The sequence below is a fragment of the Salvelinus alpinus genome, chromosome 2, assembly GCF_045679555.1.
Source record: "Salvelinus alpinus chromosome 2, SLU_Salpinus.1, whole genome shotgun sequence".
NCBI classification, from domain to species: Eukaryota; Metazoa; Chordata; class Actinopteri; order Salmoniformes; family Salmonidae; genus Salvelinus; species Salvelinus alpinus.
In genome coordinates, this window is record NC_092087.1 from 27,968,955 (window position 1) to 28,026,859 (window position 57,905).

At 42.6% G+C, this 57,905-nt stretch overlaps 1 protein-coding gene across 1 annotated transcript; it reads left to right on the forward strand.

The window, feature by feature from the left end:
- Positions 1-20,773: 20,773 nt before the first annotated feature.
- On the forward strand, positions 20,774-49,799 carry LOC139557692 (coiled-coil domain-containing protein 3-like). The gene is made up of 3 exons (XM_071372792.1): positions 20,774-21,456; positions 30,725-30,899; positions 47,588-49,799. Exons 1-3 carry the CDS (start codon positions 21,101-21,103, stop codon positions 47,870-47,872), a joined length of 816 nt encoding a protein of 271 aa, XP_071228893.1. The 5' UTR covers positions 20,774-21,100; the 3' UTR covers positions 47,873-49,799.
- Positions 49,800-57,905: the final 8,106 nt, after the last annotated feature.

The following is a 57,905-nucleotide window of genomic DNA, read 5'->3' on the forward strand; positions in this document are numbered from 1 at the left end:
GGTCCACTGGCAATGGTGTTTGGCATGGTGGGCTGTGAAAGCTGAGTGCTTGTGGCGAGGGGTCTTGTCCTGTCTGCGGTGTACGGCCAGCTGGATAAGACTGCCGGAAGTGGTGTAGGGCTCGTAGACCTTAACCACCAATTGTGTTGACCTCTTGCAGAAGATTTGCTGGTACTGCATGTCTCCTGGAAAGACATGGCTGTGGTGTTACCATTTTACACTTTTTGTGGAAGGGATGTAGGGCAACACGCCTTTGTTGTAAAGGTGTCAACCGATTGGGACCAAAGTGTTTGGAGGCAGACTAGTGTATTGTTTAGGGACAATGACGGACATTGGGAGCTGCTTTTGAGAGGGAGGATTGGTACTTCCGGGTTGGAGCGAGTAGTCGCATTTCGCTTCGCTCCACAGGTAGTATTACATTTCATTTCATTCCAGTACAACGGTTTGATTTGTTTGATCATAGCAATTTGTTCTTAGCTAGCTACATAGCCGTCTTTGTATCAAAGATAATTGTGTAGTTTAGAGTAATTATCGAGGTTAGCTAGCCAGCTATTTTCGTCCTTCTAACGTAGTCAACACTGCTAGCTAGCCAGCTAGCCAAATGCTACCGAATAGCAGCACTGTAGAAACCATTACATTACAACGGAACGACTTGATTAGTGTAGTGTTAGCTAGCTACATAGTTGTCTTTGCTGTCTTTGTATCTAAGATAATTGTGTAGTTTAGAGTAATTATCGAGGTTAGCTAGCCAGCTATTTTCGTCCGCCGCGCTGCCGTTCTCCTACCTAGTCGACACTGCTAGCTAGCCAGCCAGCCAACTTCTACCGAATAGAAGCACTGTAGAAACTATTACATTACAACGGAACGACCTGATTAGTGTATTGTTAGCTAGCTACATAGTTGTCTTTGCTGTCTTTGTATCCAAGATAATTGTGTAGTTTAGAGTAATTATCGAGGTTACCTAGCCAGTTATCGAGGTTACCTAGCCAGCTACACTTTCAAACAAAGTCAACAACGCAGCCACTGCTAGCTAGCCTACTTCACCAGCCAGCAGTAGTGTATCATTTTAGTCAATAAGATTTTTTGCAACGTAAGCTTAACTTTCTGAACATTCGAGACGTGTAGTCCACCTGTCATTCCAATCTCCTTTGCATTAGCGTAGCCTCTTCTGTAGCCTGTCAACTATGTGTCTGTCTATCCCTCTTCTCTCCTCTCTGCACAGACCATACAAACGCTTCACACCGCGTGGCCGCTGCCACTCTAACCTGGGGGTCCCAGCGCGCACGACCCACGTGGAGTTCCAGGTCTCCGGCAGCCTCTGGAACTGCCGATCTGCGGCCAATAAGGCAGAGTTCATCTCAGCCTATGCTTTCCTCCAGTCCCTCGACTTCTTGGCACTGACGGAAACATGGATTACCACAGATAACACTGCTACTCCTACTGCTCTCTCCTCGTCTGCCCACGTGTTCTCGCACACCCCGAGAGCTTCTGGTCAGCGTGGTGGTGGCACTGGGATCCTCATCTCTCCCAAGTGGACATTCTCTCTTTCTCCCCTGACCCATCTGTCTATCGCCTCCTTTGAATTCCATGCTGTCACAGTTACCAGCCCTTTCAAGCTTAACATCCTTATCATTTATCGCCCTCCAGGTTCCCTTGGAGAGTTCATCAATGAGCTTGACGCCTTGATAAGTTCCTTTCCTGAGGATGGCTCACCTCTCACAGTTCTGGGTGACTTTAACCTCCCCACGTCTACCTTTGACTCATTCCTCTCTGCCTCCTTCTTTCCACTCCTCTCCTCTTTTGACCTCACCCTCTCACCTTCCACCCCCTACTCACAAGGCAGGCAATACGCTTGACCTCATCTTTACTAGATGCTGTTCTTCCACTAATCTCATTGCAACTCCCCTCCAAGTCTCCGACCACTACCTTGTATCCTTTTCCCTCTCGCTCTCATCCAACACTTCCCACACTGCCCCTACTCGGATGGTATCGCGCCGTCCCAACCTTCGCTCTCTCTCCCCCGCTACTCTCTCCTCTTCCATCCTATCATCTCTTCCCTCTGCTCAAACCTTCTCCAACCTATCTCCTGATTCTGCCTCCTCAACCCTCCTCTCCTCCCTTTCTGCATCCTTTGACTCTCTATGTCCCCTATCCTCCAGGCCGGCTCGGTCCTCCCCTCCTGCTCCGTGGCTCGACGACTCATTGCGAGCTCACAGAACAGGGCTCCGGGCAGCCGAGCGGAAATGGAGGAAAACTCGCCTCCCTGCGGACCTGGCATCCTTTCACTCCCTCCTCTCTACATTCTCCTCTTCTGTCTCTGCTGCAAAAGCCACTTTCTACCACTCTAAATTCCAAGCATCTGCCTCTAACCCTAGGAAGCTCTTTGCCACCTTCTCCTCCCTCCTGAATCCTCCTCCCCCTCACCCCCCTCCTCCCTCTCTGCGGATGACTTCGTCAACCATTTTGAAAAGAAGGTCGACGACATCCGATCCTCGTTTGCTAAGTCAAACGACACCGCTGGTTCTGCTCACACTGCCCTACCCTGTGCTTTGACCTCTTTCTCCCCTCTCTCTCCAGATGAAATCTCGCGTCTTGTGACGGCCGGCCGCCCAACAACCTGCCCGCTTGACCCTATCCCCTCCTCTCTTCTCCAGACCATTTCCGGAGACCTTCTCCCTTACCTCACCTCGCTCATCAACTCATCCTTGACCGCTGGCTACGTCCCTTCCGTCTTCAAGAGAGCGAGAGTTGCACCCCTTCTGACAAAAAACCTACACTCGATCCCTCCGATGTCAACAACTACAGACCAGTATCCCTTCTTTCTTTTCTCTCCAAAACTCTTGAACGTGCCGTCCTTGGCCAGCTCTCCTGCTATCTCTCTCAGAATGACCTTCTTGATCCAAATCAGTCAGGTTTCAAGACTAGTCATTCAACTGAGACTGCTCTTCTCTGTGTCACGGAGGTGCTCCGCACTGCTAAAGCTAACTCTCTCTCCTCTGCTCTCATCCTTCTAGACCTATCGGCTGCCTTTGATACTGTGAACCATCAGATCCTCCTCTCCACCCTCTCCGAGTTGGGCATCTCCGGCGCGGCCCACGCTTGGATTGCGTCCTACCTGACAGGTCGCTCCTACCAGGTGGCGTGGCGAGAATCTGTCTCCGCACCACGTGCTCTCACCACTGGTGTCCCCCAGGGCTCTGTTCTAGGCCCTCTCCTATTCTCGCTATACACCAAGTCACTTGGCTCTGTCATATCCTCACATGGTCTCTCCTACCATTGCTATGCAGACGACACACAATTAATCTTCTCCTTTCCCCCTTCTGATAACCAGGTGGCGAATCGCATCTCTGCATGTCTGGCAGACATATCAGTGTGGATGACGGATCACCACCTCAAGCTGAACCTCGGCAAGACGGAGCTGCTCTTCCTCCCGGGGAAGGACTGCCCGTTCCATGATCTCGCCATCACGGTTGACAACTCCATTGTGTCCTCCTCCCAGAGTGCTAAGAACCTTGGCGTGATCCTGGACAACACCCTGTCGTTCTCAACTAACATCAAGGCGGTGACCCGTTCCTGTAGGTTCATGCTCTACAACATTCGCAGAGTACGACCCTGCCTCACACAGGAAGCGGCGCAGGTCCTAATCCAGGCACTTGTCATCTCCCGTCTGGATTACTGCAACTCGCTGTTGGCTGGGCTCCCTGCCTGTGCCATTAAACCCCTACAACTCATCCAGAACGCCGCAGCCCGTCTGGTGTTCAACCTTCCCAAGTTCTCTCACGTCACCCCGCTCCTCCGCTCTCTCCACTGGCTTCCAGTTGAAGCTCGCATCCGCTACAAGACCATGGTGCTTGCCTACGGAGCTGTGAGGGGAACGGCACCTCTGTACCTTCAGGCTCTGATCAGGCCCTACACCCAAACAAGGGCACTGCGTTCATCCACCTCTGGCCTGCTCGCCTCCCTACCTCTGAGGAAGTACAGTTCCCGCTCAGCCCAGTCAAAACTGTTCGCTGCTCTGGCACCCCAATGGTGGAACAAACTCCCTCACGACGCCAGGTCAGCGGAGTCAATCACCACCTTCCGGAGACACCTGAAACCCCACCTCTTTAAGGAATACCTAGGATAGGATAAAGTAATCCTTCTAACCCCCCCCCACCACCCCCCTTAAAAGAGTTAGATGCACTATTGTAAAGTGGTTGTTCCACTGGATATCATAAGGTGAATGCACCAATTTGTAAGTCGCTCTGGATAAGAGCGTCTGCTAAATGACTTAAATGTAAATGTAAATGAAAGATCAGTCAACTAAGTGAATGGGCTGGGGGGCTGCAGAAGGTGTGAAAATACTTCTTACACAGTATGTATTGTTGTGTATGGGATATTGAGGAGAAATGGCACCTTTCATTTTTTCTCATACACAACAATACATTTACTGTCTCTACATTTACTGTTGGCCTACCCCGCCCAAACCCTCCCCTAACCCCGACGATGCTAGACCAATTGTGCGCCACCCTATGGGACTCCCGATCACGGCCGGTTGTGATACAGCCCAGGATCGAATGTGCAACTCGGAAGATTAATCTCAAAGACCTATATGTAAACCTCCCCCAGCACATTTACTTTGACAGATCATTCTTGTCAATAGTAGCCCTTGGCAGGGGATTTTTGTAGAAGTGTCTTTGTATTAGAGTACCTTGCTCATTTTTGTCACTCAATCTTGTTGTGCTTCATAACCGCAAGGTGTGTCCCCTCCCTCATGTTCGTGTACCCAAAATGCCGCCGCTTTGGGGTTTTTTCGGCAGGGCCTGTGGAAGAACTTCAAATAACTTGAGTTTTGCAAAGAGAAAAGGTAAAAAGAGAAAATGGGCAAACGGGACCACAGAAAATGCGCTCATTAGACTTGAAAACATGAAAATAACGTAATTAAATTGTTGCCAGCAGCACAGTTAGTCATCAAAGCTTTGGATAACACGGGAAAAGCCAAACCAGCTCTGCTAGGGTGAGTAAAATGGTCAGAGTGAGGAGGTGTTCTCTTATTTGTCTTTGGAAGTAGCTAGCAAGCTAGTCAACTTAAGCCAGTTATCTTGGGTGTTTGACTGCCATTGTAAGGTCAGAACGTTCTGATCAACCCTGCTTCTCGTCCGGAGCGGGCAGTGTTCGCTCTGAACAGTCTGAATTTCTAAAACAACTGAAGTTGTAAAATGTCTAACTTCTAACAAGCTAGCAAGAGGCTGCATAGCAACAGCATCAACTTCCGGTAGACATGCAAAGTTCAACTGACAGGTTACCTGCAGTCTTTTAAGTAGCAGAAATCTAATCTGAGGAGGTTGCATTGTTAAAAGAATCTGAGAATAGGATTAAACAGTCACACTGGTCTCAGAAATGACAGATGTAATGCCTTCCTTTATGCAGTTGCTGCTTTCTAATTTCTCACATTATCTGAAAAATGAATCTCCCTTGAGAATTAGACTAGGATGCAATGCATTAATAGTATAAAGTATATACTCAATAATGATATAGTATACCGTATATTAGTATGGGTATTCGAACACAGCTTGAGTAGGTGAGTATATTGATTAAATGCGTACATATGTTTTGATGGCAGGTTTTGTTAGGGATTTTATGAATAATGACTAAACAATATCTATTTTTAAATAGAACTATAACTAATTGAACTCTACCCTGTATTATTATTTCTGATTAATAATGTTAATTCATAAGGAAGGGATTATGTAGCATGAACAAGGAGTAAGTAAAACATAATAAACACCATTCCAACTTAGTTGGAGAGGTATGTGTTGTGGGTTATTAAGTAAGCAAAAAGGATCGTTAACCTATGGTTGAACCGACTCAACTTAGCCCTGGGATGTTTAGATAAGGCAGTGAGTGACTGCCTAGGTTTTTCATTATCTGGAGTTGTCTGCTAAAGTGGTAATAAATGATGGTCAAACTTCAGGAGTTAATCCAGTTATATTGTGTGTCATGTGTGTGCGCTGGTGAGTTGGAATTAACTTTTGAGCCTGTTTTGTCTTGGTCGAGAGGAGGAGATTCATTCTGTAACCAATGACGTCATATTTTGTATATACTGTAAACTGTTGTTTGTGATTCAATGGGAGCGCGCTCCGAGAATAAATACTATTATCTAATTTGAATAAGACTGGTCCCTGTCTATTTTATGCAAATAAGAATCTTACAAATTCTTAGAAACAGACAGAGTGATTTTAATTAATGAGCACATAAAGGAATTATGAAATTCCCATGACAGGTTTGAAACCTGTTATCAAAATGGATATTGGGGGGGTTAGGAGAAAAATACCAAAGCGTAGGGCGATAGATCCGTGTTTTAGGAGAGAAATTAGTAAGTGAGTAATTAAAGTGTACGAGTAATTAAAGTGGACTCCCGCTGAAGAGATGTCATGTTTTGTTTTGTCTGTAATTTAAACCTTTTGTTCACCTGGTAAAGTAAAGTTAGATGGAAAGCCAGAGGTAGAGTATACTGTAGTAGAGATTGAGAGGGCTTCTGAGTTAAAGGAAACAGAGATGTAGACTAGTGACGGTAACAAAGGTAATTGGAAAGTAAGAATTTCGAATTTGAATTGTTTGGACTGATTAAGATTTTGCAAAATGGAAATTAACAAAATGTTTATTTTCTCTCCCTTTGAAATGTTTCCCGAGGCTGTTGCATTGGGAGAGTAGTTAGTGAAATTCTGCAGTTTTATAAAAGTGTAAAGTTATCCGATCCGGACGTAGAGGGAGCTCCCAAATAAGTAAGACCTGGCTATTGGTTTGTTTGTTTTGCCATACGTTTTACCAGCACACGCGCACACAACTCACTGGTTATGAATATGTGTTACGTGGCGTTATTACCTTGTTTGATTTATTGTGTGGTTTTTTTTTTTGGGGGGGGGGGGCGGTTGTTTACTGGGTATGCAGAATGATGGAAATGTTTGAAATGGTTTTAAATGGGTTCGAAAGAAAAGGGAAAGAAAACACTTAATGGGGTTGAATGAACTTTGTTATGACTTCCTAGTGATGCCTGATCACCTTCACTAGAAAGACTGAAGAGATTGGGTGAGATTTAAATGGGCTATGTAAACAATAATAATTAGGAAGAAGTTTATAATTTAGCAGTAGTCATATGTGTGATTTGGAACACGAGAAGGAGAGAGAGAGAGTGTGTTGCTCCTGAATGAGGGACACCTGTCTCTAGTCCATTATACCATTACCTTATGGGATACAATTATTTCCTTATGAAGTTATCAAGAGTTGTAATTCTAATTTGATTTGTTATTCTAATTTGTTTATTTTTGATTTAACAGGCGGTGTTGTTGTTTTTAATTACCGTCCCCTGGGGCCTTTGGTAAATATGCAAATTTGTTTCTTCATATGTCTGCCTATGAAAGGAAGAAATGTTTTTCCCACCTCTAGTTTAATATGAATAAGTGTATTGCTCTTGCTGTGTTGTTTGTTGTTGTCTTGCTTCCATAACAAATTGGGTCTGCTGTATGGTCGGGATGACTCCCTAAGGATTGGCCCTCAAACTCCCTGACCCTGTGACTTTGCAGTGAGATCGCCAAGATGATAGAGGAGTATAAGCCAATTTGGGGGGAAATTGTTTAAACTGTGTATTCTTATTCTTTTTGACATTTGTTTTAGAAATCTGTATTAAGAATATTGCTAGTAGTAATAATTTCTCATGCAGAAATAATTGGATTTCTATCCTCTTTCGAGGTTATGGCAAATGTGACCACAGATTGTGTCTAGATGCTTGGAAGGGATAAATAGATAGTACCAAGAACAGTGTGAACCTCAACCCTCCCTAACTGGCTGAAGCAATGGCGACAATGGCATTCAGTATGGTCCTGCGCCACTCCTACTGTGAAACCGAGCCAGCAACCTTTACACAGCATCCAGTCAAAGCTATCATCTGCCTTTTCTCTCATGCTTTTTCTCTCAGGAGTGCAACATGAGTCCACATGGAGTGAGCATGGAGAGAGATCCTGTAAACTTCTTTCATGCTGCTGGTGTACTGGTAGCAAAATGTACATGACATAATGGACTGTAAAGAACAGTGGCGGCTTAGGTGCGAAGCAGTATCAAGTGCCATCCACTTTGAACATGTGCCATTGGAAGGATGAACTGAAACACTATCTGAAGAAGAACATGAATACACACCAGAAGGAGAAGTGCCGGGAGGAGGGTGGGGGTGGTCAACCGTGCCCGTAATTGTTTATTTGGGGTATCAGGTTGATTGTGGAGGTCTGCACACTGCAAAATGTATAGTAATTTAGACTAAGAATGCATTGAGCTACCAATCTGTCAGTAACATGCCACTAACGACAGTGTAAGACAGGGATAGACGGGGGCTGTAATGAGAAAAGTTAATAATGGTAATAAGTAGTACAAACTGTATGGTCCCCTGTTTGTAAATACACATTCTAACTGTGTTGGTGTTGAATTTGAGTGATAGACTCAACATGGAGCATTGAAGACTGTCATTGATATTAGGGGTTTTGTTTTACCATCAGAATTCCAATGTTAAATCGTATCAATAGATATGGCTTTCTGGATGATACAGTACAATTGACTTGAGCATGTTTTAGTATGTTAATAACTATGTAAGTGGACTAGCAGTAGTGACTAACGTGTTATGGGTTGGTAGAATGATTAATTGTGCAAAATGTATTTGTAGCCGGAGGCTAAGTACATACGGGGACAGAACGTTTGCATAAGAGTGTGCCAAATGACAGGTGACCATTGCTGTACATTCATACCCCAGGGTGAGGGTAACTTTACTATTGTAGTGGAACATCTGAAAAAGCTTAGTGGTGATCTCGCAAAAGAACACCGACCAGACAACGATTGGAATCCATTTGGATGGGTTCAGTAATTATTTTGTGTTATGGGAGCTGCAATATATAATTGGTTGATTTATGGCTTAGTTATTTTTTTTACAATAATGTTTATTATAACTTGTGTTAAGGAATTGTGCAGCCATGCCATTACTGACCCCTGAGGGAGACGCCTCAGAACCATATTTACCTGATTTATTTCCTATGTCTGATTACATGTCTGATGAAGACGATGATAATCCATAACACCAAGGTAAAAACATTGAGTTAATGGTGCAGCATGTCCATAGGAAATGCTCACGGCGAGGGTTATGTGTCTAGGAGTTAACCTGTCTAGGACTCGCCAACAGCCAATGAAATTGCAGGGCGCCAAATTCAATCAACAGAAATCTCATAATTACATTTTCTCAAACATACAAGTATTAGACACTATTTTAAAGATAAAATTCTCGTTAATCCAACCACAGAGTCCGATTTAAAAAAATATTTTCGGCGAAAGCAGAACATATCATTATGTTAGGTCAGCAACTAGTCACAGAAAGCATAAAGCGATTTTCCAACCAAAGAGAGAATTCACCAAAAGCAGAAATATTGATACAATTAATCACTAACCTTGGATATTCTTCATCAGATGACACTCCCGGGACAACATGTTACACAATACATGTATGTTTTGTTCGATCAAGTTCATATTTATATCCAAAAACCTCAGTTTACATTTGGCTTTGCCTCCAAAACATCCCGTGAATTTGCACAGAGCCACATCAAATCACAGAAATACTCATAATAAACATTGATAAAAGATACAAGTGTTGTTCACAGATTTAAAGATATACTTCTCCTTAATGCAACCGCTGTGTCAGATTTCAAAAAAACGTTACGGAAAAAGCAAACTATGCAATAATCTGAGTACGGCGCTCAGACGACAAATCAACCAAAAGAGATATCCGCCATGTTGGAGTCAACATAAGTCAGAAATAGCATTATAAATATTCACTTACCTTTGATGATCTTCATCAGAATGCGCTCCCAGGAATCCCAGTTCCACAATAAATGTTTGATTTGTTCCTAAAGTCCATCAATTATGTCCAAATTACTCCTTTTGGTTTGCGCGTTCAGTACGCAATCTAAACTCACGACGCGCGGGCAGGTCCAGGCACAAGTTCAGACGAAAAGTCATATTACAGTCCGTAGAAACATGTCAAACGAAGTATAGAATCAATCTTTAGGATGTTTTTAACATAAATCTTCAAAAATGTTCCAACCGGAGAATTCCTTTGTCTTCAGAAAAGCAATGGAACAGAGCTCGCTCTCACGTGAACGAGCGTCACGAGCTCCTGGCATTCTGCCAGAGCCCTGACTCATTCCCCTCTCATTTGCATCAAACATCAAACAAGTTTCTAAAGACTGTTGACATCTAGTGGAAGCCTTAGGAAGTGCAAAAGGACCCCATAGACATTGTGTATTCGATAGGCCAAGAGTTGAAAACCTACAAACCTCAGATTTCCCACTTCCTGGTCGGATTTTTCCCAGGTTTTCGCCTGCCATATGAGTTCTGTTATACTCACTGACATCATTCAGAGAGTTTTCTATCCAAATCTACTAATAATATGCATATATTAGCAACTGGGACTGAGTAGCAGGCAGTTTACTCTGGGCATGCTCTGGCATCTCTCGCGCGCAGGAACTAATCAAAGGACACCTGACGCGTTTTGAAAAATCTCGCTCATTTTTCAAAATAAAAGCTTGAAACTATGTCTAAAGCCTGGTCACAGCCTGAGGAAGCCATTGGAAAAGGAATCTGGTTAAAACCCCTTTAAATGGAGGAGGGGCAGGCAACGGAACAGGGATTTTTCCAAATAAAAGGCACTTCCAGGTTGGATTTCCTCAGGTTTTCGCCTGCAAAAAGTTCTGTTATACTCACAGACAATATTTTGACAGTTTTGGAAACTTTAGAGTGTTTTCTATCCTAATCTGTCAATTATATGCATATTCTAGCATCTGGACCTGAGAAATAGTCTGTTTACCTTGGGAACGTTATTTTTCCAAACATAAAAATTCTGCCCCCTAGCTGAAAGAAGTTAACCTTTTATGGCTGCATCCCGCTACCGGGATCGATATGACAACAGCCAGTCGAAGTGCAGGGCGCCAAATTCAAAAAACAGAAATCTCATAATTAAAATTCCTCAGACATTCATGTGTCTTATATCATTTTAAAGGTAATCTTGTTGTTAATCCCACCAAAGTGTCCGGTTTCAAATAGGCTTTTCAGCGAAAGCACTACAAACGATTATGTTAGGTCACCACAAAACCACAATAATCACAGCCATTTTTTCCAGCGAAAGATAGCTTTCACAAAAATCAGAAATAGAGATAAAATTAATCACTAACCTTTGATTATTTTCATCAGATGACACTCATAGAACTTCATGTTACACAATACATTCATATTTTGTTTGATTAAGTTCATATTTATATAAAAAAATCAGAGTTTACATTGACGCGTTAGATTCACTAGTTGCAAAAACATCAAGTGACTTTGCATAGCCACATCGTTTCAACAGAAATACTCATCATAAATATAGATGATAATACAAGTTATACACATGGATTTATAGATATACCTCTCCTTAATGCAACCGCTGTGTCAGATTTGAAAAAAACTTTACGGAAAAATAAACCATGCAATAATCTGAGACGGAGCTCAGATGAATAGCCAAATTAGCCGCCATGTTGGACTCAACAGAAACCAGAAAATACATGATAAATGTTTCCTTACCTTTGATGAATTCATCAGAATGCAGTCCTAGGAATGCCAGGTCCACAATAAATGCTTGATTTGTTCGTTAATGTCCGTTATTTATGTCAAATTAGCTACTTTCGAATTGTTTACCAAACGCCCTAACCAAAGTCTCAAAGCGCGACCACTATAACGTGACGAAATGTCCAAACGTTCCGTTACAGTCAGTAGAAACATGTCAAACGATGTACTGTATCAATCTTTAGAATGTTGTTAACATACATCTTGAATAACGTTCCAACCGGAGAATTACATCGACTTCAATTGAGAGATGGAACGGAGATGCCTATCACGTGAACGCGCAAGGTGAAAGCATGGTCGGCTAATGGCAGTGGTGAATCATTTCTGTCTCCTTCGGCCCCCCTTCACATTAGATTCATCAGACAACGTTTTATTGACTGTTGACATCTAGTGGAAGCCGTAGGAAATGAAAACATCAATGGCTCGCTGTGATTTCTTTGAGAGCTTGGTTGAAAATTGGCACCCCCAGAAAAAATACAAACAGGAAGTGGAACTTCTCAGGTTTTTGCCTGCCATGTGAGTTCTGTTATACTCACAGATATAATTCAAACAGTTTTAGAAACTTCAGAGTGTTTTCTATCCAATATGAATAATAATATGCATATATTAGCAACTGGGAATGAGGAGCAGGCCGTTTAATATGGGCACCTCTGTGCACCTTTCATCCAAGCTACTCAATACTGCCCCTGCAGCCATAAGAAGTTAAAGATATGACAGTTAGGAGTGGCCATAGAGTTAGCTATCATCCTCAGTAGCCTTCCATCTAAGTTGTCAATGCCAGGAGGTTTGTTATTATTGATCGATAACAATAATTTCCCCACCTGTTCCACACTAACTTTACAAAATTCAAACTTACGATGCTTTTCTTTCATTATTCGTTTTTTTATGCATGAATACGATGGATCACTGTTCGTTGTTGCCATTTACTGCATGTAGGTGGTAAAGTGAATTTGCATAGATAACAGTTTTTTAATTCCTCATCAATCCATGGAGCCTTAACAGTTCTAACAGTCAGTTTCTAAACAGGTGTTCTGTCCTGTCGATGCACGGAAAACCCAGCCAACTGTATATTATCCGTGTCGTCATTCAGTCACGACTCGGTGAAAAATAAGATATTACAGTTTTTAATGCTCCGTTGTTAGAATAGTCTCGAACAGAGATCATCCAGTTTATATTCCAGTGATTGCACGTTGGGCAATAGAACGGATGGTAGAGGCGGGTTACCCACTCGCCGACAAATTCTGTGAAAAATAAGATATTACAGTTTTTAATGTCCCGTTGGTAGGATAGTCTTAAACGGAGCTCCTCAGACTCCGTCCAGGTCTCATGTGGAGATTCTGCAATTCTGTCTACAATGATGTTGTTCCGCCTTGATTGTCCCTCGAGATAATCTGAGATCTCTGTCATTGTTATCATGGATTCACATACAGAACTAATGTCCTCTTTCAATGACTTACAGATTGTTGTCATCCTGCTGTTTTCCTGTTTAAACTCATTGTGCTGACCCTGGGAGAAATGCAAACTGTTCTTCAGGTCCTGGACTTCTCTTGTCAGTTCGTCCATTATTTTATTAGTTACTCCACAAGTATTTGGACACAACAGTTTAAGTTTTTTGTGGTTGTTGTAAGAACTGCTTGTAGAATGATTTTTGTTTGTTTCAAAGATTTTTGTTTGTTTCAAAGGCCAAAAAGATAACCAAGGACATCAACCACCCGAGCCACGGCCTGTTCACCCCGCTATCATCTAGAAGGCGAGGTCAGTACAGGTGCATCAAAGCTGGGACCGAAAGTAACTCATCATCAGACCCTTGATTGACAGGATCCCTGGACAGATAGCATAGGTCCCAGCAACTGATGGCAACCGCGTCGTGTGATCCAAAATCAAAATATAGCTAGCTAGTAACCAAACTTTTCTAATAGAACAATTTTTCAAACACTTTTAAAATTTTCTAAACCAACAAACCGAGCGCTGCCTCATTCCTCATTCAACAGGAAGTGATGTTGTGTAGGAGGGAAGGAGGGAGGGAGAATAATGTTGATGTTTATGACAAAAACTTGTTGTGTTTAATATAGTAATGGCTATATGCCGTGGCAGAGCCAGGGTGAAATTCCCCTTTAAGAAAATATTGTGATGGCGGAATTCTCCAGTGTAAGAAGGTGCATAGGAATTTTTCCCTAGGCCTACCGGTACTCTGGTTTCATCTCTCTATTGTTTTTGTCTTAAGTAAGCTACTGTCATACCAAACGTAACATATCATACTAATTTCAGTGTCCTGGATTTAAGTCGGCCAAATGTTACCAGAAAAGTAACATATCGTACTAAATGGAGTGGCACGGATTTTAGTAAAATATCATATGTTTTGTTTTGAGACGAGGCTGATCATTGTTGTCTGTTTTTGACTGCTGATTGAACTGATGGAGCCACGTGGCTGATCAAACGGCTCTCTTTTTGTGTCACCCGACATTAAAAGCGACAGGAATCCACATGCTTATTTTGGCTTGATTGTGGAGGATTAAAGAGGAAGAGTGGACTCACTGATGTCCACGCTCCTATATCAACACCAAAAAGCCTGAGGTATAAACCGGGTAATGCATGTTGAAAATACAAACCCTTTGTCAAATTACACAACAGTAGGACAGGCTCTAGTGTAATCTTAAAAACATGGCCTAGGCCTATTGGTGTAAAGGCCTGCCTCAGGCATTAGATCTGCCAAAAGTAAAAATGTAGAACCTTTGAGCCATCTTCGCCTAGGCCTACTATTTTTCTGCATGGTTGGCATGGGTTAATTAATCACTCACCTCTAACGAGGTAATCTTGTACCCGGAAAGGGGGATACCTAGTCAGCTGCACAACTGAATGCATTCAACCGAAATGTGTCTTCCCATTTAACCCGAACCCTCTGAATCAGAGAGGTGTGTGGGGCTGTCTTAATAAATGTCCACGTCGTCGGCGCCCAGGGAGCAGTTGTTGTTGGAGGTTAATTGCCTTGCTCAAGGGCAAAACGGTCGATTTTTCCACCTGGGATCCAGATCAGCAACCTTTACTGTCCCAACGCACTTAACCGCTAGGCTACCTACCACCTCTTGGAAGAGATTACTAAAGAGGAGACAACTGGGGAGCTGTTCTGCTGGGAAGGACATTCCCATGATCAGTGTTGTAAAGTAACTAAGCGCTTCTTTTACAATTTGTGTAAAACATACCGTTGGCTACACATATTACATATTATAAATGTAAACTTGAATAGGCTGCTTGCTACGTCTTAACCACTACCTCCAGAGGTAGCGCACGACACTCGCCTGACAGTTGCCCCCCTTGAAGCAGTGCAGCGTAAACAGAATTGACATGTTGAGCCAACACTAAAGTATAAATGGTACTAACAGTTTTTGAAACAGCTGAAATGTATGGACTTTTTCCTAATATTTGAGACTTGTTTTATTAAGTTTTTACCTGAAATTGCAGTAACAGCCTGTTGTCGCTGGCTGCACTGAGCCATGTAAAACTATGGAAGCCTATCCCCACCACCAAAAACTTCTAAAATGTAGATCATACAAATGGGATATGTTTTTTTAAATGTATAACATTGTGTGGTGATTACAGAGGTGGCACCACAGGTCCCAGAGTTGTGGGGGTTCATTTGTTTTAACAGGGCTGAGCTTGTTGTATGCATGGTTGCATTATGCAGGCCTTTGCATCTGTAATTAAAAAGATACCCGTACTGTATGTCATCACTATTGTGTTGATTGATTAATTCCAGTCAATAATTGTGGATTAAAAAGGCCTAGGTATCTTAGCCACCCGAAGTTTGAATATAAAACAAATTTGATAACATTCACATTTCTCAGAACACAAATATTTTAGGCTATGAATACATAGCTTTCGCTATAAAAACATTACGTTTCCCCTGGCCAGGCCCAGATGGGATCAGAGCACATAGGCTTCTCTAAGCTACCTGCAGCTGTGGTTGTTATCAGTAGGCTACAGTTGATCAGACTGAAGCACGGACTAATTGTGGTCGGCTATGGGTTTCCATATAACAGCTACTCGCAGTGAATTCACTTATACCCATGTTTTCAGTCAAATTTGATATTGATATTTAAAACACGAAGTGTGGTTTCTTGTTATGTTGTCAGGTCGGCCTACTGTACTTATCTTAGTATGAGAGGATTCATTGTAAATTTTTGATAGGCTCATGTTACTTGATGAAGACATGCTGTTAGTAACTCTGTGATTTTGTCTTGAAGCTAAAATGTAATGAGTGTAGCCTATAGCCAAGAAAATAAACCCTTTAATTTTCTCCACATGCTTGTGAATTGTTGCATTATTCAAGAGTGCAATATGTTTTGGTCGCATTATTCAATAGTGTAATATTTTAGAAGAAAGGTTTCTGTCATAGATACGTTAAAGAGGTCAATCGAACTCGACCAAAACAATAGAATTGCCATGGAAACGCGTAGGGGAAAGGGCCATGGGGCAAAGATCCCGAGTCTCCTCATTGCCCCCCAGCAAAATGTGCCTACATTTAGATTTATGTTTATGTGTATTTCACACTATGTTGAGGTAAAAATGTGAGTATAATGCTTGTATGAATGTCAATCCTAACACATGTTCTTGTCATTGTTACAAATCAACTGCATTATAGTTAAAAAACTACTTTGATTACCACCAATGACTTCTGTATGCTACTGTAGCTATGCTAACCCGCTTATACAAACAGGAGTCAGCATTTAGCAGTCAAATCTTATAAACCTGAAAAGGGACTTCTACATATTATGCAGCGAAAACAGACAAACAAACTCAGCAACAAAAGAAACGTCCTCTCATTGTCCACTGCGTTTATTTTCAGCAAACTTAACATGTGTAAATATTTGAATGAACATAACAAGATTCAACAACTGAGACATAAACTGAACAAGTTCCACAGACATGTGACTAACAGAAATTGAATAATGTGTCCCTGAACAAAGGGGGTTCAAAATCAAAAGTAACAGTCAGTATCTGGTGTGGCCACCAGCTGCATTAAGTACTGCAGTGCATCTCCTCCTCATGGACTGCACCAGATTTGCCGGTTCTTGCTGTGAGATGTTACCCCACTCTTCCACCAAGGCACCTGCAAGTTCCTTAACATTTCTGGGGGGAATGGCCCTAGCCCGCACCCTCCGATCCAACAGGTCCCAGACGTGCTCAATGGGATTGAGATCCAGGCTCTTCGCTGGCCATGGCAGAACACTGACATTCCTGTCTTGCAGGAAATCACGCACACAACGAGCAGTATGGCTGGTGGTATTGTCATGCTGGAGGTCAGGATGAACCTGCAGGAAGGGTATAACATGAGGGTGGAGGATGTCTTCCCTGTAACGCACAGCGTTGAGATTGCCTGCAATGACAACAAGCTCAGTCTGATGATGCACCGCCCCAGACCATGACGGCCCCAGACCACACCGCCCCAGACCATGACAGACCCTCCACCTCCAAATCAATCCCGCTCCAGAGTACAGGCCTCGGTGTAACACTCACTCCTTCGACGATAAACGCGAATCCGACCATCACCCCTGGTGAGACAAAACCGCAACTCGCCAGTGAAGAGCACTTTTTGCCAGTCCTGTCTGGTCCAGTGACGGTGGGTTTGTGCCCATAGGCGACATTGTTGCCGGTGATGTCTGGTGAGGACCTGCCTTACAGCAGGCCTACAAGCCATCAGTCCAGCCTCTCTCCGCCTATTGAGGACAGTCTGAGCACTGATGGAAGGATTGTGCATTCCTGGTGTAACTCGGGCAGTTGTTGTTGCCATCCTGTACCTGTCCCGCAGGTGTGATGTCCGGATGTACCAATCCTGTGCAGGTGTTGTTACATGTGGTCTGCCACTGCGAGGCCGATCAGCTGTCCGTCCTTTCTCCCTGTAGCACTGTCTTAGGCGTCTCACAGTACGGACGTTGCAATTTATTGCCCTGGCCACATCTGCAGTCTTCATGCCTCCTTGCAGCATTCATAAGGCACGTTCACGCAGATGAGCAGGGACTCTGGGCATCTTTCTTTTGGTGTTTTTCAGAGTCAATAGAAAGGCCTCTTTAGTGTCCTAAGTTTTCACAACTGTGACCTTAATTGCCTACCGTCTGTAAGCTGTTAGTGTCTTAACAACTGTTGCACAGGTGCATGTTCATTAATTGTTTATGGTTCATTGAACAAGCATGGGAAACAGTGTTTAAACCCTTTACAATGAAGATCTGTGATTTTTGATTTTGATTTTTACAAATGATCTTCGAATGACAGGGTCCTGAAAAAGGGACGTTTATATCCAAATCAGACTTAAGTAACCACATTGTCGGACTGTTACAATACATAAATCATGAGGGATTTGACGAGTATCCACTTTGTTAGATCAGATTTGAATGTACACCAATCTGAACAATGGGATGGTCTGCGTTCCATTGACCCCTGAACCGCATCTATTGTTGAATAGTTTGTGCTTACTGGCTGGTGGCTACTGTGATATTTACTGTAAATTTGAACTGCCGACCAAGAATGCCACGTTGCCAGACACGACGAAAGGTAAGGCAAAGATTTAATGGAAATTTAAAGTAGAATTCTCTTTTGCTCATCAGACTCTCCTTCAAATCAAATCAAATTGTATTTGTCACATGCGCCGAATACAACAGGTGTAGACCTTACAGTGAAATGCTTACTTACAAGCCCTTAACCAACAATGCAGTTTTAAGAAAAATAAGTGTTAGGTAAAAAATAGATAAGTAATAAATTCTAAATTAAAGTAACAAATAATTAAAGAGCAGCAGTAAAATAACAGTAGCGAGGCTATATACAGGGGGTACTGGTACAGAGTCAATGTGCGGGGGCACCGGTTAGTCGAGGTAATTGAGGTAATATGTAGATGTAGGTAGAGTTAACGTGATTATACATAGATAATGAACAGAGAGTGGCGGCAGTGTAAAAGGGAATACAGACTAAGTAAAAATACTTTGAAGTACTAGTTTTTTGGAGTATCTGTATTTTTGACAACTTCAACTCCACTACATTTGTAAAGACAATATGGACCTTTTACTCCCATACATATTCCCTGACACCCAAAAGTACATGTTACATTTCGAATGCTCAGGGAGGACAGCAAAATGGTCAAATTCCCACCGGGGGCATCATTTCAGCTAAACCTAAGGTATAGCAAAGTGGATTTTTATTTTATCAAATTGAAGCTCATTTACTGCATTTTTACAGAATTTTACAACTCCAAAATGCAATTTGAAGAACAGCAACAACAAAATAAATTCACTGCAGCCATTATCACTTTGTGTTGCTGTAGCTTCATTCACCTCAGTCAATATGGGACTTAACATTCTACAAACACATGTTAAACAAGAATTAGCTGGTATGTGTCATGTCATGTCAAACAGCAGTTACCTAGCCAACGCCATCTAATACAGCCATCTTTACCTCTGCACTGTTTTTGAGAAAAAGTTGCACTATTCCCTGCATCTGCATCATGAGCTCTCCATAAAGCCAGCCAGCCAGCCATACAAACAGCCTTCCCTCCTGCTCCCAGGTGTATGCATGGTCCTAAAGTCAGCCTTTTATTACTGCTGAACTGCATTTGCCTTTTAATCAGAATTTGAATAATTTCAGTACCCTATTTCAAATTGTTGGTGGATCCCCAATTGATTTTACGTGGCCCACCAAGGTAACTTTTATTTTTGGGGGGGACATAAAAGGCTATAAAAACGCCAGCAAATCAGCTCTACAGTAAGTGATTTTAATTTCAGAAATCTTTTCCGAAGTATTCCCACACATAATAAAGAGATATAGGTGATCGTATAGCAAGGTTTGAAATCATAATTTCTTCGTCACATATTTTATCTGTTTGGGCTTCTTGCGGTCAATTTGCAGTCTATAAATTATTTGTTATTATGTTCTGGCCCCTTGACCATCTGCTCAAGAAAGAATTTGGCCTGCGACTGAATCTAGTTGATGATCCCTGAGCTAAGGTAATGGCGCCTGCTCAAATACTGTGTTCGTAAATTATGTCTGAGTGTTGGAGTGTGCCCCTGGCTGTCTGTAAATAAATTAGATAAACAAGAAAATTGTGCCTTCTGATTTGATGTATGGCATTTACTTTTTACTTTTTCTCAAGTATGACAATTGAGTACTTTTCCCACCACTGTACTTAAAACCCGATACTTTTTGACTTTTCCTCAAGTAGTATTTTAATGGGTGACTCACTTTTACTTGAGTCATTTTCTATTAAGGTATCTTTACTTTTACTCAAGTATGACAATTGAGTATTATTTTTACATCACTGCCTATGACAGATGTGCAATGCTGGGATAAAGGCATGATGTTACATGTCATTGTAGCAGGCCTACTGTTCAGCCTAGGGTCTCTTGAGCCTGAGACATTTAGGAAATTTATTATTGAACTCTGAACTAATGTTAGCAGCAACTCATCTATCTTTCAGACACCAGAGTGATTAGAAAGTGGTCAAATATTGTATTTCTATCAGCTTCTGGTGGTGTAATTTGTGGGCCACTTCCCACATCCTTATGTCTCAGAAGTCATGTCCACAGGGGGACATTGTTTGTCTCTGTGAGAAGGATAAGGTAGCTGTTGCAGGATTTGCTGATAATTAAGTTGTAAATTGCAGGTGCTTATTACCAAAGAAATATAAGAGGAATATATAAATACACCCAATATTATGTAACATTGGAAATGTATGGAAATAGCCTATATTAGACAATGGTCTGCATGTCTATGGGCATACCATTTTTGTTATAGGGTCTCAGTTTTTAAACATGATGACACTGTAGATAACGCCTGATGACCCCCTGGATGTCTGATCGAGAGAGGTTAAGTAATATAAAGTGTTAGGTAATAGACAAAGTGGAGAATGTTCTCTATGGAGGCTGTCAGAATAGTGCACCCTTAGCGGAGTTGCCAACAAACGGATGCATCCGGTTTTCAGGCACACATCCACTTCGACCTAGCTTCCTCTTCAGCAGGAAACCAGATGTGGGCCCTCCGTTCAGACGTCTTTTTACGCCTGCTACGTTAGGTTAGAATAGAGTGTCAGATATAAAGCGCACTGAGCGCCTCTGAGCGCCTCATTCTATTCTACAGGATACAGGGGAGCTGCGCGTAATATTAGATCATCACTCACAGAGTGTAGCCTAGCGTGCAGTAGGGGATGAGGGAGGACAGAGGGGTTTGCATGAGAGAACTGAATCAATAAACTGCTGCGGAGCTATTATATTTGACTGCAACAACTGAGTGACTATATGTCACATTGGTGCTGCGCATTTGCACACAAGCCCATGGAATACAGTCCTGTCGGACAGTTTGATGAGAAGTCACTGGTCGTGTAGCGCTCACCCATCACTGCCACAAAATTACGTTTCATAGAGGCTGCAATCGAGACCCGCAGTTGCCTGCCATGGGTGCTATTTTGGCTTTGATTCTGGCGACCTGTTTCAGCGGAGTTTGGGGATGCCAGTTGCCCCATGACTGGAGACCACAGACGGAGGCGTGCCGCGCGGAGCTCGCGGAGATTATCGTTTTCGCCAAGGTGCTTGCGCTGCACAAGGACTCATACAGTGTGTACAACTACTTGCCTTGGCAGTATGACACGGACCTCTTCTTCTCTGCCGAGATCGAGCTGCAATGCGACCAGGCGTGGGGCAGCATGCTGGAGGTCCCTGCTGGTTCCCGGTTCAATGTCACCGGGCTGGGATACTTCCCCTGTTACTCCTACAGCGCAGTGGAGAACAACTCTTACTATTTCTTTTTGAGGTAAGATACATTGACATCCTGGTGTTGGAGGTGCCTTTATCACTGTCAAGCAAGTGTGGCGGTTTTGTAAGTCAGAAATGACACAATCATAATTCAACAGAAAATAGGCATACGTGATTTGGTTGTGTAATTGCCTGAACTTGTGTCTAGATACAATATAACCCTTACATTTCCAGCTGTTATTCTTTTTTACAGTCACAATGAGAAACTTGTGTTTGATGAATACTTGGTGAAATAGAGTTGAGAGTGATGGTCTGGCCCTTAGGATTGTCTTGGGATGCAAACACAGCAAGAATAATAACCCAAACCTGCTGTTTGTGTGTGTGTGTCTGTGTGTCTGTGTGTATGTGTATAATATGAAGCGTGTTATATGGAGTAGCTAGATTGTGAGATAAAAAGCAACACATTGAAAAGAGGATCAGGTACCAGTCATTCTGAAGTTACGCCTGTAATGATACTACAATGTCTACCATGGACAGATGCATGATGCACATTTGCTCAGATGTCACACCTGTCACAGGTCCTAATGTGGGGGGGGGGCCCAACACGTTTGACCCAAAGTTAACTTTGTCTCACATATTATAGGTAAAACATCTGTGCTACTTTGTGATAGTTAAAATGCCTTACACAATTTACAGCATATCAGTAGATTTGTTTCCACAAAGGCAGGTTTCATAATGTGAGATGATTGACACCTTAATACTTATCTCCCTTGGTTTTAGAGTGGAACAACGCATCAGTCTTTGACAAAGTGCCCATGGCATTCCAGCTTCTATAATTACAGAGTCTGACAGTTCCCAACTGCTTAGGGGAGACCCTTAAAGCTGGAAGTTTAGGCTGAGGGTATTATCTCCACACCAACCACAGGCTGTCTGGGAAGTCCTTTGTATCCCAAACACAGAACAACCCTGATGAATGACACCAAGCCTTCTGTTCTGAGAGATGAACTTGTGCAGACAGGTTTAACATGTCTCATGTCCTGTGTTTCTTTCATTCTCAGCACCTAGAACATATAAGTGCACATTCTATCAAAGAGTATTTCAAAGGCATTCCAGTGTGGAGTATTCAGCTATTTCGTATGGAGGTTCACGGCCAAGTACAGTAATGACTGTGTGTTTACATAGTCAGGGGGAGAGTGTGTGTACATGTGTGTGTTTTGTTGATGAGTTGGATGGCCAGCTATATTTTGTATTGTTTTTTTGAAGACCCCAGGTTCATAGGCACCCTGCTGCCAGTCAATACACACACACACACACACACACACACACACACACACACACACACACACACACACACACACACACACACACACACACACACACACACATACACACACGCGCACATACACACACACACACATACACAGACAGGAACTTGTGTGTTCTGTTTGAGAGGAAAGGTTGATGGTGTCACTATGTAGCCGTTCTCCATCACTGGGAAACCCATAAGGCCTTGAGGTTTTTGCTGATCTAAAAGTCTCCTCATCCTGAAACTACAAACTATAGGGATTAGCCCTGCAATCAGCCAGGGGACCATGGAAGGAAACAACCTAATAAGGATCACAATAAGACACAGACATACAGGTCCAAGGATTCAGTGTGCTACGAAAACTAGAATAAAAAATCCTACGTATACATGAAAAGTGCTGTGTTAAACTGTCACTCAAAGTTACATAAAAAGCCTATATTAGAATATGCCTCCTCTGATGCATCTCTGGACTACCTCCCTCCATTAGGATGCTGGGATGGAGGGGGGGGGGGGGGGGGTCTGCCTGAGCCCCTAGTGTTGCTCTGCAGCTTCTCAGCTAATCTCAGACATCCGTCGTAAACATTTAACAGAGGAGTCTCCAGTTCCAGAAAGCATTGTTCTCGTTGTTCTGCAACGCTGGCTCTCTCAGGCGCTGAATCAGCAAGCTAGTGCTGAAAAGTTTCCATCAGAGTCTCCAGTGAGCTCCCATTTCCTGTTAAAGCCCCCCAAACGACACAGTCTGAAACAGCCTCCCCAATCAATCACGACTATGACTGCTCAGGACAGGACAAAGGGGAGTTTAGTATATGAAGAAATGCAACAAGGAGTCTCCCACAGGACCGAAACTGTAGACTTGTTGATTGGTCTGCCTGTCTGTGCCAAATGTAGTCATCTCAATCCCATAACATTGTTGCTTGTCTGCTGTTAAACAAAGTGAAGGACAGATTATTATTCTTGGTAATTCTGTGAGTATAATTTGTGGGTTAAGGCTTTACAGTTCATGTCTCGGTTATGACTTAATAGTTCATCACTTGCTTTCATCTAGCCAAATGGAGTGAAGGGGTCATGACAGCCCTTAATTCTGAACTCTCAAGGATGTCTCCACAAGTTCAGTCAATAAATCTCAATGCAGTGGTGGTGCTCTGGCGAGCTTTAAGCCTCAAGACACTCAGCTGCCTGCCCCTAGAGAGGGCTACTGTAGTTTGGAAGAAGCCTCCTTCCCTATGTTTTAATTCCAAGAATCACCAATCTGAAAAGATAGAATAGGTGAAAGTACTGAGAACAATAAACAATAGCTATAATCTCTCCATTGTGTTCAGTTCACGTATGTACTGTAAGCAGGACAAGAAAGGATGCTTGCTTGAAGAACTGAGAGACACAGCATAGTGCTACTGGGGGAATTGACTCCAGGGTGTCTGCCTTAGTCTCCATTACCATGGAGAGGGCTTGGTATTTGGCTCAGGTATATTGCACATCCCAGCGGTTCCCCTTTTGTTTACTTCCTCCTTTGACTCTTTGGTGTGTGGCTGAACCATGAACCAACCAGCCAGCTGGTTCCATTTTGACAGGGCAAAACTCACCAGTCAAACTGTCAGAGAAAAGCAAAGAAATAGGAGAAAGGCTGCATGGAAACATTAATTAAACCAACATGCTCTTGACTAAACAATGTTAAGACTAGATGACAAGCTTCCCTAGGGAGGACCAGGTTTTTTTGTGTGGAAAAATGGGAGAGAGAGGGAAGTGAGCTCTGTTTAAAGTTGGGGAATTTGAGAGTGGATTTGAAAAAGGGTCTGAGAACCAGCAGACGCGTACGCTCTCTGGAAGCCATTAGGGTTTGAAACACAGGATAATCCCTATAACTGCTGTCCCATTGACTGTACTGTATGCAGTCGATACCTTATGCTGAGAGTGTAATGGAGACAATACGTTGGTTTGGCAGAACTTTGACAATATAGCTGGCTAATACAGACACAGCATCCAGGATGGCTAAACCAGCGTAGACATTTTTTTTCTTAAGATAGCGTTTTTTTCTACAACCATTGACTGCGGAACTGTTTGGGAATGTATACGTCAAGTGGTTAGGACATAATTATGTGTCTGCTAAGTGCCATGGAATTTGTAGAAGCTGAGAAGAAATTGAAACCAGTGGAAACATTGGCCATTAAACTGCATTTACTAGTGCTGGTTGACATTACTGCGCCATCTGGGAGTATTTGGTTGGTTTATACATCGAGTTGTAATCCTATAGGGACCAAATGTCTCAAAACTTACATGCTAGACTTGTGAAGTAGGGGAAACACTGGCCACAACCCTCAACATGCAACAGAGCAGAGAGAGACAGAGAGTGAGAGAGGAAGGGATGGAGTGAGGGTGAGAACGATTGAGTGAGGGATGGAGGAAGGTAGAGAAAAAGAAAAAGGGACAAAACATACAGTTTATGAAATATATAAAACAATCCACAAAGCCATGCTTGTCAGGATGGGGAAGGATTCATGTCTCGGGAGCATGGAATTAATTAAAACCAGCATCAGTTATTGTTTTGAGGAAGATATTGGTTCCAATGTCCCTCAAAATATGCAGTGAAATTAATTTCAAAGCCATTGAAATGAACACACACACAGCCATTATCAGTGGTCATGTCCATTGTGAGTATGTTCTTGTGTCTGTGCTAAATAGTCTGGTAATTAGAACCATGCGCATTTTTGGGGCCAACAGTACAACACAGAGTGTTATTCCCTCCGGATCCTCTCTCCCATCCACATAATTCTCAGGGTTGACCTTGTGTTGCCCCTGCTTACATTCCAGTGCCGCAGTAGTTCATCATTATCAACATTATGAGTGACCCCCACTGTAGGGACAAAACATCAGGCTGTCTGGGTCAAACAAAAACATACACTGTAAAAAATTACTCTTTGGATCAACCAAAAAACATTTCAAGTTGCAACCTATTTCTTTCAAAACTCAACTTACTTTTCCCCTTTGGTAAAACCTAATAAATAACCTAAATCCAAACTAATATTTAATGTAAATACAACCAATTTTTTCATATTGTTCCAAGTAGATTTTTCCATTTGATATTACCGATACAAATTGGCTTACAAGCAATTAAATAAATTTCCTGTATCAATAAATTCAGTTGGTACAATAACATGAAATCATTACTCATATCACATTCTTTACATAGACTTTCACATTTATTGACTTCAATAATGTAATCAAATGGTAACTAGCTTACCAATGAAAACTTTACCAAGCTCTTTAGTATCATTGCAAGCAAGTATCATTACAGATGCAGTGCTGGAAGTGCATATGTTCTACTTTGTGTCGTGTCATTACTATCATTACATGTGAAAACTGTTATTTTATCAAATCAATTTTCTATGTATAATTATTATTACGTGATTAAACGAATCAGGTAAACTTTAATCAACTAGGAAGTCGGGGCACCACGGGAAAATGTTTATAGTCTCTACTTCCCAAATGGACTCTTCATGTAATGAGTGCGCTGAGAGTCGGGAAGCAAGTTCAGGGAGTGAGTGTTTTAATAAATAAAATAAACAATGAACACAAAACATAAACAACGCACCGACATGAAAACAGAGTCAATAACACCTGAGGAAAGAACCAAGGGGAGGGACAGATATAGGGAAGATAATCAAGGAGATGATGGAGTCCAGGTGAGTGTCATGAGGTGCAGGTGCGCGAGACGATGGTGACAGGTGTGCGGGATAATCAGCCGCCTGACGACCTAGAGGCTGGAGAGGGAGTATACGTGACACTTCAGATATTTTCATTTCTCATCGAGTACAGTCTTCTATTAATGATTATTAATCTTTACCTTTCGTCAGTCTCATTCCAAACTTTGTAAAATTATTGGTTATCTGCACGAACCCTAGCATAAATTATGAATCTGCAACATATGTACAAATTGGCTTAATTATTTATTTACTAACTAACTAAATAATCACAGAAATACAAAACAAACAAACACTAGATATTGGTTAATAACAATGATGGAAAAGTCCCTAGTGGGCTAAGCTGATATGACAGCTTGGTAGACAAAAGGAAAGGGGTGGGACTGAGAAAGAGTGGGAAAGACAAAATGGATTCATTACACACAGTCTATAATTATATTCATTGAAATGCTAATCCTTTGCACATGAACGGCCGCTCATTCAAGAATAATTGCAATGTATACATATTTACGCCCGTATGTCGTTGTTGTCTTCTCTGTTGGAATCCTCGATCATCCTGTAGGGTTATTCAGAGTCTCTGCTTTTTATGGTTGTAGATGGTTAGAATGATACTTCAGAGTATCATTCAGAAATGTTGTCATAGAATAGATGCTTCGGCAGTTGTCAGTATTCTCATTCTAGATTTACGTAATTTCTAGCTGCAGACTAGTAATTATACGTCTAAGATTTGCTCTTATTCTGTGGGGATCGATAATCTCAGAGTTGAACCATTTCCAGCCGTGTAGCCAATGATCCACGTATAGTCTTGTCCTTTGGTAGAGTTGTAGTTTAAACCATTTCACACACCAGCGTCACCCAGCATGTTTTGGTCTTAGAAATTCAACCATTTGCAACCTTAGCTTACACCAGGGTTTTATACGTTTCAGTAGAAAAGGGTGGTTCCATGACGCCAACGTAATGTTTATGCTCACATGGGAGATTCACATAGAGAATACAACATAACAGATTCATTTAAATGACATTCACTCTCACGGGTGTCTGAAAAGAACAGCCTGATAGCCACGCCCCCAATAAGCCACACCCCCAACTATTCTGATAGGCTGCTGCTGCAACATTGCTGCCATCGCTATGCAATGTGTATCTGTATGAGGTGTTGAAAGCAATTTAGAAGCAATCATTCTATTTAAAAAATCACATCGATCTGTCAAATGTATTATTTTTACATTTTTATTTTTTTTATTTCACCTTTATTTAACCAGGTAGGCTAGTTGAGAACAAGTTCTCATTTACAACTGCGACCTGGCCAAGATAAAGCAAAGCAGTGCGACGAAAACAACAACACAAAGTTACGCATAAACAAACGTACAGTCAATAACACAATAGAAAAGAAAAAAAAGAATATATTTTTAGAATAGGTTGAATGAACCAAAACGTCATTTTAGATCATACCAATCAGTAAAAGCCATCCCACTTATTACAGTGTAGAGCTGACAACACACAAACACTCATGAGGTACCTTTTTATTTTGTATTTTTGTGCCATCCTCGACTTTCATTCATCACCCCCAAAACCCCAAGTATGCAAACACGTATGCAGCCACTGACCGACGTTTTGATGGACAGAGAAACAATAAGCAAGCTTTTGATGTCCCACAAGGGAGACTAGATGGAGTCCAGATGTATGGACTGCCTGCTGTCGAGTGTCAACCTCCAAGCTAACACTTCCGCCTCAGTCTGACACACTTCTAATAGCTGGAGAAAATGTGACCCGTGTGGATTGAAGGTCCATTCCAGTTTTACTCTAACAACATTAAAAATAACAGCTATAAGACTGCATAACCAGGCCACAGTATCTATGGACTCAAAGCTATTTTTTGGGTGGGGTCATGGAAACTGTTGACTGAAGAAGATACTGTTAGGTATACTGTTACGTGAGATACATCACTGGTTCAAGCGTCTGTCAGAGGTTAATTCTTTTTTAATAATTTGGATAACACAGCTGGATAACACAGCTGTTTAACTCCTGATAATCAGATCCTTTCAAATTCAAAATCATGTAATTCCAGCGGTGTTAACATTCTCCTGCCTTAAGAAACTATTAATGGAACACACTTCTCCTTCCTTCACCACTTATGGCCTTGATGATTGCTTTTCAACTCTGCAGGCCATTATGTGATCTATTCTCTGTAATTGAGTAGCACAAACATAAATGGGAAATAAAGGTCAACTTTTCCTCAGGCTTGGCCTTGGAAAGCAACCAAAGCTCACAGTAAAGAAAGGAGCAATGCCCTTAACGAGAGGCAGATCAAACCAAATTTCCTGTTAATTTATGCCATGTTGTTGTATTAATATTTCTCTTGCCACCCTGAGATGTGATAACGGACTTCCTTCATTTCCATCCTGATGTGGTGTGTGTGTGTGTTTCAAGTTTCAAGTTTCAAGGATATGAGATAAACAGAGTAGCAGCAGCTTGTATGTGAGTAGGTGTGCGTGTGTGTAGAGTCAGTATAAATGTATGTGCATATTATGTGTGAGTGAGAAACTGATGGAGTGAGTGTTTGTGTGTGTTGGAGTGACAGTGTGTGTGAGTGTGTATGGCCATGTGAGTGTGCATAGAGACAGTGAAAATATTGAAATTAAAGGTCAATAAAGATACAAGGTAAACTCGGTACGTGTAGCTATTTTGTTAGCTATGTATCAGTGTGTGTGTGTGTGTGTGTGTGTGTGTGTGTGTGTGTGTGTGTGTGTGTGTGTGTGTGTGTGTGTGTGTGTGTGTGTGTGTGTGTGTGTGTGTGTGTGTGTGTGTGTGTGTGTGTGTGTGTGTGTGCAAGTGCAAGTGCGTGTGAATGTGTGCGATGTGCGCGTGTGTGCGTGCGAATGCATGTGGTTTGTGTGTGTGTTTTTGTGTGTGAAGGCAGATGTCTGCTGTGAGAGGTTAGCAGTGACATGGTTCAACACCATAATGAATGAAAACAAGAGAGGGGTAGAAAGGAGAAATAAGGGAGGAAGTTAGAGACATAGAGGGAATTGAGGAGAGTATGCCACTTTGTTTGGATGAGTTCAGATGTGAACATTAAATGTTTCGCCTGAAGGTTAATGTAATTGTGTTGCCAAATGCCTTTGTTATGCATAAGTGCTTTAGTGTAGCTGCTGAAGAAGTGTCATAATGTTGTACTGCAGGTGCTCTAACTGTGTGTTATGCAATGGGTATTCCCCTACTTGTCACACGATTGGAGGTTTTATTAGACAGATGTGTCCCAAGGCAGAGGTTTTAATCCAACCTTTTTATGCAAGTAAAGTACAGAACATTTTTCAGTAAACTTTCCAAATGTTGACAAAACAAAATACGCTAGACAAGGTGGGATCTTTTTGTGTCGATAATATTAATTATTCGAAAAATATTGGTGGAAACACTTTTATGCGCAAATACTGATATAATAACCATCATATCAAAGTAAACTTGGAGTCACGCGATGACATGTTCTGTGGTCCTCGCACTACTACTCATCGGGAAAGCATGCAGTTTATTAGGTTACAGATTAAATCAATTATGAAGAACTTTACAGGGTGGTGAAAGTGCAAGGTGATGAGCTTGATGCTCTTTTCCAATAAATATCAAGGGTCTTATTCTGAAGACATGATGATTGATGCTTGGCTGCCTTTGACAAATAAAAATAATCTTGTCTCCTTTGTCCATAATAGTATCCCATCATGTAGGCCATATGTGCTCTAGCATGTGCCCATACCAGAGTGAGCACACTCGCTATATAAAACAAAATCTTTTGTGAAAAATTCATCAGTAGAGTTGAAAATGAGATAGAAACCCATTTAACTTGTACTTTTTATTTGGTACATGGGAATTTAACCGCAAAAGGTATGTTATGTGCACTACGTCATCACGCACAGCCTTTGATGTAAACACATCTGGTGGCAAAATGTGCATATTGTTTTAATTTAATGCGGAATTTAGAATATTCGCAAGAAATCTGTCACCAATTGGATGGAAACCTAGCTACTAAGGAAGATAAAATACATGTTATTTTAATCCTGCCTGACACCAACGGCAGCATCACACAAGCTGCCATACCTCAGTCTCAGAGCCATACTGTATGAGGGTTTTCTGTGTGTGTGTGTGTGTGTGTGTGTGTGTGTGTGTGTGTGTGTGTGTGTGTGTGTGTGTGTGTGTGTGTGTGTGTGTGTGTGTGTGTGTGTGTGTGTGTGTGTGTGTGTGTGTGTGTGTGTGTGTGTGTGTGTGTGTGTGTGTGTGTGTGTGTGTGGAATTCAAATGCAATGCATCTTAATCTCCTGTCTATCTTTGTTCCCCAGGATGGATGAGAACTACAGCATTATCCCCCACGGGGTTAACTTCCAAGACCCAATCTTCCCAGACACACCAGAGAACCACCGCATGTTCGCCAGCCTCTTCCAGTTCTCCAACTGCACAGCCGGAACCATGGTCCACAGCTACACCCCAGAGTGGGAGGCTCAGGAGGACAGCCGGGTACGAATTCAACTAATCTATCACTCCGGTTTTTATGTGCCGTTGTTAAGAAAGTCAGCAACAGCAACTCCTAAACAACAGCTCCTATACCACCAAAGAGCAAGACTGGCAAAGAAAAACTGCCAAGGTTGGAAGAATCTCATCAAAACACATGCAGGAAACCTTTGACAGACACACTAATAGACAGCTGATCAATTTTCCTTGCTATTCACCCTTAATCCATTTTGGTCCCTCCATGGCTGAGGTAGCATTCAGCGTACTATGTCCTAGCAAGTCTTCCATGATCCCTTGCACTTGAGAGTCCAGTAAGGATTAACTAAAGGGCAGTGCTGCAGAGTATTTTATGTTATGCTTAACCTACCCTTAACCCCCAATCAGGGAACTTTGCCTATCATGAAAGGGATCGCAATAGGTACCCCCACTTCACAGGGGATGGAAATGCATGCTATCCAGAAATCATTCTGCTAATGGTGGCTTGTGGTTAGGGCTAACCACAGTCTTCAAAGGTCCAGTGAGGAAAGGCTTGTAAGTGTAATATGTTCTTGGTGTCTGGGAGACCAGAATTATTTGGGTGGTGGATGGAGGCCCTGCTCTGATCAGTAGTTGGTCCAGGCAGTCAGAATCCCCTTGGTTTGTGCTTCTCTTTCATGTGTGTCAATGTAGGGTAGAGTATGTTGGCTGTAGAGCAGGATGTGGGATGTGGCTGAGAGACAGGGAGCAGCAGGCTTTTTAACCATCTATGGGGTTTTCTACTATGAGCACAGAACTTACATTCATTAGTCTGTACTGCCTGTACCTGAGCCTTTCATACCAATGTTATGGTAGGTGGGCAGCCATCAGTTTAGTGATGACTGTTTATATAGGTAGAAATTATTGGATCAGTTTCAAAGCCCTGTCTCGTGGTCGGCGGGACATTGTTGCTCATAAAATCCAGATTGAAGTAGTTTGTGGGAAAAGTCTGCCTCATACACATTGTAAAATACCTAAATGCTAATTAACATACCGATGAGTATGAAGTCTACACATTTCTGCATAACATATTCATGGCTCAACTCAACATTTCAGTGTCAATTTGCAAGATCAACACTCGTGATCACGTCATAGTGTCATGCATAGTCCCTCAATAGTAACTAATAATCTGGCATTTCAACGTCTCTGGATTCCGTTCATTGAACTCCAATCATGTGCTGACTACACATAAAAGCCTTCTGTCTAAGAATGGGCTTATGTTTCCATTAACGACCACAGCTCAGCTCAAATCTGTAATCAGAGGCAAAGCCAAGGTAATGCACAAAGTAATTTGTATGATTATAACTAAATATCTGAATGGAATGGCTCATAATGAAATTCTCATATTCCCACTGGGATACTCTTAACTGGGGCACGCAGCTGTTTTCCCTCAAAAACCTTGAATATGTCCCTCTGCTAACGTGGGAATATGTCCCAGTAAGACTGGAAATATATTTCTTACTAAAATTCTTACTGGATGAGTGTCAAAATTGCATGTAATGTCTATGTTTCTGTTGAGTCTAGGTCTCTACCATTATGACCACAGTGATAAATCTTCCATCTGCCACTTGAGATTAGTTTGTTGGTTTGGTTGTGTAAACAGTTGAATGTATTACTATTTTTAAAACTGGGTTGTCTGCCATGGGAAAGATATGATAGGGATAGCATTCAGGCTTTGGAAGCAAGCACCCCAACTCTGTAGCTGCGGTGCAGGTGTGGACCATACGTGGGAGGTAGATGCTCAGATCACAGTCCAGATATATTCAAGACTCCAGACATGTTCAAGGGCAATTAAATAGGTATGTGTCCACAATGGAGCTTGGTTTAGGAAACCATGGACTGTCCCATAACAATGGTAGGGAGATGTGGAGATAGGGACTTTACTATAGGTACCTCTGGTCTGAGTGAAACACACACCCAGTTAAAACTTCTTGCGACTACAGGGGGTGCTGTTCCGAATTAGCATTTTGTCGTCTCCAAATTAAACTGCCTAGTACTCAATTCTTGCTCGTACAATATGCATATTATTAATTCTATTGGATAGAAAACACTTTCTAGTTTCATACAACGTTGAAATTATGTCTGTGGGTGACCCAGAACTCTTTCTACAGCGAAATCCATGACAGACAGTGAAAGGTCTGAGAGCGAAGCTCTGGTTTCAGATCAGTTTTTAAGGTCTCTGTCTATCCTATGGAACGACACGAACTGCACCCGCCTTCCCCTGGATGTCAGTAACCAATGAGAAGTGGAATGGGCCTTCTAGGTAGCTCTCAGAGGTTATAAAAGACCAAGGAGTGAGAGTAGCCCCCCTTTCGACGCTCGCCCTTACGCAGGAAGGGACCTCCGGATGCCATTTTCACAGGCTCGGTTATCAACTTGAAATGTATCCGTCTGTAATTTAATTCGATATAGGACTTAGAAACATCATAAGGTAGTTAATTTAAACCGTTTTATAGCAATTTATATCCGTTTAGTGCGATTTTGATGCATTTCTATGTGAAGCACCGGGCACATTTCGGGGTCCTGGTTGAACGTTAGCGGGCATTTAGACGGACAAAGGACATCTTTCGACCAAAAGAAGATTATACCCAAGAAAGAATACATTGCCCAAGAATCCGATGGAAAATCACCTCATAGTAAGTAATATTTAATATGATAAATCGTTGTTCTGTCGAAATATTTTAAACGCATATTTCGCCATTTTGTTTTCTATCCCTTCGCTTGGCGAACCCTGTATTGCACAGTAAGGATAATTTTAGAAATGTAAATCAGCGATTGCATTAAGAACTAATTTGTCTTTCGATTCCTGTCAACCCTGTATTTTTTAGTCAAGTATATGATTAGCTTTCAATTAAACTAGATCACTCTGATAGATGACGTCAGACATATTGAGGCTTGATTTCCTAGTATTTTTATTGTGTAACCACGGTTTTGTATGGCTAAATATGCACCTTTTCGAACAAACTGTATATGTATGTTGTAAAATGATGTTACAGGAGTGTCATCGGAAGAATTCTGAGAAGGTTAGTGAAAAAATTAATATATTTTGGCGGTGATTACGTTATAGCGCTCTTTGGCTGGAATCGATGCTCTGGTAACGTTTGCACATGTGGTATGCTAACTTATCGATTTATTGTGTTTTCGCTGAAAAACGCTTAGAAAATCTGAAATATGGTCTGAAATCACAAGAACTGGGTCTTTCCATTGCTATGCTTTGTCTATTTTTATGAAATGTTTTATGATGAGTAAATTGGTCATACACGTTGCTCTATCTAGTAATTCTAGTCGATTTGTGATGGTCGGTGCAATTGTAAACTGTGATTTCTACCTGAAATATGCACTTTTTTCTAACAAAAACTATCCTATACCATGAATATGTTATCAGACTGTCATCTGATGGTTTTTTTTATAGGTTATTGGCTATCAATATCTTAGTTGAGCCGAATTGGTGATAGCACCTGAAGGAGTAAGAAACTGATGGAGTTAGAATAGTGGTGTATTTTGCTAACGTGTTTAGCTAATAGATTTACATATTTTGTCTTCCCTGTAAAACATTTAAAAAATCTGAAATGGTGGCTTTATTCACAAGATCTGTATCTTTCATCTGGTGTCTTGGACTTGTGATTTAATGATATTTAGATGCTACTATCTACTTGTGAAGCTATGCTAGCTATGCTAATCAGTGTGTGGGGGGTGGGGGGTGCTCCCGGATCCGGGATTGATACTCGTGAAAGGTTAAAAAAACAGCTCCACCTCTCCTTCCATCTAATTTTGTTACCTGGAATTTGTTGTTTAGGGTTATCTGCTGAGTGGCCTGGTTGGTCTTGAGGTAATGCCGTAGCCGCCGACACACATACTGTATCTACAGTGTCGGCATAGGTTTGAATCCGGCTTACTGCTCTTTCACACAACCTCTCTCTATCCTTCCCCACGGCCATCCTCTCCCTCTATATGTTCAATAAAGTCAGAAAATACCTTAAAAATATTTTTACAAAATGGTTACCTGCTGAGCCTCTACAACCTTTTCTGAGTCAATATCACTATTGCAATCTAACGCTCAGATTTTTTTTTAAACATGACAATAACCTAAAACAAATTAACATAATGAAAACAGTTCTTTAGGAGTGAGATTTGTGAAGTTGGCCTAATACATTAAATCAAATCAAATCAAATTGTATTTGTTACATGCGCCGAATACAACAGGTGTAGACTTTACCGTGAAAGGCTTACTTACAAGCTCTTAACCAACAATGCAGTTCAAGAAATAGAGTTAAGAAAATATTTACTAAATAAACTAAAGTAAAAAATGTAATTAAAAGCAACACAATAAAATAACAATAACAAGGCTATATATAGGTGGTACCAGTACAGAATCAATATGTGGGGATACAGGTTAGTTGAGGTAATTTGTACATGTAGGTAGGGGTAAAGTGACTATGCATAGATAATAAACAACGAGTAGCAGCAGTGTAAAAATAAAGGGAGGGGAGGGGGTGTTAATGTAAATAGTCCGGGTGGCCATTTGAATAATTGTTCAGCAGTCTTATGGCTTGGTGGTAGAAGCTGTTAGGGAGCCTTTTGTACCTTGACTTGTCGCTCCGGGACTGCTTGCCGTGCGGAAGCAGAAAGAACAGTCTATGACTTGGTGGGCTGGAGTCTTTGACAATTTTTTGGGCCTTCCTGGATGGCAGGAAGCTTGGACCCAGTGATGTACTGGGCCGTACGCACAACCATCTGTAGAGTCTTACGGTCGGATGCCGAGCAGTTGCCATACCAGGCGGTGATGCATCCGGTCGATGTAGCAGCTGTAGAACATTTTGAGGATTTGGGGACCTTTTCAGTCTCCTGAGGGGAAAAAGGTGTTGTCATGCCCTCTTCACGGCTGTCTTGGTGTGTTTGGACCATGATAGTTTGTTGGTGATGTGAACACCAAGGAACTTTAAACTCTCGACCTGCTCCACTACAGCCCCGTCGATGTGAATCGGGACATTCTCGGCCCTCCTTTTCCTGTAGTCCACGATCAGCTCCTTTGTCTTGCTCATGTTGAGGGAGGGGTTGTTGTCCTGGCATCACACTGCCGGGTCTCTGACCTCCTCCCTAGAGGCTATCTCGTCGTTGTCGGTGATCAGGCCTACCACTGTTGTGTCGTCAGCAAACTTAATGAAGGTGTTGGTGTCGTGCTTAGCCACACAGTCATGGGTGAACAAGGAGTACAGGAGGGGACTAAGCACGCACCCCTGAGGTGCCCCCGTGTTGAGGATCAGTGTGGCGATGTGTTGTTGCCTACCCTTACCACCTGGGAGCTGCCCGTCAGGAAGTCCAGGATCCAGTTGCAGAGGGAGGTGTTTAGTCCCAGGGTCCTTAGCTTAGTGATGAGCTTTGTGGGTACTACGGTGTTGAACACTGAGCTGTAGTCAATGAACAGCATTCTCACGTAGGTGTTCCTTTTGTCCAGGTGGAAAAGTGCAGTGTGGAGTGTGATTGAGATTGTATCATCTGTGGATCTGTTGGGGCGGTATGCAAACTGGAGTGGATCTAGGGTTTCTGGGATTATGGTGTTGATGTGAGCCATGACCAGCCTTTCAAAGCACTTCATGGCTACCGACGTGAGTGCTACCAGGTGGTAGTCATTTAGGCAGGTTACCTTCGCTTTCTTGGGCACAGGGTCTATGGTGGTCTGCTTGAAACATGTAGATATTGCAGACTCGTTCATGGAGAGGTTGAAAATGTCAGTGAAGACACTTGCCAGTTGGTCCACTTTCATGCTCTGAGTACACATCCTGGTAATCCGTCTGGCCCCGCGGCCTTGTGAATGTTGCCCTGTTTAAAGGTCTTGCTCACATCAGCTACGGAGAGCGTGATCACACAGTTGTCCGGAACAGCTGGTGCTCTCATTCATGCTTCAGAGTTACATGCCTCGAAGCGAGCATAAAAGGCATTTAGCTCGTCTGATAGGCTCGCATCACTGGGCAACTTGCAGCTGGGTTTCCCTTTGTAGGCCATAATAGTTTGCTTGCCCTGCCACATGACGAGGGTCTGAGCCGGTGTAGTAGGATTCAATCTTAGTCCTGTATTGACGCTTTGCCTGTTTGATGGTTTGTCTGAGGGCATATCAGGATTTCTTATAAGCGTCCGCATTAGTGTCCCGCTCTTTGAAGCGGCAGCTCTAGCATTTAGCTCATTGTGGATGTTGCCTGTAGTCCATGGCTTTTGGTTGGGATATGTGTGTATGGTAACTGTGGGGACGACGTCGTCGATGCACTTGTTGCTGAAGCCGGTGACTGAGGTGGTATACTCCTCAATGCCATTGGATGAATCCCGGAACATATTCCAGTCTGTGCTAGCAAAACAATCCTGTAGTTTAGCATCCGCGTCATCTGACCACTTCTGTATTGAGCGAGTCACTGGTACTTCCTCCTTTAGTTTTTGCTTGTAAGAAGGAATCAGGATGATAGAATTATGGTCAGATTTGCCAAATGGAGGGCGAGGGAGAGCTTTGTATGCGTCTCTTTGTGTGAAGTAAAAGTGGTCTAGAGTTTTTTTTTCTCTCTGGTTGCACATTTGACATGCAGGTAGAAATTAGGTAAAACTGAGTTAAGTTTGCCTGCATTAAAGTCCCCGGCCACTCAGAGCGCCGCTTCTGGATTGGCATTTTCTTATTTGCTTATGGCCTTATACAGCTTGTTGAGTGCAGTCTTAGTGCCAGCATCGGTTTGAAGTGGTAAATATACGGATACGAAAAATATAAATAAAAACTCTCTTGGTAGATAGTGTGGTCTACAGTTTATCATGATGTACTCTTCCTCAGGTGAGCGATACCTCGAGATTTCCTTGATATTAGACATCGCGCTACAACTGTTATTGACAAGTAGACAAACACCCCCAACCCCCGTTTTACCAGACGTAGCTGTTCTGTCCTGCCGATGCACAGAAAACCCAGCTAAATGTATATTATCCATGTTGTCATTCAGCCACGACTTGGTGAAACATAGGTATTACAGTTTTTAATGTCCCGTTGGTAGGATAGTCTCAAACGGAGATCATCCAATATATTTTCCAGTGATTGCACGTTGGCAAATAGAACGGATGGTAGAGGCGGGTTGCCCACTCGCCGATGAATTCTAACATGGCACCCTGATCTCTGCCCCATGTATTTCTGTCTTTTCTTCACGTGAATGATGGGAATTTGGGCCTGGTCTCGGAGAAGCAGTATATCCTTTGCGTCGGACTCATTAATTAAAGAAAAATCTTTATCCAGTTCGAGGTGAGTAATCACTGTTCTGATATCCAGAAGCTTTTTTCGGTCATAAGAAATGGTATCAGCATTATTATGTACAAAATAAGTTACAAACAATGCAAAAAAACACACAAAATAGCATAGTTGGTTCGGAGCCCATAAAACGGCAGCCATCCCCTCCGGCGCCATAGCATTATCACAGCATATTTGGTATATACCTAGGCTGCCAATATTGTTCTTCTCAGACCATAATATATTTCAAATCTCGAGGTTTGATAACAAAATAGATCAGTTGGTTTTGCAAGGCACTGCTGAGCAGAAATTGAAATAATTAGAAAATAATTTCCTTTTTTATTTTACTGGACTGATTGTGCTTGCATCTGACGGTCATGGTGCTTACAAGACAACTGGGAACTCAAGGTCAAATCATGACGCCAGTGATCTTCAGGTTGGAGCGTCTAAGTTTCCGACTTGGAATTCCAAGTTGGATGATCGTTCAAAAATGTTTTTTTTTTTTACCTTTATTTTACTAGGCAAGTCAGTTAAGAACAAATTCTTATTTTCAATGACGGCCTAGGAACAGTGGGTTAACTGCCTGTTCAGGGGCAGAACGACAGATTTGTACCTTGTCAGCTCGGGGATTCGATCTCGCAACCTTTCGGTTACTAGTCCAACGCTCTAACCACTAGGCTACGCTGCCGCCCCATAAAAAAAATGTTTCTAGTTGGATCTAGTTTTTTTCAGAGTTACCAGTTGTCTCGAATGCACTGAAGTCAGAAGTCTGAGATTTCTGAGTTCCCTGTTGTTTAGAACCCAGCATTAGTCTCAGTGGAGGGAGGGAGAGAACAGCAGAGGGTCCGCCTCTCACAGTTCCTGCTCTCTCCTTCCTTTCCTCTGGTGAGACTGACCAGAAAAACAGGGGACATCGTCTTCCACCTCATGGCTAAACTCCAGTCACACCGCATCTGCCTCATGCACTAATTCATGATGTTCATATGACCAGAGAAAGTGCAATATTCCTTGATATTAAAATACACAACGAGCTGCTAATAATCATCAAAACGCAGGGCTATCGAAACACTTGGGTACTCATTCAATTCAGCTGCAGAGCGAGTGGAAGTAGGGAGAAGTGTGTTTTGTAATAGGGTTGAATAAAAACAGTGTGGACAGTGCTGAATAAAAACTTAAACATGAACTCACTCATAAAAAAACAGCTCTTTGCTGTATTCTTTGACAGTCTCTCTGTGGTCTTGGTTTTAAAAGTTACACTCACATAGGCTACTATCAAACCTTGTTGTGTCCGGGGTCGTGGAAGCTGGAGGTACGGCTATCCGATTGGCCAGCTCAGTAGGCACACTCGATTTAGCCCCAGATCTCCCGGTACACAGGGTAGGCAGAGTTTGTCTTTTCAGACAAATCAAATGGTTCAAAATGGGAACACTTTCCTTACCCGATGTATAGGGCTTCTGAATCAAGTGCACCTACTGGAAACAGCGCAACATGCATAACAAAAGAAAAGGAGAGCAAGCCTTTATCCTTGGCTTTTCTACAGAAATGTCCGGTGATCGTCTAGGAATGCCTTGAAGATCGACCGGTTGAGGACCACTGCTCTACCGCCTGGGGCAATCTGCCTACAGTCTGCCTACCCTTTTTCTGTAACAAGATGGTGCCGACAGAGAAGGCTGCCTCGCTTCTGGTCCTTAGGAAAATGTGCATTATTTAGTTTTTTTATGTATTATTTCTTACATTGTTATCCCAAGTGATATTACATACAGCCGGGAAGAACTATTGGATATCAGAACGACGTCACCTAAAACCCTCACAAACTTTTACAGATGCACAATTGAGAGCATCCTGTCGGGCTGTAACACCGCCTGGTACGGCAACTGCACCGTCCACATCCTTTGTCCGAACCACCCAGGGCATTTGAACTGATTCCAGAGGCTGACCCAAAACAATGCCACCGGAGAAGAGGAAGACGCAGCGGTTTTCTGGTCAGACTTCGGAGGCGCGCACACCACCCACCGCTTCCGAGTATATTCCTCGCTAATGTCCAGTCTCTATAGATAACAAGGTCGACGAAATCAGGGCAAGGGTTGCTTTCCAGAGAAACATCAGGGATTGTAACATACTCTGTTTCACAGAAACATGGCTCTCTCGAGATATGCTGTCGGAGTCAGTACAGCCACCTGGATTCTTTGTGTGTCGCGCCGACAGGAATAAACATCTCTCCGGGAAGAAGAAGGGCGGGAGTGTATGTTTCATGATTAATGACTCATGGTGTAATTGTAACAACATACAGGAACTCAAGTCCTTTTGTTCACCTAAACTAGAATTCCTCACAATCAAATGCCGACTGTGAGAATTCTCATGAGAATTATTGGTTATTGTCACAGCCGTGTATATCGCCCCTCAAGGCCATACCACGACGGCCCTCAAGGAACTTCACTGGACTTCATGCAAACTGGAAACCATATATTCTGAGGCTGCATTAATTGTAGCTGGGGATTTTAGCAAAGCAAATTTGAGAACAAGGCTACCTAATTTCTATCAGGATATTGACTGTAGCACTTGCGCTGGAAAAAGACTGGATCACTGCTACTCTAACTTCCGTGATGCATACAAGGCCCCCGCCCTCCCCTGCCCTCCCTTCGGCAAATCTGACCGCAACTCTGTTTTGCGCCTCCCTTCCTATAGGCAAAAACTCAAACAGGAAGTATCCGTGCTAAGGACTAGTCAACGCTGGTCTGACCAATCAGAATCCACACTTCAAGATTGTTTTAATCACGCGGACTGAGATATGTTCCAGGTAGCCTCAGAAAATAATATCAACGTATACGCTGATTCGGTGAGTGAGTTTTTAAGGAAGTGTATAGGAGATGTTGTACCCACTGTGACAATTAAAACCTACCCTAACCAGAAACCGTGGATAGATGGCGGCATTCGCGCAAAACTGAAAGCTTGACCAATCGTATTTAACCATGGAAAGGTGACTGGGAATATGGCTGAATACAAACAGTGTAGTTATTCCCTCCGCAAGGCAATCAAACAAGTGAAATGTCAGTGCAGAGATAAAATGGAGTCGCAATTCAACTGCTCAGACACAAGACGTATGTGTTCTACAGACAGTCATGGACTACTAAAGGAAAACCAGCCACGTCACGGACACCGACGTCCTGCTTCCAGACAAACTAAACACCTTCTTTGCCAGCTTTGAGGATAATACAGTGCCACCGACGCGGACCACTACCAAGGACTGTGGGCTCTCTTTCTCCGAGGTCGACTTGAGTTAGACATTTAAACGCGTTAACCCTCGCAAGGCCCCAGATGGCATCCCTAGCCATGTCCTCAGATCATGCGTAGACCAGCTGGCTGGTGTGTTTACGGAGATATTCAATCTCTCCCTATCCCAGTCTGCTGTCCCCACATGCTTCAAGATGGCCACCGTTGTTCCTGTACCCAAGAATGCAAAGGAAACTGAACGAAATGACTATCACCCTGTAGCACTCACTTCTGTCATCATGAAGTACTTTGAGAGACTAGTCAAGGATCATATCACCTCCATCTTACCTGTCACCCTAGACCCACTTCAATTTGCTTACCGCCCCAATAGGTCCACAGATGATGCAATTGCCATTACACTGCACAATGCGCTATCCCATCTGGACAAGAGGAGTATCTATGTAAGAATGCTGTTCATTGACTCTAGCTCAGCATTCAACACCATAGTACCCTCCAAGCTCATCATTAAGCTTGAGGCCCTGGGTCTCAACCCCGCCCTGTGCAATTGGGTCCTGGACTTCCTGACAGGCTGACCCCAGGTGTTGAAGGTAGGAAACAACATCTACACTTCGCTGATCCTCAACACTGGGGCCCCACAAGGGTGCATGCTCAGTCCCCTCCTGTACTCCCTTTTCACCCATGACTGCGTGGCCATGCACGCCTCCAACTCAATCATCAAGTTTGCAGACGACACAACAGTAGTAGGTTTGATTACCAACAACGACGAGACAGCCTACAGTGAGGAGGTGAGGGCACTCAGAGTGTGGTGTCAGGAAAACAACCTCTCACTCAACATCAGCAAAACAAAGGAGATGATCGTGGACTTCAGGAAACAGCAGAGGGAGCAGCCCCCTATTCCCATCGACGGGACAGTAGTGGAGAAGGTGGAAAGTTTTAAGTTCCTCCGCGTACACATCACGGACAATTTAAAATGGTCCACCCACACAGACAAATCAAATCAAATCAAATGTTATTAGTCACATGCTCTGAATACAACAGGTGTAGACCTTCCAGTGAAATGCTTACTTACGAGCCCCTAACCAACAGTGCATTTTCAAAAAAAAATATAAATAAAATTTAAATAAAGGGTGCCAGTGTGGTGAAGAAGGTGCAACAGCGCATCAAAGCCTCACACACTTTTACAGATGCACAATTGAGAGCATCCTGTCGGGCTGTATCACCGCCTGGTACGGCAACTGCACCGCCCACAACCGCAGGACTCTCCAGAGGGTGGTGCGGTCTGCACAGCGCATCACCGGGGGCAAACTAACTGCCCTCCAGGACACCTACAGCACCCGATGTCACAGGAAGGCCCGAAAAGATCATCAAGGACAACAACCACCTGAGCCACTGCCTGTTCACACCGTTCCCATCCAGAAGGTGAGGTCAGTAGAGGTGCATCAAAGCTAGGACCGAGAGACTGAAAAACAGTTATTATCTCAAGACCATCAGACTGTTAAACAGCCATCACTAACACAAAGAGGCTGCTGCCTACATACAGACTTCAAATCATTGGCCACTTCAATAAATGGATCACTAGTCACTTTAATAATGCCACTTTAATAATGTTTACATATCTTGCATTACTCATCTCATATGTGTATACTGTATTTTATACCATCTATTGCATATTGCCTATGCCACTCTGTCATTGCTCATCCATATATTTATATGTATATATTCTTATTGCATTCCTTATCTTAGATTTGCGTGTATTAGGTAGTTGTTGTGGAATTGTTAGATTACTTGTTAGATATTGCTGCACTGTCATAACTAGAAGCACAAGCATTTCGCTACTAACAATAACATCTGCTAACCATGTGTATGTGACCAATAACATTTGATTTGATTTGGGGCCCGAACAGCTGATAGAATGCCCTGTGGCAGAGCTGCAGAAGAAACCACACTGGATACAAATGTAGGCAAATATAACATAAAGTGACACACTAATTGGTGATGCAGGATGGCAGCAGCCACCAAATTTTTTGAATTTCATAAAACCCCTTCCACACAGTCCTATCAGAGATGGTAGTGCATTTACGTCAATGTTTTACTCAGCTCCATGTGTAAGCATTAGGATCGGAGCAGGGAATCAATGTTTTACTCAGCTCCATGTGTAAGCATTAGGATCGGAGCAGGGAATCAATGTTTTAGGAGATGGACACGCATTGAAGCTCACCTATGGCTGATTTGAGGCTGTTGTTGATGTACAGTGCCTTGCAAAAGTATTCACCCCCAGTGGCATTTTCCCCATTTTGTTGCATTACAACCTGTAATTGAAATGTATTTTTATTTCATGTAATGGACATACACGAAATAGTCCAAATTGGTGAAGTGAAATGAAAAAAATTACTTGTTTCAAAAAACTCAAAAGAATTCTAAACTGAAAAGTGGTGGGTGCATATGTATTCACTCCCTTTGCTATGAAGCCCATAAATAAGATCTGGTGCAACCAATTACCTTCAGAAGTCGCATAGTTAGTTAAATAAAGTCCACCTGTGTGCAATCTAAGTGTTACATGATCTGTCACATGATCTCAGTATATATACACCTGTTCTGAAAGGCCCCAGAGACTGCAACACCACTAAGCAAGGGGCACCACCAAGCAAGCAGCACTATGAAGATCAAGGAGCTCTCCAAACAGGTCAGGGACAAAGTTGTGGTTCAGATCAGGGTTGGGTTATAAAGAAATATCTGAAACTTTGAATATCCCACGGAGCACCATTAAATCCATTATTAAAAAATTTAAAGAATATGGCACCACGGCAAACCTACAAAGAGAGGGCCGCCCACCAAAACTCACAGACCAGGCAAGGAGGGCATTAATCTGAGAGGCAACAAAGAGACCAAATATAACCCTGAAGGAGCTGCAAAGATTGGAGTATCTGTCCATGGGACCACTTTAAGCCGTACACTCCACAGAGCTGGGCTTTGCGGTAGAGTGGCCAGAAAAAGCCATTGCTTAAAGAAAAAAGAAGCCAACACGTTTGGTGTTCACCAAAAGGCATGTGGGAGACTCCCCGAGCATATGGAAGAAGGTACTCCGGTCAGATGAGACTAAAATTGAGCTTTTTGGCCATCAAGGAAAACACTATGTCTGGCTCAAACCCAACACCTCACATCACCCTGAGAGCATCATCCCCACAGTGAAGCATTGTGGTGGAGGCATCATGCTGTGGGGATGTTTTTCTTTAGCAGGGACTGGGAAACTGGTCAGAATTGAAGGAATGATGGATGGCGCTAAATACAGGGAAATTATTGAGGGAAACCTGTTTCAGTCTTCCAGAGATTTGAGACTGGGACGGAGGTTCACCTTCCAGCAGGACAATGACCCTAAGCGTACTGCTAAAGCAACACTCGAGTGGTTTAAGGGGAAACATTTAAATGTCTTTGAATGGCCTAGTCAAAGCCCAGACCTCAATTCAATTGAGAATCTGTGGTATGACTTAAAGACTGCTGTACACCAGAGGAACCCATCCAACTTGAAGGAGAACGAGCAGTTTTGCCTTGAAGAATGGGCAAAAATATCAGCAGCTAGATGTGCCAAGCTTATAGAGACATACCTCAAGAGACTTGCAGCTGTAATTGCTGCAAACGGTGGCTCTACAAAGTAATTACTTTGGGGGTGAATAGTTATGCACGCTCAAGTTTTCTGTTTTCTTGTCTTATTTCTTGTTTGTTTCACAAGAAAAATATTTTGCATCTTCAAAGTGGTAGGCATGTTGTGTAAATCAAATGATACAAACTCCCCAAAATATCAATTTTAATTCCAGGTTGTAAGGCAACAAAATAGGAAAAATGCCAAGGGTGTGAATACCTTCGCAAGCCACTGTATGCTTCTCCCAGGAAAGACCCTGGTAGCACTTTATATGGATAGCTCATCTGTAGATGCTTTATCAGTAACATTTCATCTAACTATCTACTAACCCTAATCCTAACCCTAAACTTAAACCTTACCCTAACCCTAACCTTAACCCTTTTCCTAAACTTAAACATTACCCTAACATTAAACCTTATCCTAACCCTGAACATTACCCTTACCCTAATCCTAACCTTAACCCTTATCCTAACCCTTATTCTAAACCTAACCCTCACCGTAACCTTAGCAAGCAGTTGCTTATCTACAGAAAGTTTGTTGATAGCATGATCATCTGTAGAGCATCTACAGATGGATTATCCGGACTATCCAAATAAAGTGTGACCAAGACCCCAGCATTAATAGCCTAGTTAAATAAAGGTTAAATAAATAAAAATATATAATTTTTTTCGTTAACACTGTTTGGTTTCAGCTCTGTGTTGGAGGCTGCTACTTAGGACCATAAGGGGCAGCTCACCCACCACTCTGACCACATTTCTAATGCACAAGGCATTTGCCATGCATCTTTCTACCAACCACTTTCATATTTCCACATGTCCTTAGGCCGCTCCCTGGAGAGAACCCCCCACCCCCCCATCAGATTAGTTCTGTTTAAATTACATGTTTTCTATTTTTCCTTTTCTTTCCTTCTCTGTATTAGTTCTCTGGCCACAGGCACGCCTGCTGCTAACGAAAAAAATCCAACCTCTTGTGGCTCACTCATAATAAAAGCCCAGAATATGCTGAAAGACATATATATGAGCTGTTGTTTCTGCTGGACAGGCCAAGGAATGCTACGTTCCACAACTCCTGCCCGTTAAACAAAGCCCCTGTACATGGGGTTCCATCACTTATCAAAAACAGCAGGACTGAAAATCACACAGGATATAACAAATGGTTTTAAACTCTTTCAAAAGGGAAAGAGATTAATGAAATCACAGAAGACTGCTGAGGGGAGGACGGCTCATAATAATGGCTGGAATGGAGTAAATGGAATGGTATCAACCACATTGAAACAACGTCTTTGATGTGTTTGATACCATTCCATGTATTCCGTTCCAGCCTTTACTATGAGCCCGTCCTTCCCAAATAAGGTGCCACAAGCCGCCTGTGAATGAAATACAAGTAGACTTAGCTGTTTGTCTTAGATGATTTAACACAATCAACATGCTAGGTTACTCTCCTCAGTGCTACCACTGTTAAATGATGACACATGTTATCATTCTGAACACATTACCTTGTGTTTATTGTTAATCATTGAAGTTGTGCGACATACTTATTTGAATGAAGGGAATATTCCTTATTTGGGTTGATGATGTGTATACTAAATGGCAGTTGGCTAGTATGTTGGACATAGAGGTTTCTCACTCAGTCTCTTTGAGATGTACACTATCGTTCAAAAGTTTGGGATCACTTAGAAATGTCCTTGTTTTTGAAAGAAAAGCAAATTTTTTTGTCCATTAAAATAACATCAAATTGATCAGAAATACAGTGTAGACATTGTTAATGTCGTAAATGACTATTGTAGCTGGAAACTGCATTTTTTTATGGAATATCTTCAACCATTATCAGCAACTATCACTCCTGTGTTCCAATGGCACGTTGTGTTAGCTAATCCAAGTTTATTATTTTAAAAGGCTAATTGATCATTAGAAAACCCTTTTGCAATTATGTTAGCACAGCTGAAAACTGTTGTTCTGATTAAAGAAGCAATAAAACTGTCCTTCTTTAGACTAGTTGAGTATCTGGAGCGTCAGCATTTGTGGGTTCGATTACAGGCTCAAAATGGCCCTAAACAAAGCACTTTCTTCTGAAACTTGTCAAAAATTTTAGAATCTGTCTCAGACTTTCCATCACTGAAGTGGAACAGTTTCTAAACTTTTTTTATTTTATTTTTTTATCTCTAATGAATTAATGTGGATTGACATCATTACCATTTTAGCATATTCACACAAGGCAAGCATTTGTTTCCTGAAATGTGTTTTTTTTAAAAGAGGTTTTGAGATTAATATCTTTGCCTTTTGAAGTAAATTATAGATTTCCAAACATTAAGACTGGATCAGGAACTTGAGTAACCAGATGATCCAAAGAATCAGGGCTGAATTAGTGTAACAACTTGGGGTTTGTGTAATGGATCATCAAAAGTCTAAAATAAGGATGTGGTCATCATGTTAAACAACAGCCTGAGACTTTATTCTCTGAACTCACTCATCATCTGAATCAATTAACAATTCTCAACCTCAATCTGTATTGTACATTAGCATTCTTCTCACTTCCTGTTGACTAACATCCTTTTTCCTCCAGCTGCTGTGTTCAACGGTGCAGAAGGCCCTGTTTGAGGAGGAGGAGAGGGTGAAGACTCTCTCCCAGAAGGTGCGATCTTTGGAGAAGGCCAACAGCCACCTGCGGGACAAGGTGAAGAACATGAAGCGCCTCCTACGCCAGGCCAAACGAGACACTAAGGACCAGCAGACCCTCCCCCTGAAACAGCTGCACCACGCCAAGCCCTCCCACCCACACCAAGACACCACACAGGACCAGAAGAGACCCGCACTCAAAAAGATCCTCACCAAGATGATTAAAAACTGAACCCCAACCAGCCGCCACCACCAGCTGTTGCACTGCAGACACGAACAGGTTGTATAAAAGGACATAAGGATTGTATAGTATGTGACATCAGGGGAAAGATAGGTATGCTAAAGATAGGTACTGTATGTAATACTGTATCATGTCACAAGTTAAGGAGATAGAGGAATTGCATACCCTTAATGTGATGCAGACTAGTCACACCTTTAGAAGAAAGTGCTTTCAGCAAGTCAAAAATGTTTTGTATTCTTCAGAATTTTCTTATTTTTCCCCACATTAATATAACGCTATGGAATAGCCTTCAACATTTCTAAATATGAATGCAGTAATTTCACACCTATTTCACATCACATACACTTTGTTTAGATCTATGTGAAATGCCTACACTACAATGTGATAAGCATTTCTTGTCACAGCAATCACATTGTGTCACTGTTCTTACCACAGAAAGAGTAGCAGGACAATTTGAGGGGAACGTTGGCTTGGATCAAATGTGATTTCCAACCACAGACTAAGACAGCTCTCATGCTTCATTATGACTCACTGGTTATACAACTGCTTCTTTACAAAAATGCATGCTAGGGGATATATGGTAATCACAAAGTCCCCATCTCATCCCACCGGGCCTTCCTAACCCCATATCTAATCCCAACCTCGCTCCCATATCCCCCCTTTCCTAGTTCCCCTCACCTCAATACCATACAGTAGAGATCAGTGCTGCTCTGTGAAGTCTTATCCTGTGAGGATATAATATTGACAACTGAACAAATTGTAAATAGCTCAACGCTGGTCCCAGCTCAATAAGGTCAATAAAGTCTCACCCTGTCATTTCTACCCACCTCGCACATCCCAAACATGCCCAGGCCTTCCTGCTGCCGTAGTAGCTGACACCTTTTGGAGAACTAGTGGGAAAGTCAAGACAAGGGCTACATGTGTGATGCCAATACCATGCCAGGGACCTCACACTGCTGACTTGAGGATGCTGAACTTAAACCAGTCATAGGCCTGCTGGCTAAGAACACCTGCATTGTGTTACATGTAAAAGGTTAAATTCTGTCCTTAACAACTGATGATGGATCAAATCCAGAGTCACAGAGTACTAGCCTCGTAAATACCAGACTGATATCCATACAGCAACATTTGTGTGAGCTCACAGGATCAGGCGGCTTTGCGAGGCTAACAGAGTACAGGGAGTTTGATTTAATGACAACACAGGCAATAATCTGCTGAACTCTTAATATCTATGGCTCTGATCAGCTCTCCCTTCCCTCAGCAGTCCCAGCCATTTAGGACAGAATGTACGGAACCCTCCCTTTTTAACACAGCACACCCAACACCGTCACTGCACTTACAGGAAACCAATTTTCAGGCCCGAGGATTGTAAACACAGGGATAGTGTATGGTTGGCCATAAGAACAGGTAAACACACTCCTCATGGTATATTAAATAATATTAATATGATATTAACAAACATGCCCAGACTCTTATTAGCAAGGATACCTAGGGGTTTTAAATTCAGTTGAAACCCCCCAAATTCTGTTAAAATTCAGCTATTTTTATATGGGCATTATTAACCAAGAACAACTATCCCAAGGACTTCCACATTTATTGTTAATTTGTTTAAGATTCCAGCTTTTTGTGGATAGTTTTATACAGTTACAGTATACTGAGGGAAAAATTTGTTTTTATGTTGGAAAACAGGGTGCTGAGCACTCAATAAATACAACCACTAGCCAATGAGGCATGATGTGGTACCGTAAAATCTTTTCCTGTGTCAGAACTGAGAGGCATCCCTAGTCTCCTATTATGTGTTGTACTTGGCTTGTATGTTTATGTCCTTTTCAAACAATAAGCATCTGGTTGCTTTTAACCTTTAATTCATGTATGATAGCAAATAATGGCAAAAATAAACTTTCATTTTTACAAAGTTTGTTTCGTCATCTTGCAATTTCTCAAAAGTAGGAACTTTCAGCATATTATTAGCAAAACTGTTGTGATTACCTTCCATAGATGCAGGTGTAGCACCGCAAAGATCAACACTGACCATTCCACAATCTGAACCATGTCAGAATCTCATTATAGACCAGCACTCATTAGCAACATCCAGGTCACTGGTGTGAAGCTCGGCATCCCGATGGAACAAGATCTTCATATTCTAGCAAAGTAGTCTGCTGAACATAAGTATTTGGCACCGTTCAGATCAATGTCACTTTACATTATGTTCTGTGTTTTGTAGGCCAAACCTGCACTTTTCTCACATGTGGTTTGGAAGGCGAGACAGTTAGAACAAATATTATAGAGAAGTTACCAGATAAATCTACAGATTACCACCTCCTTTTCCCAGAGAGTTACATGGGACAGGGTTGATTTACAGATAACCCAGTCAGCCAAAGAGCTTTCAGCACAGAGATCAACTGAAATTAGTTCCACATTAGGCTGAGGTGTGAAAGCAGTTTCGTCCCTCTACTCCCCCACCACTTGGAGTAGATTTGTGTTGTACAGTATACCCTAGAAATAGACTGGAGGATCTTTGAATCCATGAGAGTTCCCAGAGCCATTGGTAAGATGTTGAGGAGAATTTGTTTGGGATTTAAAATTCCAAGGGGTGCCATATTAGCACCAAAGGTTACGAATCGATTACATTCAAATTGTCATGGAATGTTTGGTGCCATCAGGAATAGTTTGCCAAACTCTTTAGTTTGCCAAACTCTTTTTATCCATGGCTCTGGTATTTCAACATAGATGAGTACAGCCAAATGTCAGAGCTACCACCGGGAGAATTTAGTTGCAAAGAGAGCATGCAGAACAGACTTGTTGTTTTCAAACAGGACTCAAATCAAAAACAGACAAGATGTTTCCTCTGTTCTCCTCTGTGACGGCATGTGATAGATTACTTCTGGCATTTATGGGATCTTCAATGTGATACAAAATGAATAAATCACTCTCTTCTCCATCAATATGAAGCAGGATTATAAATAGCCAGCCCATATTTTGACCTCTTCCCAAGAGCCTTTTGTACATAGTTGGGCATAGCGATGGGGAAAGGATAATTTCCAATCTGGAATACTCTTTCGGACCATTCTCAATTTTCTGTACGATTTCCAGGAGAGAACTGAACCCAAACTCTTCCATATGAGGCTATTTCATAAAAAATAAAGGGAAAAGGGGTAGTAAAACTCAGAAATGACCACATTTTACGGTGTGTAAGCCTCTTCCAGTCGTGAAAAAGGAGACATATCACAGAGAATATGAGTATGGGTGAGTGTGAGGGACATTTACGAGCCTTGTCTCTGTGTTTGGGGCCTCTGGCAGGCTTTGGTTGACCTCCGAAGGGGAGACAGTTGCAGAATATAACTCTCTCCATCCCCCCTCTCCCAAAGCACTACATCAGACGGCTTTGCCTGCAGGAATCTGCCATAGCCCTGTGGAAGTGGGCCAAAAATGATATACTCACGCTGCCTTCTCAACATAAACCCTGCGCGCACCGACAAGCTGCAAAACAGATGTCAGATAATATGGCCGCATTTGTGGTGGTCCTCCCTGGTGCATTCAGTCTAATTATAGACCTGGTCTTATTTTATTTATGTGTTTTTGGATGTTGTTGTTTTCATATAATTTCAATGTTGGAATATTCTGATTGCTGGGATAATAAACGGTAAAGGGATTTTAGGAATATTCAACTGTCAGTTTTCCCTTGAAAATATTGCATTAATTATCTATGTAAAGTACTAAGGCCTGGATATACACTGTAGGGGTTATAAGCATTGCAGTTTTTAAAGGCTGGCTCAATCGGAAATTGCCTTTAAAACCTGAAATGTCTATAACTCGTGATTGGATTGAATCCCTGCCTAATTTCATGAAATATACAATTCCTTACACATACAGTTCATTATAAGATCATCCAAGATGGCTTAGCAGGTCAGACGTAATTTCTGTCCTCGTATTGTCGTGTCCTGTATATATATATATTTACACCTTTCTTCGCATATCTTTTATATATTTTATTATCCAAGAACTCAACTACAAAAGCTTTCCTGCAAAAGCTTTCCTGCAACCCGCCTCACCAATTACAAAAAAAGTATTATTTACCTCAAATCTGAAAATCCACAGTGGAAGCTAGCCAGGGGCTAATCAGAAGCTAGCCAGGGGCTAATCAGAAGCTAGCCAGAAAGCTAACCAGAAGCTAGCCGAAAGCTAGCCAGAAGCTAATCTGAAGCTGCCCAGAAGTTAGCCGGTTTGCTGGCTAGCGTTGGTGTTTCAGCTGCCCACGTTTTGTGGTCATCAGCTATTCCTTTAGCTCGATAATCTACCGGCACTTTTGTGCAACGCGACTCGGACCGGAGCATACCGGGCCTTTTTTTCTCTCTCAGTTTCCCCAGATTTCAGCCGCAGGCTCTGGACATTTGCACCTTGATTTCGCAGCTAGCTAGCTGCAAACCGTGTGACTATTGGCTTACGTCGATCCCGGAGCAAACTTAAATCATTCCGGAGCTAGCCAGCTGAGGAGTTCCATCAGCCATTCCTGGGCTACAGTCACCTATCCGGACCCGTTTTTTTTTTTTTTTTGCTGCAGATACGGAGCCCCACCGGGCCTTCACGACTGACTGCCGACGTTATCTGCCCGAGGGAGTTATCCAACTGGCACCTCCGTCGCGACGTTACCTGAACGCTCATCTGGGGCCCGCTAATCGTTAGCTGTCTTATCGGCTGCTATCTGAATAAGTATATCGGACAATTTTTTTCTTGGGTCACTATATCTATTTTGCCAATTGGATTGATCCCCTCTACCACACGGAACCCCACTAATCTACCGACGGAAACGCACGAGGTGTCTAAAAATAGACCTCCATCCTATGCTATCTTGCTACCGATAGCCATCTACCCGGCCAGCTGTCTGGATCGCCGTGACCCCAACGAACCTCTACTCACTGGACCCTTATTGATCACTCGATTAAGCATGCCTCTCCTTAATGTAAATATGCCTTGTCCATTGCTGTTCTGGTTAGTGTTTATTGGCTTATTTCACTGTAGAGCCTCTGGCCCTGCTCACTATACCATATCCAACCTTTCAGTTCCACCACCCACATATGCGATGACATCACCTGGATTCAATGATGTTTCTAGATACAATATCTCTCTCATCATCACTCAATACCTAGGTTTACCTCCACTGTATTCACATCCTACCATAACTTTGTCTGTACATTATTCCTTGAAGCTATTTTATCGCCCCCAGAAACGTCCTTTTACTCTCTGTTCTAGACGTTCTAGACGACCAATTCTCATAGCTTTTAGCCGTACCCTTATCCTACTCCTCCTCTGTTCCTCTGGTGATGTAGAGGTGAATCCAGGCCCTGCAGTACCTAGCTCCACTCCTATTCCCCAGGCGCTCTCTTTTGATGACTTCTGTAACCGTAATAGCCTTGGTTTCATGCATGTTAACATTAGAAGCCTCCTCCCTAAGTTTGTTTTGTTCACTGCTTTAGCACACTCTGCCAACCCGGATGTTTTAGCCGTGTCTGAATCCTGGCTTAGAAAGACCACCAAAAATGGTGACATTTTCATCCCCAACTACAAGATTTTCAGACAAGATAGAACGGCCAAAGGGGGCGGTGTTGCAATCTACTGCAAAGATTGCCTGCAGAGTTCTGTTTTACTATCCAGGTCTGTTCCCAAACAATTTGAACTTCTACTTTTAAAAATCCACCTCTCTAAAAACAAGTCTCTCACCGTTGCCGCCTGCTATAGACCACCCTCTGCCCCCAGCTGTGCTCTGGACACCATATGTGAACTGATTGCCCCCCATCTATCTTCAGAGCTCGTGCTGCTAGGCGACCTAAATTTGAACATGCTTAACACCCCAGCCATCCTACAATCTAAGCTTGATGCCCTCAATCTCACACAAATTATCAATGAACCTACCAGGTACCACCCCAATTCCGTAAACACGGGTACCCTCATAGATATCATCCTAACCAACTTGCCCTCCAAATACACCTCTGCTGTTTTCAACCAAGATCTCAGCGATCACTGCCTCATTGCCTGCATCTGTAATGGGTCAGCGGTCAAACGACCTCCACTCATCACTGTCAAACGCTCCCTGAAACACTTCAGCGAGCAGGCCTTTCTAATCGACCTGGCCGAGGTATCCTGGAAGGATATTGATCTCATCCCGTCAGTAGAGGATGCCTGGATATTTTTTTTAAATGCCTTCCTCACCATCTTGAATAAGCATGCCCCATTCAAGAAATTTAGAACCAGGAACAGATATAGCCCTTGGTTCTCTCCTGACCTGACTGCCCTTAACCAACAGAAAAACATCCTATGGTGTTCTGCATTAGCATCGAACAGCCCCGTGATATGCAACTTTTCAGGGAAGCTAGAAACCAATATACACAGGCAGTTAGCAAAGCCAAGGCTAGCTTTTTCAAGCAGAAATTTGCTTCCTGCAACACAAATTCAAAAAAGTTCTGGGACACTGTAAAGTCCATGGAGAATAAGAACACCTCCTCCCAGCTTCCAACTGCACTGAAGATAGGAAACACTGTCACCACCGACAAATCCACTATAATTGAGAATTTCAATAAGCATTTTTCTACGGCTGGCCATGCTTTCCACCTGGCTACCCCTACCCCGGTCAACAGCACTGCCCTCCCCTCTGCTACTCGCCCAAGCCTTCCCCATTTCTCTTTCTCCCAAATACAGTCAGCTGATGTTCTGAAAGAGCTGCAAAATCTGGACCCTTACAAATCAGCCGGGCTAGATAATCTGGACCCTTTCTTTCTAAAACTATCTGCTGAAATTGTTGCCACCCCTATTACTAGCCTTTTCAACCTCTCTTTCGCGTCGTCTGAGATTCCCAAAGATTGGAAAGCAGCTGCGGTTATCCCCCTCTTCAAAGGGGGGGACACTCTTGACCCTAACAGCTACAGACCTATATCTATCCTACCCTGCCTTTCTAAGGTCTTCGAAAGCCAAGTCAACAAACAGATTACCGACCATTTCGAATCCCACCATACCTTCTCCGCTATGCAATCTGGTTTCAGAGCTGGTCATGGGTGCACCTCAGCCACGCTCAAGGTCATAAATGATATCTTAACCGCCATCGATAGGAAACAATACTGTGCAGCCGTATTCATTGACCTGGCCAAGGCTTTTGACTCTGTCAATCACCACATCCTCATCGGCAGACTCGACAGCCTTGGTTTCTCTAATGATTGCCTCGCCTGGTTCACCAACTACTTCTCTGATCGAGTTCAGTGTGTCAAATCGGAGGGTCTGTTGTCCGGGCCTCTGGCAGTCTCTATGGGGGTGCCACAGGGTTCAATTCTTGGACCGACTCTCTTCTCTGTATACATCAATGGTGTCGCTCTTGCTGCTGGTGATTCTCTGATCCACCTCTACGCAGACGACACTATTCTGTATACTTCTGGCCCTTCTTTTGACACTGTGTTAACAACCCTCCAGGCGAGCTTCAATGCCATACAACTCTCCTTCCGTGGCCTCCAATTGCTCTTAAATACAAGTAAAACTAAATGCATGCTCTTCAACCGATCGCTGCCTGCACCTGCCCGCCTGTCCAACATCACTACTCTGGACGGCTCTGACTTAGAATATGTGGACAACTACAAATACCTAGGTGTCTGGTTAGACTGTAAACTCTCCTTCCAGACTCACATCAAACATCTCCAATCCAAAGTTAAATCTAGAATTGGCTTCCTATTCCGCAACAAAGCATCCTTCACTCATGCTGCCAAACATACCCTTGTAAAACTGACCATCCTACCAATCCTCGACTTCGGTGATGTCATTTACAAAATAGCCTCCAAAACCCTACTCAATAAATTGGATGCAGTCTATCACAGTGCCATCCGTTTTGTCACCAAAGCCCCATATACTACCCACCACTGCGACCTGTACACTCTCGTTGGCTGGCCCTCGCTTCATACTCGTCGCCAAACCCACTGGCTCCAGGTCATCTACAAGACCCTGCTAGGTAAAGTCCCCCCTTATCTCAGCTCGCTGGTCACCATAGCAGCACCTACCTGTAGCACGCGCTCCAGCAGATATATCTCTCTGGTCACCCCCAAAACCAATTCTTCCTTTGGCCGCCTCTCCTTCCAGTTCTCTGCTGCCAATGACTGGAACGAACTACAAAAATCTCTGAAACTGGAGACACTTATCTCCCTCACTAGCTTTAAGCACCAGCTGTCAGAGCAGCTCATAGATTACTGCACCTGTACATAGCCCATCTATAATTTAGCCCAAACAACTACCTCTTTACCTACTGTATTTATTTATTTATTTTGCTCCTTTGCACCCCATTATTTCTATCTCTACTTTACACTTTCTTCCACTGCAAACCAACCATTCCAGTGTTTTTTTTACTTGCTATATTGTATTTACTTCGCCACCATGGCCTTTTTATAGTTTTATTTATTTATATATATATTTTGTTTGCCTTCACCTCCCTTATCTCACCTCACTTGCTCACATTGTATATAGACTTATTTTTCACTGTATTATTGACTGTATGTTTGTTTTACTCCATGTGTAACTATGTGTTGTTGTATGTGTCGAACTGCTTTGCTTTATCTTGGCCAGGTCGCAATTGTAAATGAGAACGTGTTCTCAATTTGCCTACCTGGTTAAATAAAGGTGAAATAAAATAAATAAATAAAAAATAAACCCATTAGACTCTCAAACCACCATTGTATCACTCCTATGTATATTGTTCAATGTGGTAATCTCTCTCTAAGACTCTCTTTCTCTCTCTCTCTCTCTCTCTTGTTTCATCCCGTCATCATCCCGTCATCTCTCATCCCGTCATCCCGTCATCTCTACTCTACCTTGGTTTATTATACAGTTGATCAAAACAAATAATTCAAAAAAGTGGTGAACTCCAACAGGCATCCATATCTACAATGCTTTGTCTGTATATTTTTGAATTGTATTGACTGGGTATTCTTTTTAATTTAATTTAATTTCACCTTTATTTAACCAGGTAAACTAGTTGAGAACAAGTTCTCATTTACAACTGCGACCTGGCCAAGATAAAGCAAAGCAGTGCGACAGAAACAACACAGAGTTACACATGGAATAAACAAGCGTTCAGTCAATAACATAATAGAAAAAAAAATGGGGAAAAGTCTATATACAGTGTGTGCAAATGGCATGAGGAGGTAAGGCAATAAATAGGCCATAGTAGCAAAGTAATTACAATTTAGCAGATTAACACTGGAGTGATTGATGAGCAGATGATGGTGTGTAAGTAGTGATACTGGTGTGCAAAAGAGCAGCAAAGTAAATAAAAACAACATGGGGATGAGGTAGGTAGATTGGGTGGGCTATTTACAGATGGACTATGTACAGCTGCAGCGATTGGTTAGCTGCTCAGATAGCTGATGTTTAAAGTTAGTGAGGGAAATGTAAGTCTCCAGCTTCAGCGATTTTTGCAATTCGTTCCAGTCACTGGCAGCAGAGAACTGGAAGGAAAGGCGGCCAAATGAGGTGTTGGCTTTGGGGATGACCAGTGAGATATACCTGCTGGAGCGCGTGCTACGGGTGGGTGTTGTTATCGTGACCAGTGAGCTGAGATAAGGCGGAGCTTTACCTAGCATAGATAACCTGGAGCCAGTGGGTCTGGCGACGAATATGTAGCGAGGGCCAGCCGACTAGAGCATACAGGTCACAGTGGTGTGTGGTATAAGGCGCTTTGGTAACAAAACGGATGGCACTGTTATAGACTAATCCAATTTGCTGAGTAGAGTATTGGAAGCTATTTTGTAGATGACATCGCCGAAGTCGAGGATCGGTAGGATAGTCAGTTTTACTAGGGTAAGTTTGGCGGCATGAGTGAAGGAGGCTTTGTTGCGGAATAGAAAGCCGATTCTAGATTTGATTTTGGATTGGAGATGTTTGATATGAGTCTGGAAGGAGAGTTTACAGTCTAGCCAGACACCTAGGTATTTGTAGTTGTCCACGTATTCTAGGTCAGAACCGTCTGTATGTCGTACAGTATAAAGTATATTAACTC

Coding starts and splice junctions, on each gene's coding strand:
- LOC139557692 (XM_071372792.1), top strand. CDS start 21,101: ATGGGTGCTATTTTGGCTTTGATTCTGGCGACCTGTTTCAGCGGAGTT. Junction 21,457..30,724: donor TCTTACTATTTCTTTTTGAG/GTAAGATACATT, acceptor TTTGTTCCCCAG/GATGGATGAGAACTACAGCA. Junction 30,900..47,587: donor AGGCTCAGGAGGACAGCCGG/GTACGAATTCAA, acceptor TTTTTCCTCCAG/CTGCTGTGTTCAACGGTGCA.